The sequence below is a fragment of the Onychomys torridus genome, chromosome 6 (genome assembly GCF_903995425.1).
Source record: "Onychomys torridus chromosome 6, mOncTor1.1, whole genome shotgun sequence".
NCBI classification, from domain to species: domain Eukaryota; kingdom Metazoa; phylum Chordata; class Mammalia; order Rodentia; family Cricetidae; genus Onychomys; species Onychomys torridus.
In genome coordinates, this window is record NC_050448.1 from 69,305,260 (window position 1) to 69,360,997 (window position 55,738).

The 55,738-nt window shown below is 44.1% G+C and overlaps 3 protein-coding genes across 3 annotated transcripts; 2 read left to right on the forward strand and 1 right to left on the reverse strand.

The window, feature by feature from the left end:
• Positions 1–3,718: 3,718 nt before the first annotated feature.
• Positions 3,719–23,392, forward strand: Tdrkh (tudor and KH domain containing). Its single transcript, XM_036190241.1, has 14 exons — positions 3,719–3,830; positions 14,834–14,981; positions 15,726–15,832; positions 16,486–16,675; positions 17,475–17,614; positions 17,683–18,004; positions 19,695–19,855; positions 19,988–20,160; positions 20,313–20,377; positions 20,662–20,813; positions 21,157–21,258; positions 21,942–22,038; positions 22,461–22,550; positions 22,711–23,392. Exons 2-13 carry the CDS (start codon positions 14,858–14,860, stop codon positions 22,508–22,510), a joined length of 1,683 nt encoding a protein of 560 aa, XP_036046134.1. The 5' UTR covers positions 3,719–3,830; positions 14,834–14,857; the 3' UTR covers positions 22,511–22,550; positions 22,711–23,392.
• A 1,908-nt stretch (positions 23,393–25,300) lies between these two features.
• Positions 25,301–37,575, reverse strand: Oaz3 (ornithine decarboxylase antizyme 3). The gene is given in 7 exon segments (XM_036191352.1): positions 25,301–25,434; positions 26,430–26,515; positions 26,934–27,109; positions 27,779–27,856; positions 27,858–27,945; positions 28,195–28,366; positions 37,455–37,575. Coding segments are annotated over 7 exon segments (855 nt in total).
• Positions 37,213–42,291, forward strand: Mrpl9 (mitochondrial ribosomal protein L9). The gene is made up of 7 exons (XM_036190733.1): positions 37,213–37,717; positions 37,898–38,054; positions 38,788–38,912; positions 39,085–39,135; positions 40,905–41,006; positions 41,618–41,701; positions 41,821–42,291. Exons 1-7 carry the CDS (start codon positions 37,574–37,576, stop codon positions 41,953–41,955), a joined length of 798 nt encoding a protein of 265 aa, XP_036046626.1. The 5' UTR covers positions 37,213–37,573; the 3' UTR covers positions 41,956–42,291.
• The last annotated feature ends 13,447 nt before the right edge of the window (positions 42,292–55,738 follow it).

Consider the following 55,738-nt stretch of genomic DNA (forward strand, 5'->3'; position numbering starts at 1 on the left):
GAGGTTGAGACCAACCTAGACTACATAGTAAGTTCCAGGCCAGCCTGGGCTACACAAGCCAGCCTGGGCTACAGAACAAGATCCTGTCATGAACCAATAAGATATACATTTATCATTTCTGCATGCACTGTTATTAATTTTTTAATGTCAAAATACATAGCATGTATCAATTTTTTTTTACTTATTTATTATGCATTCAGTGTTCTGTCTGCATGTATCCCTACAGGCCAGAAGAGGGCACCAGATCTCATTACAGATGGTTGTGAGCCACCATGTGGTTGCTGGCAATTGAACTCAGGACCTTTGGAAGAGCAGCCAGTGTTCTTAACCTCTGAGCCATCTCTCCAGGTCCCACATGTATCAATTTTTAAAATAGTGTGGTATTAGAATATGAATAGATCAGCGAGGAAAATAGGCTTAAAGGAAGGCTATTAAGAGTGCTTACTATCTCTTGGGACCTGGCTTTGATTCCTAGCACCCACATGGTGGCTCACAACCATCCATAACTCCAGTTCTAGGAGATCTGACGACCTCTTCTGGCCTCTTCAGGCACCAGGCATGCACATGGTGCACAGACATACATGCAATAAAATATCCATACACATAAATAAATTAGACTCAAAGACATTTGGGGTTTATAAAGATAATATTCAAAAACAATACAGAAGATTCGGAGAGTTGGATAAACCAAGCTGTATCTCTATCTCACATCTTTATGCCCATAATAAATTCCAGAAGAATCAAAATTTATACATTCAAAGATACAAAATGCCTTTTAAGGAAAACAAGTTTTTAAAAATAATTTTAAGTAGTGACTTTTCTAAATGTGAATTGAAACCCAAAAGTTACTTTTAAAAAATTGATAAATTCAACTACACAAAATTCCTGGGGCTGTGGAGATGGTTCAGTCAGGTAAAGGCCTGCTCTGAATGCATTAAGACCTAAGGCGTGATCCCTAACACCCACAGAAAAAGTCTGGTGTAGCCATGCATCTGGGAGTGAAGGGGCAGGCTGGTCTCTGCACCTCACTGGCCAGCCAGCCTAGCCTAAACACTGGTCCCAGGCTCAGGGGAAATGATTGAGGAAGATGTCTTGGTTCTGTGTTTGACTTCTGCCTCCCTCTAGAACTGTGATGCACCTGCACACACACATATGCACCCATACAAGCATGTACATATCACACACACTCACAAAGAGCTGCTGTACAGCAAAACCATAAACAGTTTCAAATTACTTAGAATAGGGGCTAGCTTGCTTATCAGTTAAGAACACTGGCTGCTTTTCCAGAGGACCCTGGTTCAATTCCCAGCACCTACATGGCAACCTGAAACCACCTGTCACATCAGTTCTGGGGAATCCAAAGCCCTCTTCTGGCCTCTGTGGGCACCAGGCACAGACATGGTGCACAGACACACATGAGGCAAAACACTCATAATCATAAAAATTTTTTAAAAATTATTTAAATAAAAATGAAAGACTGAATAAACCGGAAAAGGAAAGTATTTCTAACTTAATGGACAATGAACACTAAGATTCAATAACCAGCAAAATATTAACAAAGAATGTAAACAATTTACAAAAAAATACAATGCACTTAAACATATTATATGCAACTCTACTTACAATAAAGGAAATGAAAAATAAAATTGCAATAAAATGATAATTTCCAATATCAGATTGTCAAAAAAAGTTAAGATGTGTGACAACATATAAGTATGTTGTCAAATAGATCCTTTTCATGAATGCATGGTAGGTGCAAAAACTTTAAACTTCTGTGGAAGGCAGTCTGGCGATTCTAAATCAAATATTCCTCAAATATTGTTAATTGAATGAAAATTAGAAAAATCTTGGCAGAAAAATCTTTGCAAAGCTGTGTACATCCACTGGGCGGTGGTGGTGCACACCTTTAATCTCAGCACTCAGGAGGCAGAGCCAGGTGGATCTCTGTGAGTTTGAGGCCAGCCTGGTCTACAGAGTGAGATCCAGGACAGGCAACAAAACTACACAGAGAAACCCTGTCTGGGGCTGGAGGAAAGGGGGATGTTGGGAATGCTGTGTACATCCAAAATGAAATTAGGCACATTTCTCTGAGCTAGTGTTTTCATTCTGAAGTGTTTACCATGGAGATATAGTCATATAAGAGCAAAATGAAGCTGGGCATGGTGATACATGCCTAGGTGGATCTCTGTGAGTTTGAGATCTGCCAGCCTGGTCTACATAGAGGGACCCAGTCTCAAAAAAAAAAAATCAAAACTGGTTTACGCAGGGAGTTCCACATCAGCAAGGGCTACATAGTGATACCTTGTCTTAAAAATTAAAAAAAAAAAAAAAAAAGTTTTTAAAGTGCAAAGTGAAATATGCTTGAAAATGAACATGTTAAAGTTCTGGTTAAATACATCTTCTACATCCATGTCATATCTTGAGACTTAACTATGAGGCAGAGAGGTATGTTGCTATGAAAAGCTTTCTAGATTATATAAAAAGTTACTAAATTATATGTATAGCATGTTTTCAACTGTGTAAAAATGCATTTACATGTGTTTTAACTATGGAATGGCTTGTGAAAAATTTCCCAAGAAACTGGTTGTACTGGTTGCCTAGAAAGAGTCATTTTCTGCAATAACCTTTTTGTTACTTGTGAATCTCCTAGAAGGTGCATGAATTTAATATATATATATATATATATATATATATATATATATATATATATATATATATATATATATATATATATATATATATTTTGAACGACTAGAAGTCGAGCGTGTCTAAGCCCCAGCTACTCAAGAACCTGAGCAAACGGAATTTGAGGACAGCCTGGGCTACATACCAAGTGTCTGTCTCTAAAATAACAATAATAACAATAATAATGGGAAACTAACCCAAAGACATCTGAATGACCGGACAGAATGTTGTGTTCACTCAACAAACGTTTATTGAGTGTTCACGCTCCAGGCGTGACAGATGACAGTGCAAAACATCTCCCAGTGACTCGGAGCGACTGTGCCCTCGCCGCAGGGCCAACCGTTCCTAACGGTCCGGGAACGACGCAGGCGGCGGCTGGAATTCAGTTTTTCAAGCAAACCGCTGCCTGCCAAAGCCTCCCGGGTCCGCAGGGCCGGAGCCAGGGCAGGCGGGCCGTGGGCGCGCTCCACCCCAGCTGCCTTCCCCGGGTGATGGCCAGAGGGACTTTGTCCACGCGGAGTGTCCAGCCGCGGTGCCGTGCAGCACCCGCCCCTATTTCACTCCTGTAACATAGCAGCTTCCCTGTCCCGTGGGCCAGACGCGGGTGGGGAACGACCCGGGCGGGCACTCCGAACAGATAAGTGGCGCCACACCGCTAACGTGATTCAGTAGGGCCGGGGACACCCACGGGTGACCCAAGCCCCCCGGAGCCTCGGAGCGCCGAAGTCCCTCGCGGGTCGAGGCCATTCAACCTCCTCTGCTTAGAGAAGGACGGGAGGACGCCAGGAGGTTCGAGCCGGCTACTTCATTCTCAGCGGGTGCAAGCTCCATGACCAGCACCTGCTGCCCGCGGCTCTCACTGGCTAGTGAAGTGGGCGGGCTAGCACTTTCCATCCGGGTAATTGGACTTCAGCCCACGGCCGCGCACGTCGCTCACGGCGGCCCGCGGAAGGATTGGCCGCGGTGGGGGAACGTGATTGGTCAGGCTTCAGGGCGAGCGTTGATTGGTGCGGGGGCGCCTCGGGGGCGGGGCAAGCGGCTGGGGAAGAGCCGTCCCCCTAGGCGGCCGCGCTGCAGGAGCGAAGGGGCGGCGGCGCGGGCCGAGGTGCGAGGCGAGGCGTGTAGCGCGCGACTCTGGAGGAGCGGTAAAGGCGGGGCTCGAGAGGGGAGTTTGGGGCGTGGGAGAGGCTGGGCGGTGGGCAGCCTGGCATCTGGGAGGCAGAGGGGTCGGGACCGGTGCGGTGAGGGGGTCGGGGGCCCTGTCGCGGGTCTCCGTCCGTCCCGGGGCAGCTGTGCCGGGAGCTGGTAACTGGACCCAGAACAAGAGCGCTGGCCCCGGGGGCTAGGTCCCCAGGACCCGTAGGGCTCCCGCCACGACTCTATTTGCACTCCTAGACCGGTGGCTCCTTTTGAAACGAGGGGCCTTTTGTTGTTAATTTGCCTTTTCCCTTCCCCATCTTAGTCCGGTGGCTGTTTGCAGCTGCAGGATGTTTCGTTATTTATTTAGTGACGGGGTCTGTGTCAAGCTGGCTTTGAACTCGAGATCCTCTAGTCTTTGCCTCTGGAGAGATGGAAATGCAGGCGAGCGCCACAACACTCTGATTTTTTTGGATTGATTGTTTTTCCCGTTGTCTTCCTTTCTTTGTTTATTTTGTTTTGTTTTTTTGTTGGTTTGTTTTTGAGACACAGTCTCTTGTAGCCTACCCAGACTGGCCAAGAACTTGCCCTGTAGCCAACCTTAAACTGCTGATCCTTCTGCCTCCGCCTTTCAGGTACTAGTATTCTGGGGATTGGACACCTGGCTCCCTCACCACCACCTCTCCCCAGACAGGATTTCATGTCACTAGGGTGGCCTTGAACTTGCTATGGATGAATTTGAGCTTCAGAGCCTTCTGCCTCCACCTCTTCGGTTGCTGGGATTATAAGCATGTGCTACCACCCCAGGCTCAGTCCTCATCAATTCTAGTTGGTTTGCCTGGTTTGAGTTCATTAATCCATTCCTTAACATATGGATTGGTAACTCAGAGCACAAATTTCTTTGTAATATCTGAAGTTAAATTTGCCTGTTGGTTCAAATGGATATCAGCCAGTAAACCTGTCTTTGTCACCGGAATTCACCCTATGACACAATCCCTCCACAAAAATTACCAGTGTTTTCTGACAAGCTGTTGTCCCATTCAGAATCCCTGTAACTAACTTCTTGACTTTGCCCTCTACCTTCCCATAAATCAATTGCTAGGTCTTCTATATTCGTACTACCAATTCATACTTTTATTTTTCTATTATTGATAGTCTTTGTACCCACTGTTACTGCTTACAGTTCATTCTTCTAATAACAGAGCCATTAATTAAGAATTTCAGGGGGCAGTAAAATGGCTAATCCAGAAAAGGGAAGCCTGATGCCTTCAAAAACAGTGTAAAGCTAGGAGAGAACCAACTCCACAGAGCTGTCCTCTGATCTTCACATCTCTGTCTTGACACACAATTGTCAAGAGAACTGATTCTTGCATGTTCTCCTCCAATGCCATATGCATGCCAGTACACGTGCTTGCACAGGTATAAATAGATGCAATTTAAAAATAAGTATAAACCTGGTGTGTGCTATGAAAATGTGTTTGGGATACTGTGAAAATCCTTATGGACTGGTCAGGATTTAGGAAATTTGGATGCAGATCCAGAAAAATATCAGATATTCTTGGCTATGATTTTGATAGTTTCAGAACTGAAAAACTAGTGCTGTGGCCTCAACAAAGAGATGCAGTCATGTCTGGCCTTCAAAACATTTATTCCCCTTGCATGTTCTAGAAATGATGGACCAGCTATGTGATCTTGGGAAAATCCTTTTATATTTCTAAGCCTCAGGTTTCCCCAATTGTAACATGAATGAAAAAAAATAGTGTTTATGATCCACCCCAGTTCTAAAATTTTTTGATTTCTATGCCATATAACATGAATTATGAGACCAAAAATAGCATAAAAGGAGACATGATGGGGAGGGAGGGAGAACTGGGGGTGGTATGTAAAATGAAAAAAGTTTAATAAATATATATATTTTAAAGGAGACATGAAAACACATAGGGCTAGATTTACTTTGATTTCCCCAAGGGTATTCACACTGCCCCTGACATCCAAAAAGCTTCTTGAAGGCAGCTAAGTCTGTCTTGGCTGCTGTGTCCTCATAACCAAGTTCATATTGGATACCAAGTATTTATTAGTTTGAATACATTGTCAGGAGATAGATGTGTTGTATCTTTTCCTAAGATTTATTTTACTTTTATTTATGTATATGTGTGGCTGACTGTGGAGGTCAGAAAAGGGTATCAGAACTCCTGGAGTTGGGAATTACCTGATCAGTGCTGGGGACCAAGCTCAGGTCCTCTGTAAGAACAGAAAACACACTTAACCACTGAACTATCTCCAGGACCATGAGTCACCCCCCCCCCCCCCCCCCCCCCCCCACCCCCACCCCACCCTGAGACAGGGTTTCTCTGTGTAGCTTTGCACCTGTCCTGGAACTCACTTGGTAACCCAGGCTGGCCTCGAACTCACAGAGATCCGCCTGCCTCTGCCTCCCGAGTGCTGGGATTAAAGGCGTGCTCCACCAACACCCAGCTTTTTTTTTTTTTTTTTTTTTTTTTTTTTTTTAAGCTGAGGATCGAACCCAGGGCCTTGTGCTTGCTAACACTCTACTGATGAGCTAAATCCCCAACCCATGAGCCATTTCTTGAGATGATTTTCAGTTCTGCCCTATCAAGGAAATAAACCTGCAAAGTTCTAACCTCTCTCTACTATTGCATCGACAGTATTTTTTGTTTTGTTTTGTTTTTTGTTTGTTTTTGAGACAGAATTTCTCTGTGTAGCCATGACTGTCCTGTCTCTCTCTGTCTACCTGCCTCAACCTCCCCAGTTACTGGTATTAAAGGTGTGTGCCACCATCTCCTTGAGACAATAATGGGGTTTTTTTGTTTTGTTTTATTTCATTTTCTTCCACTGTATTGTAATTAGTTTCTCCTAATAGATGGAGTATATCAGAGTAGGAGGTTTTTTTGTTGTGGTGATTTTTCAAGACAGAGTTTGTCTGTGTAGCCCTGGCTGTCCTGGAACTTGCTTTGTAGACCAGGCTGGCCTCAAACTCACAGAGAGCCACCTGCCTCGGCCTCCTGAGTACTGGGGACATATGCTACCACACTCTGCTAGAGCAGGAATTTTTTAAAAGATTTATTTGTACTTTCTGTGTACTAGTGTTTGGCTGTGTGTATGCTAGTGCACCATGTGCATGCAATACCCACAAAAGCCATGAGGGTGTGTTGGATCCTCTAGAGTTGAAATTACAAACTGTAGTGAGCTGCCATGGCGATACTGGGACCCAAACCTGCAAGAGCAGCAAATACTCTTGAACACTGAGCCATCTCTCCATCCCCCAGAGCAAGAATTCTAATTCTTCCTTCTGCCCTCAGCATGTGTAGCCCATAACCAAATACTGGCATTTTTAACTGAACCAGGAGCTAAAAGAACTAAAATCTTTTCTCGATATCCAAACTAAATTTTCTTGATGTAGAAAAGTAGCACTTCAGAAGTTATTATTTTGAAAAGTATATCAGTGTAAACCTCCTTTATGAAGCCAAACATGTTTCTTTCCCTTGAGTACATATAAAGGTGTTTATGTAATACTACACAAATTCTTGTGAAAAGTTTTATTTACTGGCTAATGGAAAAACTGATGTTTATCTAGTGATTTAGGGGAATGTACTCTACAAAAATAACAGAAGAACCTCAGGCCACATTAAATTCAACCTCTTTCCCCTAACAGATATAGAGTGGGGTGGTGGAGAGAGTCAGGGTGGTAATACATGCTTCTAATCCAACTACCAGGAGGCTAAGGCAAAAGGGTCTGGAGATCAGACCAACCTGGGCAACTTAGGTCCTGTTTCAGAAAAGGGCTGGGGAGGAAGAGAGATATAGGTCAGTAGTAGAATGCTTCTAGTATCATCCATTCTTCCCTCAAAAACTGGGGGTGGTTAGAGAAAGCCAGTTTTCCCATGGCGTCAAGGCTTAGTCTCTGAAGTGCTGTACTAAACCTACCAAGTAACTATTCCCAATTGACAAGACTCCTGAATGCCCAAGGTAATAAAAGGTTCTGCTTTTTTCCTCAGGCCATAAGTCTGGTCAAGAGGATAAATTATATTTTTGATTGTGAGCCTAGTCTTTAATGGCTGAGAAATCTCTCCAGCCCAAGAGAATAGATTAAATTTATTTAAAACTACTGACTAGGGCTGGGTGGTGGTAGCACATGCCTTTAATCCCAGGCAGAAGGAGGCAGGTCTCTGTGAGTTCCAAGTCCAGCCTGATCTACGAAGAGTTAAAAAAAAAACTACTGACTAGGGGGGAAAAAAAGATTTAGTAAACCTCTGGTAGATTCTCTGAAGAATTTTATTCCATGTGGTCAGGAAAGCTCTCCAAGGCCAGATGCAAGTGCTCATGCAGCAAGCATCTGTGGTTGTTTGTGGTAGTGCTAGAGTTTGGGACCCTGAGACACAGGCATGGGAACTCTGCCATTAAGCTACACCTGGAGCATGCTAGATGCAAATTGTGATGCTTAGTAGGAAAACAAATCCCACTCTAATCTCCTTACCAGTCTGTCTGCTCCTGGGAGTGAGGTTTCCACACTAGTCTCTTCATTTTTCCTTCTAGGCTTCCAGGGAAAGCACACTTATAACCAGTTTTACTCCAAAGTAGGTTCTGTATTGATGAATATGTTTTTAGCCTTACTAGAATAAAACTAATTTTTTTCAAGATGAAGATATTTTAACTTTATGTGTATGTATACCTGTATGCATGTTCATATGTTCATGGGCTCATGTGTACGTGTAGATACTTGTGCAGGTGTAAGTGTAAAGTTGACACCAAGTGTCTTCCTCAATTGCTTTCTATTTTATTTACTGAGACAGGGTACCTCACTAACCCAGAGTTCCCCAGTTCTGGCTAGTCTAGGTAGCCAGTTAACCCCAGGGATCCAGTCTCTGCCTCTCAAATGCTGGGATTAAAGATAGCCACTGTACCTGAGTTCACATGGGTTCTGGGATCCAAACTCTGGTCCTTGGACTTATACAGCAAGCATGTAGCTTTGCCCTGACCTAGCATTTTTATTATTATCTGGATTGAATTTTGTACCTGGAGGCAAATTATATTTACTCATGTTTAAGTAGTTCTTATTTAAAACTACATTATGGCCCAGTATAGTGGTACATGCCTTTAATCCCAACACTCCAGAGGCAGAGGCAGAGGCAGATGGATCTCTTGAGTTATAAGGCAGGTTGGTTTACATAGTGAGTTCCAGACTAGCTAAGGCTACATAGTGAGATCCTGTCTCAAGAAAAAGCATTTAAAAAAAGAAACCACACATTATGTTTGGGTTTTCATAATATGTAATGGCATTGTGTAATTTTTTATCATCTATAATGTTTTCTACCAGTGTTTATTTACTTTTGAATTGAAATTGATCAAAATAAAGAATTATGACATATATTGTTACCCTGAAAGTTTAAGTAAAATGAAAGTTAAGAAGAAACTTCTATTCAGAGGAAAAGCCAGGTGGATCTCTGTGAGTTCAAAGCCAGCCTGGTGGTCTACAGAGTGAGATCCAGGACAGGCACCAAAACTACACAGAGAAACTCTGTCTCAAAAAACAAAAAAACAAAAAACCGAAGGAGGAGGAAGAGGAGGAGGAGGAGGAGAAGAAGAAGAAAAGAAGAAGAAGAAGAAGGAGAAGGAGAAGAAGGAGAAGAAGAAGAAGAAGAAGGAACTTCTGAAATCACTTGACAAGACTTTTCATAAGCAAATAATAATTCAAATTCTGGGTGATAGGTTAAACAAGCTTTTCAGGTCTTTGTATACCTCTATAAAAATGAGGCTGTTATTTCCTACTTTACAAGGTTGTATGAATATTGAATAATTAATGCAGATAAAGTGACTAGGACAATAGCTACTCAGCACATTTATTTTTTATCTTTGTGTTCCTACTGCCACTGTAGCATCTAGCACATGGAAGTGATTGATGTGCTTTAAGTGCACTAGTAAAACCAGTAGTTCTAGAGGAAGCAGGATAATAGATAAGTACTGTGGTGGAATAGTGTGACCTATATCCGTCAGCACTAGGAATCCCTGAGGCTTTGGAAGAAAAGATGAAACTTGAAAGAATAGAACTTGATGAGGACACAGGTGACATGTGTCAGAGGAAGATATGTAAATAGATCCTATTCCCCTAACAAATATAGAATAAAAATATGAGGATATGAAGATGGCAGGCAAAAATCAGAGACAAAATATCTTTCATCCCATTAAGGAATTTACATGTAGGCAGCTGGGAGCCACATTAAAGAAAATAAGAGAAATTGTATTCATTCAACAAAGTATTATTGACCAAATATTAATTAGTTATTGTATGCTAAGCACTAAAGAAGGAAAAAATAATCTGTATTCTTGAGGAATTTGCATTCTTATGTAGAGATGAGAAATAACCTTTCAAGTTAAATAAGTTGGTTTTTAATCATAGTAATATGAAAACCACTGGAATATTTTGAGGGGAAACATTACAAGCATTACTTGAAGTTTTCCAGCTTTTGAGAATGAGCCAAAAGGATGATGGCAAATACAAGGATATAATTAAGCAATTGTAGTAATCTAAATATAAATCCCACACACACCATGATGCTGGGGATTGAACTGGTCGCCCTGTATGTGCTTGGAAGAACCATAGCACTGAGCTCCATCCCTAGCCTGATACAGTGTTCTAAAGCAGAGTTATAGCAATGGAAGAATAAAAAGTGGTTGGAGTAGAGGGAATAAATGTTACTGATAGCTGAGTGTGGTGACACATAATCCATAATCTAGCACTTAGGCTGGAATAGGAGGATCACAAGCCCATCCTGAGCTACTTAGTTCTATACCAACTACCTAGCAATACCCTATCTTTAAAAAAAAAAAAAAAAAAAAATCGGTTGAATACATACTCATAGTTTAGGAGGAAATTCCTAAGTAGATCCACAAATTGGGGAGTTATAGCCCATAGATGGGATTTGAAGTCGAAGCCATTAATGAAACTTGGTAAGATCACCCAGGAAATGAGGTAGAACACAGAAGAGGGGGGAAAGATGGGTCTCTGGGACACTCCACTGTGTGGAGGTTTGAAGACAGGCAGAGTGAGAAGGACCTGCTAAACAAGACTGATATAGCAACCAGAAATGGAGATGAAAAACTAGAAGTCTGTACTGGGAAAGCCAAATGAAGAAAGTGTTTAGAAGATATTGCAGGCCTGGTGGTATAAGCCCATAATTCTACCTGTTTTGGAGGCTGAGGTAGGCGGAGGGTAGATTCAAGCCTTCACTGGCCCATAGAGTAAGTGTGAGTTTAAGGCCAATCTGAGTAACTTAGTGAGACCCTGTCAAAAAATTTTTAAAGATTGAGAGGCATGGTTTCACACCTATAATCCCAGCATTTGGGGGACCGTGGCAGGAAGTGCCTCAAGCTCAGGACCAGGCTGGGCTACAGAAAGACCCGAGTCAATGCAAGTAAGACTGGGAATATAGTTCAGTAATGGAATATTCGCCTAACGTATGGGGGAGGGAGCGGGGAGAAAAGAAAGGGATAGCTTGTAAGGACCACTGCTTACTATCTACAAGTTCCTAGAGAAGAAAAAGCCTGGCCGTGGTGGCTCATGCCTTTAATCCCAGCACTCAGGAGGCAAAGGTAGGGCCAGCCTGGTCTACAGAGCTAGTTCCAGGACAGCCAAGGCTATACAAAGAGCCCCTGTGAAAACAAAGAACGAAAGGACAAAGAAAAGAGGATATCACAAACTGTTAAATACTATGACAAGATAAGGCAGGGAACTGAAAGTTGATCTTTAGATTTGGCAGTGTAGTTGCTGGTAACCTCGATGAATAATGGGAGAGTGAGTATTCAAGAAGAGAAAATGAGGACAGATACGTTACTACCCCTATGCAAAAAGAAGTAGATTCGACAGAGTTTCTTCGAGAAAGAATGTTGTGGGGCTAAAGAAATGGCTCGGCAGTTAAGATCACTGGCTGTACTTTCAGAAGACCCAAGTTTAGGTCTAAACACCCACATCAGACACTTCACAATGGCCTGAAACTCCTACAGAAAATCCATTGACCTCCCAAGGCGCCTACACACATACACAGACATATACACATATAATCAAAATATGTGAAGAAGAGTTAAAGGACACCTTAGGATACATGAAATCCTATCTAAAAAGAAAGGGAGAGTAGAGAAGGAAGCTTTAGAAACTTGAGATGCTCTGAAGCAATTATGAGTTTAGACATGTGGAATAGAGTTACAGTGAGAGAGATGTTGGCATTTGCTTGACCGCAAAGTGAAGACGGTATCAGAGATTCATAGCAGAGCTAGTAAGAAGGCTGTTCAGTGTTCTAGGTAAGGTTTGATGTGCTTCTCAAGTGGGGCACTGGAGGAATTATTAGGCTAGAGGTACAGTTGAAGCTGCAGGTATCAGTGAAGTTGCCTAAAGAGAGCAGTACCATTAGCAGTGTATGGAGGCACTGGATGACCAGCCCCACACTCAGAAAGACCCTGCCAGGCAAACAAGATGCGAACCCAAGGGAAAAGGCACAGAAATGCAGGAGGGACTTTTGTGGAGAGTAGCTGCCTTGCTGTTGCAGAGTGGTATGATAAGGCTTCAGACATGTCACCTGGGCTGATCTGGGAAGTTCTGTTGAAGGAGCAGAGCAGAACTTCATTTCACTCTTGGTTGAGGAGTGAAAAGAAGCCAGATGGTGGCTGGAGAAATTGCTCAGTGGTTAAGAGCACTTGTTGCTCTTGCAGAGAACCAGGGTTCAGTTCCCAGCACCTACATGGTGGCTCACAAGTACCTATAAGGCCAGTTCAAGAGATCTGACACCCTCTTTTGGCCTCCACAGGCACCTGAATTCACATGGTGCACAAACATGGAGGCTGTCACATGAACACAAAATAAAACTAAAAAGTCTTAAAAAGAAGAAGGAGGAGGAGGAAGAAACCAGATATAGAGACTAAATAAAGACTGTGTCTCCAGAAAAAAATAAGTGCTAAAACCTTTACTAGACCTAAAATGGTACCCTTTGCAGACCTCAACTTCTGGAAAGGCCCTAAAGTATAAAGGAATTTTACGTAGTTAGATATGAAATCTAACTATGTGTTTTTTTTCTTAAGTGTCAAATGCTCTATTTGATACTGTACATAAACCACACTAAAGCCTTTCAATACTATAAGGCAACATCCTTTAACAGAGAATTCTAATTAAATTGGCATCATCGAGAATAAACAGTTGCTTCCTGATGTTTAACTACTACCTGTAACAGGCTGGTGAACACAAATTAAAACACAGGTGTCTTCAGCTTGTTTCTGAAATAGTGAATTTCCCCAGTGTTTAAGCATATTCATATACCCAGTTATGTAAATTACATGTAAAACCATTCAGTATGTTTTGAGATGACACCCCCATCTTTGTGGAAAGTTTAACATTACTAATTAAGTCCAATCCTATCTTGATAAAAGGAGGGCAGTGATAGTATTTATGCAACTGGAATTGTTACTTTAAAAAAGATCATATCCACTTTACTACAAGTCAATTTTGCTTAAATCAGGACTGTCCAACAAAAACATTGTTAGCCATTCATGATCTTTATTCTGGTATATGAATTAAATTATGATACACATTAAAAGCCATGAAACATTTGTAATAGAGGTATTAACTCACTAGTAGCCTTTTTTTGTTTTGTTTTGTTTTGTCTTGGTTTGGTTTGGTTTTGGTCTTGGTTTTCGAGACAGGGTTTCCTCTATGTAGCTTTGCGCCTTTCCTGGAACTCACTTGGTAGTCCAGGCTGTCCTTGAACTCACAGAGATCCGCTTGCCTCTGCCTCCCAAGTGCTGGGATTAAAGGCGTGCGCCACCCACCCGGCAGTAGTAGCCTTTTTAAGATAAGCTATTAGGTCTGCCCTTTCTCCCTTCTTCTTAATTCCAGCAAAGATCATTTTTGTTCCAGGGATGTACTTTTTGGGATTCTCCAAATACTCCTCCAGGGTCTCCTCTCCCCAGGTGATGCCTTTGCTCTTGTTGGCGTCTGTGTCCGAGAATCCAGCGGCCTGACCAGGCTTCCTCCCAAACAGACATGGAGATTTGGTCCAGTCTTATGCTTGCCTCCCTTTTCCACAGTGTGGCACTGGGCACACTTCTGAACAAAAATCTTCTTGCCTTTCTCCACATCATCCATTTTTAATTCATTCCTTTCTGCTCAACACCACAAATGCTTCAACCTGAAGATGGACATCCTGCTCTCTACTATATGTGTTTTTTAAATTTTTCATTCCTATTTCTTTAAAAATTAATATATAGTTCTCCTTCAAAAAAAGATGAAATGAGTATCTATTATAGTTTCATGTATTTGGTTTTGTTTTTAATATCCTGAGACTTTTTCCATGAAATACATTTTTTTTTTTTACTGGAGCTTTTGAAATGGGAAAATAGACAGGTGAGGTTTTTTTTGTTGTTGTTTTTGGTTATTTTATCTTATTTGTTATTTTTTTTTAAAGATTTATTTATTTATTATGTATACAGAAGAGGGCGCCATATCTCATTACAGATGGTTGTGAGCCACCATGTGGTTGCTGGGAATTGAACTCAGGACCTCCAGAAGAGCAGTTGGTGCTTTTAACCTCTGAGCCATCTCTCCAGCCTGAGAGATGGCTCAGCCATTAAAGGCTAGGCTCACAACCAAAACTATTGTTTTGTTTTTTAAGACAGGTTTCTCTGTGCACCCATGGCTGTCCTGGAACTTGCTCTGAAGGCCAGACTGGCTTCAAACTTAGAAATCTTCCTGTCTCTGCCTCCTGAATGCTGGGATTAAAGGCGAATACCACCACTGTCCAGCTTAGTAGTGGGTTGTTTGTTTGTTTGTTTGTAATACAGTGTGTTCTCATGCCTCTCTGTTGGTTTGTTTGTTTGTTTGTTTGTAATACAGTGTGTTCTCATGCCTCTGTTTGTTTGTTTGTTTGTTTTTAATACAGTGTGTTCTCATGCCTCTCTGCCAACCAGACAAGTGGTGGCAGAAAACTACTTCTTGATTTGTTTGTTCCAGGATGTTAAGTCAGTACAACAGAAAATGTCCACTGAACGAACTTCATGGACAAGCCTGTCCACTATTCAAAAAATAGCCCTGGGTCTTGGAATCCCAGCAAGTGCAACAGTTGCCTACATCCTATATCGCCGATATAGAGAAAGCAGAGGTATGTGAACCCATGCAGTGCCTGCAATAATATGCCATCTCCATGTTTTGTTAAGTTGAAATGGAAGCTGCCCTTGCCATTACTTTTTGTTAAAATATAATTCATTTTCTGTGGGAAAGGTTTGAAAATGTTATTTCTTCCTTTGTTATTGGAAAGCTAGTTTATGAAGGAAACTCACGGTGTCATTGACTCTTCCCTTCAGCAAAACCAACTATGTGACTTTTAAATGTATATAATCATTCTGCTGCTTCTCTCCAGCTGTCAGGAGGTAGGCCACAGCTGGACCTAGAGAACAGGTCCCAAAGAAATTACTAATATAAAAGTAAGTTTTCAGGCCAATGAATGCCTCAGACAACTTCTAGCCTTTATTGTTTTATAAGAATCATGTCTTAGAGTAGCATCCTAAAAACTCATAACTTTTCTTCCCAGAATCATCTTTTCCCATTTTAGTATCTGAAATAGTATCCCAAAGAAAATGCCAAATGGTCTTTGGAGGAGGTCAGGTAGCGTGCTGGGGAATTGAACTTGCCCTTGTGTATACTCTGCACACTTACCTCTGAGCTACACACCCAGCCCCAGCTCTGGTCTTTGGGGACCTTCTAATTCCCACTCAGATTCTGTGTCTTGAATTGTGGTTGAGATCTATAGTTTGTCTCTTGGATTAGTATTTCTGAGAGCCTGGCTCAGGGGAGAGACAGTAGTAGCTTTAGTGTGTTTAAGTCTGGTCTGTTATGGTCTACACAGAAGAAAGATTGACATTTGTTGGAGAAGATGACATTGAGATAGAGATGCGAGTTCCCCAGGAGGCTGTGAAGCTCATCATTGGTCGACAAGGCGCCAACATTAAACAGGTAAGTGTGTGAGCAGGCAGATGGCTTTCTCAGGCATCAATTCTGTGTTGACTCCTTGTTTCCTTACCCTGAACACCCATGCTGCACATATTTTTAAAAGAAAAAATACAGGAACTTATTATTAAGCTAACTGCACTGATTTCCTTCTAAAAATGAACACTTCTCCTCATATGGTAGATGACTAAGCTTGAAACAGTATTTGATTGGATGATTCTAAGCTTGATATAGCATGAATATTTTTATTAGGTAGTTAGTGAGCTCCCATTAAATGACAATAAAGAATTGCTACCTAACTATTCTCCCATCTTCCATTGTTTAGCTGAAATGTCAAGAAAGCAAAATCTTTTTGCTGGGGATATGGATATTGATAAAGTACTTACTAGTACTGCTAGGACCTGGGTTTGCTCCCTAGCAGAAAGAAAAAGAAAATCTTTAGTTGCTAATCCAAACAAAGTCAGTGAGCAAACAGGTTGTAAACGCAGAGAGAAATGATTTTAAGTTAACTACTATTTGGATTACCTTTATCTCTAATTTTCATATATAAATAACAGTCTCTTGATTTAACTGAGGCCTGTGGCCAGCTCCACCTGCCTCTAGGGTTTGATAGGCCCAAATTGAAGTTCTTTAAAGTGTGTGCCTCCTTCTCTCTGCAGTTGCGGAAACAGACAGGCGCTCGGATTGATGTGGACACAGAGGATGTAGGTGATGAGCGAGTACTGCTTATCAGTGGTTTTCCTGTTCAGGTGTGCAAGGCCAAAGCAGCAATCCATCAGATCCTGACAGAAAACACCCCAGTGTTTGAGCAACTCTCAGTCCCCCAGAGATCTGTGGGCAGAATCATAGGTACCACTGGACAGCTTCCTCTACTTTATTCTTTATCTTTACCTGTTTTTCTCCCATTTCCAAGGGTTTTCCTGGCTTCCCCTTCACTTTGTTAGGGGAAAAAGACACACTTAGTTCAGAACCTTACTTTCTTTCAGAACTGGTGTTTTAAAAATAAGATGAAAGTCTTTCAAATAGGTTTTCATTGTCCAGCAAGGTGGCTCAGTGGATAAACTGCTGCTAAGACTGACAACTTAAGTCTATCCCAGGCCCCACATGGTGGAAAGAAAGAACCAAGTTGCCCTCTGACCTCCACACAGGTGCTGTGGTACACCCTGTCCACACAAACTTCACATGTACACACAAGATAAGTGAAGATTTACTTTGTTAAAAATAAGCTTTTACAGGGATGCTAAAGCTGCTCATAGTACCCTAGACCTTTGAAGATAGCGACCCAGCGAGTCCCTGGTACACTTCTCCCTGGACCATTCTTCAGTGCTGCTATTAGAGGGAAGAAATGTCCTGTCCTCAGTCCGGGGTCTGACACTCTGTACCATGTGTCTTACAGACGGAAATACAAAGCATAGCTGCTGTGCAGCCAAAAAGTGGAAATGTCTTGAAGTTAATCTGTCCAAAGCATAAGTTTAAATAAAATGATAAAACAGAGTCCTATATTCTCTTTTCTCCAGTAATACTTCAGTAGCTCCTTATTCCTATTTACTATCTTACGTTCTATTCAAATTGATTGTGAGAACTGACTTCTTTGTGTAACCCGTACAACGGTCTGGAGGAAAGGACGGGCTCTTCTGTATTAATACAGGGAGAGGTGGCGAGACAATCCGCTCCATCTGCAAGGCTTCTGGAGCCAAAATCACTTGTGACAAAGAGTCAGAGGGGACGCTACTGCTGTCAAGACTCATCAAAATCTCAGGGACACAGAAGGAAGTGGCAGCAGCCAAGGCAAGTATACCGAGAATGAGGTGGCCCTTCTGGCTACACAGAAACGACACCTCTCTTCTTTCCCACAGCATCTGATACTGGAGAAAGTTTCGGAAGATGAAGAACTTCGGAAAAGAATTGCCCATTCTGCAGAAACCAGGGTCCCACGAAAGCAGCCAATCAGTGTGAGAAGAGAGGAAGTGGCAGAGCCAGGTGGAGCTGGCGAAGCAGCTTTATGGAAGAATGCCAGTTCTAGCATGGGGCCGGCTGCACCCCTGGAGGGTCCTCTCTGCAAAGGAGGTGGTGATATGGTTGTTGCAGGACCAAAAGAAGGTTCCTGGGAGAAACCTAATGATGACAGCTTTCAGAATTCTGGTGCCCAGAGCAGTCCAGAGACATCCATGTTTGAAAGTATGTAATGAAGAGGAGCCTATTAACCATATGAAAGACAGGAATACTGGATTAACTACCTTAAATAGGAAACAATTAAAAATTCTGTTTTGTGATATCCATCTCTGTCATCACAGATAAGACCTTTTGGCTAATATTTTACTTAGAGTAATACCAAACATTAATAATAATTTTCTGAGTACAGCTAATGAAGGAAAATAAGATAGAAATATGTTGACAAAGGCAACAGATTAATAATCAAATAATTAAATTTTTATTATAGACTCTACACATATTTTGTTTGTGTGTGCACTTGTATGTATGTATGTATTTCATGCAGGGATGCGGTTGGGGGTATTCACATGAGTACATATGTACATGTGCATGGAGGCCAGAGGTCAGCTTTGTGTGTTGCTCCCCAGGAACTATTCACCTTATTTTTTTCAGATGAAGCCTCTTTACTTGGACCTAGGACTTGCTGATTTGACTAGGCTAACTGGCCATTGAGCCCCAGGGATCCCCCATCTCTGCCTCCCTGACACGGAGGTTGGGATTACAAGCATTTGCCATCATACCTTGATTTTTATGTGGGAGCTGGGGACAATCCTCATGCTTGCATGGCAAGTACTTTACCAGCTGAATTGTCACCCCCAGCCCCAGACATACTTTTTTCATACACACTTAGTTTAAATCATATTTTTATTTTGTCTTGAGAAATTTCATGTGTATATACAATATATCTTGATATCTAAAGTTTCCCTGTGTTCCCCAACACATCTTCCTCCCTACTTCATTTTATTTTATAACCCATTGAGTCCAGTTAGTGCTACCCATATTTGCATGGGTGTGGTCATACACTGGGGCATGGGTAACCTACATCCAAAGAAAAGTGACTCCCCCCACCATCTACAATGCCAATAGTTCCTAGGCACAGGGCGTCAGGATCCACTCCCCCATCCATGCTAGAATCTTAACTGGCTTGATCTTGTGTAGGTGACCACAGCTTCTGTGAGTTCATGTATCCAAATACCATGTAATGTCCAAAAGACCACGTTTTACCACACTCCTCATCCTCTGGCTCCTACATTCTTTCTGTCCCCTCCTCCATGATGTTCCCAGAGCCTGGGTAGGAAGTGGGGGTGTGGGTTGCTGTAGATCTTGTCTATTGCTAAGTACACTCATATCTAGGCATACTTTTTTGCATAAGAAATCCTCAATCTGGTTTTGCCTGTCTCATTACTGTTTCTAAATGTCATTATTGAAGAATGAAATGTCCATGGGCTTCCTCTTCTATACAAAGGTGCTAGCTTGAACAAGAAAGGGCAGAGCCCCTAAAAGAAGCTTGCCTAGGTTCACATACTAAATCCCGGGTAGAAGAGAATCTATCATAAGCAGAATTGCTGTCTGTGCACTTTTTTATTGATCCTGCCAGGCCTGACAGATGAAGGCTTAACCTTCACTATAATTGCTGCCTCCTTTGAGTCCATGGAGAATGACAGTGTAAATAAACTTGGTTACATAAAAAGGTATAGAAGATAACTTAGTACCTTTCTTCGGGACATTTTTGTATGAGTCACCAAATTGTCCCTCTAACCATTTCTAAAATGGTAAACAGCCACAGGGTATTTATATCTTTCATCTCCCTGATGCAGTCTCCCCATTCCTACCAAAGATGGTACTGATATGGTCACCATCCTTACCCTGTGTTCAGTTCCCAGTCCTGACTTCAGTTTCCATGCTGATGAGTACCTAGAAGTCTACGTTTCTGCTTCTGAACACCCTAACCACTTCTGGATCCAAATCATTGGCTCCCGCAGCCTCCAATTGGATAAACTTGTCAGCGAGATGACCCAGCACTATGAGAATAGTCTGGTGAGTTGTTATATGGAGAAGGCTGGGCTGGGGCTTATCTTTTTTCACTGAAAATGTTCCTTTCTTTCTGTTGTTCTCTATTAGCTACCACTTCATAATAACCTCCTCATGACTTCCCATCTCCACATATAGCCTGAAGACTTGGCTGTGCATGTAGGAGACATTGTAGCAGCACCTTTATCTACAAATGGTTCCTGGTATCGAGCCCGGATTCTTGGTACCTTAGAAAATGGGAACTTGGACCTCTACTTTGTTGACTTTGGAGATAATGGAGATTGCCCACTGAAGGATCTCAGGGCTCTCAGGTAAGTGCAGAAGCCAGTGTGGAATCTGCTAGAATCCCAGCTGTTGGCTCACTTCTGCTGATAAAGTGGTTAGCTATTGGCATATATCATCAAGGAGATTTAGAAGGGAATGTATATACCTGGCATTCTGATTTCGATTTCTTTAATTTTAGGAGTGACTTCCTAAGCCTTCCATTTCAAGCAATAGAATGCAGTCTAGCACGGATTGCCCCCTCAGGTAACCTAGTCATGCCACCTATTGACTTTACCTCCAAACAGAGTAACTTTCACACAGTGTGTAAGAAGAATTCTCACATTCCCAAGATTTTTAGTTCTGGAGACTCAGGTGCATTTTCCTTATCAGGACTAGAAAGCAAGACAGAAACTTACTTGGCAGTCAGATCCAAACCCACCAGGTCAGAATATAAGTACATTCCTGAAATCCATCCTGGATAGGATGCATCCCTACTCTTACCAGCTCTGAGGCTCAGCCCCTTCTTTCCCCTTACGATCTTCTTCCAGGTGAACGGTGGGAAGAGGAAGCTCTAGATGAGTTTGATAGACTCACTCACTGTGCCGACTGGAAGCCCCTGGTGGCCAAGATCTCTAGCTATGTCCAGACTGGAATCTCAACTTGGCCAAAAATCTATTTATATGATACCAGCAATGGGAAGGTAAGGGTGAAGTTCATACATTGCTTGCTGCATCATCTATATTTTCTTTCACAGGAACTTTTTTTGGTTTGTTTTTTTCGAGACAGGGTTTCTCTGTTGTTTTGAAACCTGTCCTGGATCTCACTCTGTAGACCAGGCTGGTCTCGAACTCACAGAGATCCACCTGGTTCTGCCTCCCGAGTGCTGGGATTAAAGGCATGCACCACCACCAGCCAGCTCCAGAAACTTTTATCTGGTATCACTTCTACTCTGAAAGATCTGCTGACCATCTCATCTCAGTTTGGTTGCAAATTTGCTCTCCCTTAAAACAGAACATCATTGCTTTCTCATTATTCCTTTTCAGAAACTTGATATTGGGTTAGAATTAGTTCGTAAAGGATATGCAGTCCAACTTCCTGAAGACATGGAAGAAAACAGAACTGTCCCAGATATGTTGAAGGACATGGTGAGTCACTAGTCATTTAAGATGCTGCTGCTTCCAGGAAAATCTAGTGCCTGTAGGTACAATCAAAGTGTCTATTCATAACACTTTTATCAATATTATTGTTTAGATTTTAATGTTTTTTCATGCATATGTGTGTTTTACCTACATGTGTATCTTTATACCAGATGCATATAGTGTCTGAGGAAGCCAGGAGAGGGTGTTGGTGCCCCTGGAACTGGAATTAAAGACAATTGTGAGCTGCCATGTGGGAAGAGCAGCCAGTGCTCTCAGCCTCTGTGCCATCTCTGTAACCGCTACCAGTTATTTTTTAATCATATGTATGTATGTGTATCTTTCTAGTGTATGCCAGATGTGTGAGTGCCCAAGAAGGAAAGAGGCATTGGGTCTTCTGAAGATGAAGTAACAAGAGGTTGTGAGTCATCTCGTGTGGGTGCTGGGAATCCCACTTGGGTCCTCCAGAACAGTAATGTGTGCTCTAAACACTGAGTCATCTCTAGCCCCATTTCACCAACTTTAATGAAATAAAGCTTCATTTTCCAGGCTGATTAAAAATGTGATCAAAGACATTGTGTTTTTCTCAGTAGTCAAATTGAACAACTGCCTTAACCAAACCTGTGATCAAAATGACAGGCTTCTCCCTTTGCACCAGTCAAGATACTTTCCTTTTCTCTTCCATGCCTAAGGACACAGAAACAGATGCTTCTCTTGCCAGCATACTCACTGAGAGCAAAAAAAGCCCTGAAGAGATACCACATACCCTGTCCTGCCTCAGTTTATCAGGTACAAACATCAATACTTTCATACAGCATCTGTGAAAGTTACCTTTTCTTAGTCTGTCCAGATTAGGGAGGTTAGTTAAAGCTTGGTTCTAGGACTGGGGAATGTGACTTTGTTGGTAGAGTACTTACCTAACATGCACAAAGCCCTGGATTAGATCCCTTGGACTTCATAAAACGGTGTGGAGACACACACGTGCCTACAATTCCAGCATTGGTAAGTGGAAGAGAAGCATCACAAGGTCAGGGTCATACTCAGCTCAGTAGAGAGTTTGAGGCCAGCCTACACTGCATGCAACCCTGTCTAAAAACAAAAACCACTTGGCTCTTAGGACATTGAGCACCAACTGCCTGTTTTTCTACTGAGCTTTACTGGTAGTGCCTGCTGGAATAAAGCAATCTCATGTTCTTGTTTCTGCTCCCTAGAAGCTGCCTCTGTGTCTGGTGATGATAACCTTGAAGATGACTTATTCTGAAGTCTGAGCTGCAGCTGCTGGACCAGCCGTCTGCTTTGCTGTGAGTGGTGCTGTCATCTATCTGTAGCAACAGGGAAGTAATGAGTGTGACAGGGGCCTTTATTCCCTCTTACCTTTGTGTGTTTCTCTGCAGCATCTTTGGTGCAGCTCAACTTGCTCTGAGAGCCCTTTTAAGTTTTTTATCTCTATGTCTTTGGCAGGATTTGATGCCAGAAGACAGGAGTCTGTGATGAGAGATCCGTGAAGTCATTTATTTCACATGGTGTGGCTTGCTGTGGATCAAGTCCATTTTCTGTTCCATTGAACATACCAGAAGGTGACTGATGGAGACAGATTTCTCCACTGCCCTCTTCTGGTTCCTCCCCCATCTTTCCATGTTTGAATGCTGCTGTGTACTTCCAAGCCTCGTCACACCAGGTTCAGTCTCCTCTGCCAGTAATAATTTGCATTACTGCTGGGCTGCATTCTTTTTGAGGCTGGGGAACAGCCAGGGTTTGGGCATTGGAAGTGATGGTGCTGCAGATTTCTGACTCACCTTAGCGGGCGACTGTAGTTCTAGGAAGTACTCGGTGGGCTCAGAGGACTGCAGTTGTCAGGAGACAAAGGGAAGAGTCGGCATAGATCTACGGGAAGGAGAGTACTACCTCTCACTCTCAATTGCTGAGGTTATTGAAGATAGTTTTTTTAAAACAGTCCTTCAAGCTATTTCTTTATAAACTTTACTTAAAATACAAGTAGAAGAAATGGAGAGGCAACTTAGGAATGTTGTAAATTTCTAGCATGTGTCTTTGTATGCACACACCTGGGGAGAGAGAAAGAATGTGTAGTTCTCCTTAAATAATCTGGGGGATTGTTTGCTGAATAAAGTTCTCTAGAAAATTATCTAAAACCATATACTCGTGACAACTTGGAAGTAGGTCTGTGGGTAAAGTCTCTTCTGAGTAAATCTTGGTAGTGCTTGCCAGCTGCCTCACATACAGAGGCCCGTCTTGAAAGATGTGCCCTTCCCCTGCAAATATTCATAGTCTTCCCTTAAGGTTACTTCAGAAGTCAGCCACTCCCTCAGCACCATAACCAGTTTCAGCTATGCACACAAAACCCACATACACTGTAAGAGAAGGCCTGGATTAGGATTCTAGAAACCTGGGTTCTAGGAGTAGGTATTCACTGTAAACTTACTAAAAGACTTTAGGTGCCCTGTTTCCTTCTAGCATCTCTTCATTGCTGATGATATTGTAAGAGTCCATTGAGAATTGGGACAGTACTTCAAATTAAATATAAATGCACAGTGATATAACAAATGAACATTAGGAAACAAGGTGTGCTAAACTGGAAAACCTAAAATGAACACATGGGTCTTTTTAAACTCTAGGGTTAGTAACCATGCCTGGTAGCCCAGGCCTATAACCCCAGCTACTTGGAGACCAAGGCAGGAAAGTGAAAGTTTAAAGCCTTGCCTGAGCAACTTAGTAAGATGCTGCCCCAAAAAGTGAGAGGAGGCAGGGTTGTAGCTCAGTGCTATAGCACTTCTTTGTCATTTGCCATGTCCTGAGTTCAAAATTCTTGGACCCAATTAACAGAAAGACATCAAGGAAGGAGCAGTTTGAGCATGTCTTAGAGTCGTGGAGGAACCTAGACAGGCTGTTAATGTCTCAGGTTCCAGCTAGGGTGAATCACTGATGTGTGCTGTCTGGCATTGGAGTTACAACAGGCTCTGGAGCCATTCAGAAAAAGCTAGTTTCTCAGTGCTTCTTTCCCTCAGGGATGGAGGTCATAGGACCTGTAGTTCATGATATTAAGGCTCATTAAAACCAATTGTGTGGGGCTGGAGACATGCTCAGAGGTTAACACTGGCTGCTCTCACAGAAAACCCAGGTCCAGCTGCCAGTATCCACATGGTGGCTCACAACCATCTTGTAAGTCCAGTCCCGAGGGATCTAGTAATCTAACCTCTGTGGGCACCAGGCGTGCACGTGTGTGTGTGTGTGTGTGTGTGTGTGTGTGTGTGTGTGTGTGTGTGTGTGTAGGCATATATATATACACACACATATATAGGAATATATATATATATGTAGGTAAAACATTCATACACATAAATCTAAAAATAAAAGAATTAAAATTAAACCCAGTTCTTAGCACTTGAGAGGTAGGGGTGGCAAGATTAATATGAAGCCCCTCTCTCCTATATAGTGTGTTTGAGGCCAGCCTGGCTACATGTGAGACCCTGTCTCAAAAAAAAAAAAAATCCCTATTCCTTTAATGTACCCATTACCATTTTTCCAGTACACCCTAGTCCTTGCTGTCTGGAATGCTCTCTTCTGTTATCTGCTGTAACACTATCCCTTAGGATGTATATGCTTTCTCTGGTTTTCTCCACATCGAAAGAGAAGGAATTATCACTCATTTCTAGTTTGAACTGAAATATATAAATGTATCATATCAAGGCTTAGTCCTTCAGAACTTTCTAGTTGACTGATCATTGATCTTGGCAGGTGTTCAGTAAATGGGAATGGAAAAAATGGTTTAGGGATTAGGAGAAGGCAAAGGAGCCCTCCCATGTCTGACTCAGGTCACGCTGATCTTTTCAGTCATGTCCTTCAGTGAATTTATCTCTATCAGGTTCATATTTCCATTCCAACATTCCCTCCCTCCAAGAAGTACTGAACACTTTGATTGCACGCTCTTTATTTCCTAGGATGGAAGTGTCTTAAGTCACATCCTGGGCCCCAGAGTCCCGTGTGTTGAGTTTCTGGCCCCTCACAGAGATGGAACAAACATGTTCAGGGAGGCTCACTGGCCAAGCTGGCCAAGGTCCCTTTCAAGGGGATACACCATGAAGATGATATTGTCCCAGGGAGGGAGGGCAGGATGATCTGGTCTAACCACCTCAAAGCCCATGTAGCTAAAGGCACGCAGCAGGGCACCTGTAGAAGAACAGAACAAATTATTAGAATATTCACTGAAGCTCAATCCATGTAACTCCTCATAGATTTGTTTTCTTCAGGAAGTGACTCTGGAAAGCAGTGTCGTTCAGGCTTAGGGTGTGCTTTGAAGTGATAGAGACATATGCCTACCCTGCCTTAGTATTCACGTTAACCTTTCAGATCTCCAGTTTACTCAGTTGTCAATTGGGAATGAGAACCTTCCTCACAAATTTTAAATGTGATTATTCAAGTACTTATTGCAATGATGGCATTCTTTTTTTTTTTTTTTTTAGATTTATTTGTTTGTTTGTTTATTATGTACAGAAGAGGGCACCAGATCTCATTACAGGTGGTTGTGAGCACCATGTGGATGCTGGGAATTGAACTCAGGACCTTTGGAAGAACAGTCGGTGCTCTTAACCGCTGAGCCATCTCTCCAGCCCTGCAATGATGGCATTCTAAGCTCTAAAACAGTATCTACTATTGCTGGCAATTGACCAGCATCTGTTTTTTTGGCTTTGATTTTGTTTTGAGATCTCACCATGTAACTAATCTGACCCTGAGTGCAGAATTCTCCTGCCCTAGATTTCCCAATGCTAGAGTCACAGGCTTGTACCATCATGGCCAGTTCATCTTGTCTTATATCCGACAAAGTGTAAACTCTCTGAAAGATGAGCAATAACATTGCACTGGTTAAATACGTGCCTGTCCTCCTAGCCTTTTATACATGTCCAGTCCTGCTGTGCAGGCTGGATACATTTGCTTGACACCTTTGTCAGTCCACCACCACATTCCTTACGTGGATTCTGTGAAATCTCTCCAGTGCTCCCAGCCTTGTGCCTGACACCGCCTGAGGGGCTCCTTGTTGGTCCACTTGTCATGGGCCAGACAGAATGTCGTGTGCCTTAATTTCCTTTGCAGAAGGAGTGGGGACAGAGGCTGCTCAAATGCCAGGGAGGACAGACTTATCCAAAGTCCTGAGAGCTTAAGCTCACCTCCGTCCTTCCGGTCTTTTGGGAAGTTCACAAACACAGAGTCCACATTGGTCTTCTCCTCCACATACTGCAGTGTTGCTGTCAAACTAGAGGCCAGAGAGAACGTTAATACTCAGCTAACTTGGAATCTAGAAAGTCGGAGCAGGAGAAATACTGGGGAGTGTTTGCTCTCAGCCTACCGAAACTGGAAAATTGAAAGTTGCTAAAGGAGTTTGGGGGGCTTTTCTCTGAAGCCAAGGATTCCACCTAAGTGAGGTGTATGTCACAGAAGGGGTCATGGAGGAAAGGACTGCGGAGCAACAAAGTATTCAACTGTTTGGATCCTCACTTTGGTGTTCCTGAGTCTGAGTGCAGCAACTGTCCCTCAACCTAAAAGCATTCTCTGAACCCCAGGATCTTATTGTGTGCTACTAGTGTGCTGTGTCTGATCCAGCTCCTAAGTCACTGTGACATGATAAACAGTGGAACACCCCATCTCTTCCCCACACCCGTCCAGCTCCTCACCTTTCTCGGTTGCCTTGATCCAAGGCCTGATATGGGATATCCAGGAAGAGTCGGTGGTCACACAGAAGGCCGTGCCAATGAGCAGAGGAATGGGGGGTGAGACGGAAGCGGAAGTCTAACTGAACTGGATCTTGGTGAAGCAGGGGGTCAGTTGATAGCACTGTCAGGTTCCCAGCCTGGAAAAGAAATACAATTGGAGTAAAAATCTATGCTCATTGAAGTCTTCAAATCACATCTAGGGCGAATTGGGATGCTTTCAAAGAACCAAGGAGAGGCAGGTGAGGGAAGCTGAAGTCAGAATCTTAAGAGATGGGACTGTATTCCTTAGTCCTAGGACTAGCTATCCGATACTGAGTTTTACTTGATGTCAACATACCTAGGATTACTTTCTAGTGCTGGGAAGCTCAGGGTGTCATCTTGTTCATGGTATATTCCCAGCCCTGCTTTTACTTTTTTTTTTTTTTTTTTTTTTTGTGGGACTGGGGAATAAGGTCTTGCTTAGTTACTGAGGCTAGCTTTGTATTCACTCTGTATCCTAGGCAACCCTTTGAAGGAACTGGGATTATAGGCCTTTTACCACCAGGCATATCTCTAAACTACTTTATGTCTCCAAGTCCCACTGTAATCTGCTATACCTTTGTTCCTACTTCTTCCCATCCTGCTGTTTGCTACCAGCTATATGGCCTTTAGATCTCTGGGCCAGATTCCATCTAGAAAGCAAGTAGATTTTACACATGAGCTCAGGGCTCTACCTACCTCTCGTTTTTTACATTCCCCTCCTTGACAAAGTCATTACAGCCATCAGGGAGCTGCCCTGTCACATCACCAGCTCATAGTCTACTTACTGAATATAGTTCTTTAAGCTGGCCGTGGTCTTTTTCCTGCTCAGTGCTTCTGCCCACCTGGAGGCCTCCTAGGGACTCAGGAGCACGGGAGGCAGCAGGGGAGGCAGCAGGGGAGGCAGCAGCGCTGGGGCCGGAGTGTCAGGTCCTCCTGTTCCTTGTATGTGATGCTTGTTTGGGAAAGAGAGACCCAAATTACCTCAGAGCGGGGCGAAGAAGTCAGCTATGATGGTAGCTTCCTGACTTCCTCAACACTGTTTCCTGTATCCTATGGACTAGCCCATTTTTCTAGGCCAACCAAATAGAAAAAGTATACAAATCCATGCCAGGCTTCTACCCTGCCACTTAGGAAATTCTTTCAAATTGTTTTATTTTCCTTATACTTTATGTAAACCACAATTACAGACGAAAACAAGTACCTTTTATAACAACAAGGCAGCATCTTTTCCCGGAGGGTGATCCGATATTTGTAACAGTAGAGGTAATAGGCGTATGGCGACCAGATGGGATAGAGGTAGTTCCGTGTTTTTCCCCTCTTGATATAAGAAAGGGAGTAGAGAGAGGGGCGGGACCTGTTACAAGGCAGTTTCTCTGTTCAGTGCCTCCCTGCGGCAAAGTGAGCTTCAGAGGGTGAGTGGCAGAATTTCAGGCAACCTTGTCATTGTGACCTGGCAGGCACTATGACATAGACAAGAGGTCAGTGCTGATGTCACTTCAGTTTTACCCCATCCTGCCCCATTAACCAAGGCTCATATTTAACTAGTATACACTTTACAACTGTATTGATAGCTTCAAATGCTTTAAAACTTACGTCCTGGCCGGGCGGTGGTGGTGCATGCCAGGTGGATCTCTGAGTTCAAGGCCAGCCTGGTCTACAGAGCAAGATCCAGGACAGGCGCCAAAACTACACAGAGAAACCCTGTCTCAGGAAAAAAACAAAACAAACAAACAAAAGACATATGTCCTGTTTGACAAACAGCCCTGCCTGAGTTCTTGTACCCACCACCCTGGCCCTCCCTCTGGAACACTTCTAAATCCAGCAACTACAGAGTTGGTGTCTGATGCCACAGTGAGCTTCCAAGACCTTGCTCCAACACTTGGCCTGATTAGTAGCTGTTTTGCAATTCTTTATTTTTACTATCTTCCCTCTCCATAGTACAGAAGGACTACAAATTACATAACTCTCTGTTGTCTTTATAGGGTAGTAATCCCAAATTAAACACCTCTAGCTAGGAAGTTGTAATGCTACATATCCTTAATCCTAGCAATCAAGAGGCAGAGATGTTAGGATTGCCTAACTCTAGAACCAGCCTGGTTTGGTGTGGCAAGGCTCTGGGTAGACAGAGTTATATAGCGAAACTCTGTTACACACATCACATCACATCACATCATCACATCACATCATCACATCACATCATCATATCACATCATCACATCACATCATCACATCATCACATCACATCACATCACATCACACACAAGTCCATGGGCCCAGCCAGTGGGAATTGGAGTTACAGAGTAGATATACTAAAATGGTAGAAAGTTCACACCAACATAACTTAGCAATAGGTTGCTGTGCCAGAACACAGAATCAATGGTGCTAAATCAGTTTTTCAACAGAAGCTAGAAAAATGATAAATCACTCACACACACACACACACACACACACACACACACACACACACATGCACACACAAGAACATGGCAAGGAGAGGCTCTACCAAACTGGTTGTGCTGGTTAATTTTATGTCAACTTGATGCAAGCTAGAGTCGTTTGAGAAGAGGTAACCTCAACTGAGTATTTCCTGTGGACAAGCCCGTGGGGCATTTTCTTAATTGATGGTTGATGTGGGAGGTTTTAGCTCACTATGTGCAGTGTACCCTGAGCTGGTAGTCCTAGGTGCTGTAAGAAAGCAGTCTAAGGCAGAGCAAGCCACAAGGAGCAAAGCAGTAGACAGCATTCCTCCACGGCCTCTTCCAGTTCCTGACACCCTGACTTCCCTCAGTGACAAAGTGTGACCTGAAAGTTGTAAGATGAAATCAACCCTTCTCTTCCAAAGGTCATGGTGTCTTATCACAAAAACAGAAACACCAGTTAAAACACTGACAACATTTAACATTAAGGGCAAAATTTGGTTCTAGAACCAACAGTTTGTGACCTCTTCAAATTTATTACCCATCACTGCAGATATTTATTGAAGGCCCACTATGAGCCAGGCACCACTATGGTAAACTACAGACCTTTGCTCTATGGAACTTTCCAAAGTGAGAGAAGAAAGTAGAGGAGTATACAGGAAATAAGTATATCAGAGGAGAACTGGTATGGGGAGACAGGTTAAAAGAGAACCAAGCTGGGTGTGGCGGTGTACACCCTAGACTTAGTACTTGGGAAGCAGACACAGGCAGACCTTTTGAGTTTGAGGACAGCCTGGTCTATATAATGAATTCCAGGCCAACCAGAGCTACCCTGTGAGACCCAATCTCAAAAATATATGTATTTGGAGTATGGGATATGCAGCAGGATTTTAGCACAGGTGATTCAAGTAAGCCTCATAGAAAATATGATCCATCAAAGATTGTTAACCAGTCAAGCATGATGGGGCACATCTTTAATCTCAGCCCTTAGGAGACAGAGGCAGACAGATCTCCGAGTTCGAGGCCAGCCTGGTCTTCAGAGTGAGTCCCAGGACAGCCAGGGCTACAGAGAAACTTTGTCTAAAAAAAAAAAAAAAAAAAAAAGGCTGGTACCTAAGTAATTAAAATATCTTTAGAGGCATGTTAGAAGGCTTATCTGGTAATGATACTTACTGCCAAGTCTGAAGGCCTGGGTTCAATCCCTGAAACCCATACAAAGATAGAAGAGGACTCCCACTGACCTCCACATGTGCCCTGTCTCAGGCATCCACAGATGAAAACATGCATGTGTACACACACACACATACACACACACACACACACACACACACACACACACACACACACACACACACTAAATAACTGTTTTGTTTTTTTAAAAAAGGCTAGGCAGTGGTGGTGGCACACGCCTTTAATCCCAGCACTTAGGAGGCAGAGGCAGGCGGATCTCTGAGTTCAAATCTACAAAGCAAATTCCAGGACAGCCAGGGCTACATGGAAAAACCCTGCCTCAAAGTAATTAATAATAATAATAATAATAATAATAATAATAATAATAATAAAAGACTGAAGAAATCTAATGTCTGGGGATAAGGATCATCCCTTTCCGAAGCAACAGCCAATGCAGAAGCTCAGCATGTCTGCTGTTTTCCACGCAGGGTAGCTACTATAGATGAATGGAGCAGTAAAGGCTACAGGGAATGAGGTTAATGGGATCACATGATACAGCGCCACCTACACCATTCTGTGAATGTTCTCTTTAGAGTAAAAGGGAAATGGCTGAGCAGGGTTTTGCATGAAAGAATACTAGATATGATATGCTTTAAAAATGATTCTTACCAGTGGTACACACCTATAATCCCAGCAGTTTGGAGGCTGGGGTAGACAAGAATTTGAGGTTAAGTTATCTATATGTCTCAAATGAAAAAAAGATTCTTTTTAAGACACGGTCTTATGCAGCCCAGAATAGTCTAGAGCTAACTACATAGGAGAAGACGACTTTGAACTTTGATCCTCCTGCCTCTACCTCCAAAGTGCTGAGATTATAAGCATGTGCCACCACATCTGGCTTTAGGAAAGAAAACTGTAAAACTGTGCAGTAGACATCTCTTGTTCAGTAATTTCTATATAAAAAGATAATGTATTCTCCACAGTGGGGCATTAGAGATAATGGTGAGGCATGCAAGCATGCAGATAGCTACACATCTTTCCCAACAAAGCACTTAATAACCTGGGACCCCTACCTGCATCAAGCTATACACATGCCCCTCTTCAAACAAATCAGTAACTCCAACAATAGCTCCCTAACAACCCTTAGTAATTCTTTTGTGGTCAAAAGCGTGTCCTGAAACCAGGGACAATGGCTAATCCAACCTGGGCTGGTGTTGGGTGCACATGCAGGAATGAAAACTCTGTCTCTTGTTATAGAAAATACGGGCCGGGCAGTGGTGGCACTCACCTGTAATCCCAGCACTCGGGAGGCAGAGGCAGGTGGATCTCTGTGAGTTCGAGGCCAGCCTGATCTACAGAGCTAGTCCAGGACTAGCTCCACAGCTACAGAGAAACCCTGTCTCAAAAAACCAAAGGAAAAAAAAAGGAAAGAAAAAAGGAAATAAAGAAAATACAGTATTTGCCATCTTATGCCTATGCATGATTGCTCATGTGTATGGTTCAAACTAGATACCCCACAGAAAAGAACAGGCACAATGAACAAAGGCTTACATAACCATTACCTGTCAATTAAAACAAGAAAGCTGCAGGCTGGGGAGGTAGCTCAACGTGTAAGAACACTTGCTGCACAAGCATAAGGACCTGAGTTTGAATCCCCAAACACCCAAGTAAAAAGCTGAAGGCGTTCACGTGTCTATAACTGCAGTGCTGTTTGTTGGGAGTGGAAATAGGAAGGTAGTGGGGCTTGCCAACTGCCAACACAGTTCCAGGTTCGCTGAAAGACCCTGTTTCAAGGGAATACAGCAAAGCAGGACATCTGAAGTCCTTTGGCCTCTTCACACAGGCATATGAGCACAAACAAGCCCCTCCCTCTTTCTCTTTCCGCCCCTCTCTCTCCTTCCCACTCTCCTCCTCCCTTTTCATCTCTCCCTCTCTCCTCTCTCTGTCACACACACACACACACACACACACACACACACACACACACACACACACACCAAAAAGTTCCTTTCCCCTTAATAACCAACTGCTCTTCCTCTTGAAGCCATAAAGAGAGCCCTGAACAGTCACCAGGCACTCTTGAGCTGCCTGCTTGCTCAGGACCCCAATTTCTTGTAGCATATCTAACGTGTGCTTTTACTTTGCCTCTGAATAAGATTTCTTGCTACTTTGTTCTTTGTGTGTGCTTTTTTTATTCTTTGAACAAAATGCCAAAAGCCTGGAAACACTGGGGCTCTAGAGCAACCCCTAATAACATACTTGGTGACCCCAACCAGAAGCTAAGAGAATAAATCCTCTTCTTTCTGATGGATTCAAATTCCTTTGAACATTCTCCAATCCCCTTCTAATGTGATGCCTATGGCTGTGCATGGTAGCTGTCAGAAAGCCATGACTCTTCAGCCATGCCGCTTGTCCGGCTGAGGAGGAGTAGGTGGGGTAGCTGTGGCTAAATGGCCTCTGGAAGCTGCTTCACCAGTACAGCAAAAAGGAGAAAGAAGTGGGTCTGGCAGTTCCTTCCTAGCCAGGGCTTTAAACAGACTCACAGTCAACCCAGTAAATTCAATATGATTTTGAGGCAGAATAGAGATACAAAGAGGTAGAGTCCCCTGCTTCATTCCAATATTGCTTTTGTTCCCTGGAGGGAACCCAAAATTTATTACCACTTGGATTTGATTTTTTTTTTTTTTTTAAGATGTGGTCTCACTGTATATAGTTCTGGCTGTCCTGGGATTCAGAGATCCTCCTGCCTCTGTCTTCTGAATGCTGGAATTAAAGGCATGCACCACCACACCTGGCCTACCACTTGGATTGTTTTAAATTGTTTGTGTGCCTCTGTGTGTGTGTGGAAGTCAAAGGACAGCTTTTCCAGAAGTCTGTTCTTTCACCTTGTTTTTGAAATAGAATCTCTCTTGTTATTGCTGCCGCTACACTCTGAACTTGAGCTTCTGGTCAATTCTGTCTCTTCCTCCCATCACCATAGGAATCCCGAGGCTGGGATTACAAACTCAGCAAACTCAAGTCATCTGGCTTCTTGGGCTTTGTGTGTTGTGGGACTCTAACCCAGCTTATCGGGGTTGCACAACAAGTGCTTTACCTACTGAACTGTCTTCTCAGCTCTGACACTTAGATTTAAAACCTTTCCTTCCCCCCCCCCTTTAAAAGCCTTTTGCTTTCCTTTTCTTCTCACCCTTTCTGTGATCTCAGTTCTTTCTGGATTTCAGAGTGTAGCATTCTTACAGGAACTGACCAAGGTAGTAGGGAGCTTTGATAATTGCTCTCACGGTGGGTGGGGAGAGTGGAGAGATGGTTCTGTTATTCCTGGACCTCAGTAACTGAAATCATAACTTCCTACCTGCCTTTAGCTTTTCATAGATAAAGTTGTGCTTGTCTGCAGAGACAAGCACAAAACACAAAGGAGATGAAACAAATCCACATGTCAGTGAGGCATTGTTGGAACAGTTCTAGCCATAGACGACCTGTCCTCCAGCTCTCATTCAGGCAATAAGCCAGCATATGTGCCAGCACCTTTCTCAGGGAAGCTCTTTGAGTAACAGTAGCAAATGTTTGGATTCTGGAAATAAATAAAAGGTAGAACACATAGGGTTTCCTGATGGCCTGAGAGAAGAGAGAGAGAGAGAGAGAATGAATGTTCTCAGTACTCAGAGGACCAGAAGTAGATCTGAAGTGAAGTGAAAGCCTCCTGTGGTGGTATTGTGTCCCCCAAAATATTGTGCCCGCTAATAAACTTATCTGGGGTCAGAGAACAGGACAGCCACAATATTAAACATAGAGGTTAGGCAGTGGTAGCACACGCCTTTAATCCTAGCACTTGGGAGGCAGGCAGATCTCTGTGAGTTCAAGGTCACATTGAAAATAGCCAGGCATGGCGACTCACACCTTTAATCCCAGAAAGTGAGCCTTTAATCCCAGGGAGTGATGGCAGAAACCAGAAAGATATGTAAGGCATTAAGACCAAAAACTAGTTAAGCAAGCATTTGGCTGGTTAAGCTTTTCGGCTTCTAGCAGCAGTTCAGCTAAGACCCATTCAGATGAGGACTCAGAAGCTTCCAGTCTGAGGAAACAAGACCAGCTGAGGAACTGGCAAGGTGAGGAAGCTGTAGCTTGTTCTGCTTCTCTGATCTTCCAGCATTCACCCCAATACCTGGCCTCAGGTTTGATTTTATTAATAAGACTCTTTAAGATTCATGCTACAGCCTCCTTCTTGAGGACTAGCTTTAATGGTACCAGAAAGTGTCATGCAAGCTTCCAAAGGAGGGAAACTGATCATTCTTACTATGATGCCTACGAACCATAACAGTGACCAGCATGTCATGAATACCTTGGCGGTAACCAACAACTCTAATTGTACTCTAAACAAGAGGGAAATCATGCCTGGTACTAAAATCCAGCCTACACAGGGCTAGTGAAGTCTTGGAGGAGAACCTATATCCTTCACCTTACTAAACCGGCATAATCTCTAACTACATTTTAAGCATTTTATCCTTATAGCCACAGATAAGTGTAATTCTTAGTGCTCACCAAGGAACAGCTTTGTAACAGGTGGACACCATTCCAAAAGAACACAGCCATCAAAATGCAGAGCTGTGAAGCATGGTCCCAACTGACACATCTATAACATAGCTTCACCTAAAGTTTAAGGATTGGTTTTTTGTTTTTTGTTTGTTTGTTTGTGTGTGTGTGTGTGTTTGTTTTGTTTTGTTTTTTGTTTGGGTTTTTTTGGATTTATTTGTTATGTTTACAGTGTTCTGTTTGCATGTATTCCTTCAAGCCAGAAGAGGGCATCAGATCTCATTACAGATGGTTGTGAGCTACCATGTGGTTGCTGGGAAATGAACTCAGGACCTCTGGAAGAGCAGTCAGTGCTCTCAACCTCTGAGCTATCTCTCCAGCCCCAAAGATTGTTTTAGAACAGAAGTTCTCAACCTGGGGCCAGGGATCACAACTCCTTTGGGGGGTCAAATGACTCTTTCACAGGGGTCACTTTTCAGTTATCCTGCATACCAGATATTTACATTATGATTCATAACAGTATCAAAATTACAGTAGAAACAAAATAATTTTATGGTTGGGGGTCACCACAACATGAGGAACTGTATTAAAGGGTCACAGCATTGGGAAAGTTGAGAACCACTGTTGTAGAAGAAGATATTAAGAGCCAAAGGGACAAGAAGTTTTCTATGAGATAGTGTGTCCTATGAATGTTAGGGAAGCTACATCCATGAAGTCTCACCAACATGGCTGCCTAAACAAGACCTGAACAAGGAGAACACTAATATACATGCTAATGAAAAGGGAAAGGCTCACAAGGCCTCGACTCTACACAACTACAGGCAACCAAGGAATGCTGAGAGTAGGAGAAAGTCTTCCCCAGGGAAGAGCACACCAATGGTCAGCTCTGAAAACATATACATACAAGTAACATTATACAGACTGAGCAGGTTGTACTTACATATTTAAGAATATAAACACACGTTGGGCGGCCGTAGAACACACCTTTAATCCCAGCACTCAGGAGGCAGAGCCAGGCAGATCTCTGTGAGTTCGAGGCCAGCCTGGTCTACAGAGCAAGATCCAGGACCGGCACCAAAATAAATAAATAAATAAATAAATAAATAAATAAATAAATAAATAAACAAACATACATACACAGAGATAAATAAATAAGAGGAAAGAAGCCTTGAATTAGAGAGATCAAGGAAAGATACATGGGAGGGGTCAGAGGGAGGAAAAGGAAGGGAGAAATATCTCAAAAAGTGTAAAAGTTTTAAAATAATTAAAATGTGTTCAAGAACTGAAGAAAAACAAAACCAACAACAAAACGGAGTTATCAACTAAAATGGGAAAACCTGCAGGTAGGGCAGCTTGGGAAGAACGGAGTATAAACTGGTTAACTTGAAAATGTCTGTTAGACATATAAGAAAATAATAAGATGTTGGGTATTTCGATGTGAAATCTGTGGGAAGTCTAGAATAGAAATTCAAACACCGCTGGCATATAAATAACAGCCATAAGATGAACCAAGAGCATCAAGAGAGTGGGTACTAGGAAGAGTCCAGTCCATATACTGAGTGCAGGGTACAAAAGATGAAGAAGAGGAGACCGCTGAAGACTGTTGCCCTGGAAACCAAGGAGATGCATGTAGGAGGTCAGTCTACTTAAGAGCACATGCAATGATACATAGTGCGTCTTTCTAACGCTCTTCTCTATAGACACTCTTTCAGCCCATTTTTATAATCCAGTACAAAGACTCCACAGAATGAATAGTAGGTGTTTTTTTTTTTCTCTATAGCTTATGTCTCCTGCAACTCTTTAAATATTAGCTTAAATACTATAATGTAACAATATTAAGGAGAGTCAACAGAGCTTTTAGAGGATCCCACCCTTTGACTACTTTTAGATAGACTCAAAGGAAAATTGATAGTGGCATCCATATTCTTTTAGTGTTCAGAAATTATTGCATGTCAAAATTAGAAATTATCTCAGCAAATAGGACTAAATCCACTTTTTAATTATCATTTTATTATTATCGTTGTTGTTATTGTTATTGTTGTTATTATTATTATTATTATTATTATTATTATTATTATTATTATTATTAATCTCGCTGGCGTGGAGCTTCTGGTGTGAATTAGGTTAGCCTGGAAACTGCCCTGTTGGGAGATAACAGGCATGAGCCACCGCGCCCCCTCCGCCTCCTTTTAAAAGTAAAGCTAAAGAAAAGATAATGTTTTCCGCTGTCAGTCCGCTTAATGCTCATTAAATTATCTGTGGAGAGGGGTGACGCAAATAAATAGCAGGTCTCCCCATTGCCCCATCGCCGGAGTGCAAGGTGCGGTGGCGGCCGCTGTCCCACTCCGGGTCCCGGGGTCCCAGCAGAGCCTGCAGCCGCACCACGCAGGCGCGCCGCGGGCAGCCCAGAGAGCTGGTCTGCGCCTGCGCGGGGCCCTTCCTCCGTTTCTCCGCGCCGGGGTCATGGCCGCCTCCGTGGCTCCGCGAAGCCGGGCTCTGCTGTGGGCTGGCGCTGCTTGGCTGCGGCAAGGAGGCGTCGGGGAGCTACTGCGGGCGCGAACTGAAGGGGTCGCCCCGGGGCGTGACTTCAGTCTCTCTCATTACCGGGTGAGGGCCGGCCGGGGCTTGGGGTCCTGGGCCGTGACGGACGGGAGGGCTGTTCATGCCAGATTGAGCCCCGCGGGGCCGCTCCGTGGGGGGCGGGCCTCCCCTGGGGTGCAGGGCACCGTGGCGGGGAGGCGGGGTGCTCTGTGGACAGGCGCTCACCGCAGCCCCCCTGGCCGCCAGAGCACGGTCATCGTGGAACGCTGGTGGAAGGTGCCGCTAGCCGCAGAGGGCCGGAAGCCGCGCCTGCACCGGCGACACCGCGTGTACAAGCTGGTGGAGGACACGAAACACCGACCCCAAGACCCCCTGGAGCTCATCCTCACGCAGTCCGTGGACGGTAAGGCCTGGACCCGAATGCTGACCCCCTGGGATGCTGCTGTGTGACGTTAACGTCTTCCTGCCTCTCCCCATTTGTTTGCCTTGTTTTTACTACTTTGTGGCTCCGAGGAAAAAAGTCGTCACGAAAAATAGTGTGTGGTTTAGATACTGGCCTCCAGCACGGAAAATTAAAACGGGTGTGCAATACTGTTGACTGTGAAGAGAAAACCCAACAGTTTGCATCACACATAATGAAATCCTTTGATTGAACAACTCAGTCTGCACCAGTTTTTAGACTTGTGACAAGTGTAGTTCCTAATAAATATATGGTGTGTGTGTGTGTGTGTGTGTGTGTGTGTGTGTGTGTGTGTGTGTGTAGGACAAAGGGCCACCTTATCATTTGATACAGGGCGTAGAACCGAGCCCCAGGAATCTGCCTATTACCTCCCCATAGTGCTAATAAAGTAGTTATGGACCATCTCCAAACTCTGCGCAGCAGGCACTTTAACGATTGAGCCTTATAACCTACCCCCCACACACACAAATTGGCTTTTTTTTTTAAAGGAGGAATAAACTGAGAAAATAAGGACTGTCTCTTTTTATGTCCCCTCCCCCTTGGTGGTGATGCTGGAGGTGGTCCCCCGGGTTCTAAGTATGCCAAAGCAAGCCCTTTACCAGTGGACTGTACCCCAGGATGATCGTCTTTTCTGAAGGGATTCCTATAGTTCATCTGTTCCTGTTCTCATTGGCAGAAATTGGAGTCCGGGGTGATCTGGTCTCCGTGAAAAAGTCTGTGGGTCGCAATAAACTCCTTCCTCAGGGGCTGGCTGTGTATGCGTCTCCTGAAAATAAGAAACTGTTTGAAGAGGAGAAATTGGTGAGCTCAAAGGATTTGGAGGAATAAAACTAAGATTCCTGCTGGGAATTTCGTTTGTTACTTAATTTGAAGATGAAGTAGGAACTAGAACAAGAACCCAGAAGCCCAGAATAGTTGGACTGTTACTGCTTAGTGTGGCCTCATTTCTTCTACTTAGTTTTATCTTTTCTAGCTGAGACAACAAGGAAAACTAGAGAAGATCCAGACGAAGGCAGGAGAGGCGGTGAGTAGGAAGTTTTACTGATCTCTTATGGAGGTCGCCAACCTCCTGAGAGTCTCCCTGATGTCCTTCAAGTCTGCTTACTGTTACACACAAGCATGACAAGTAGTATCGTGGCTGATGCTCCACGTAGCTGGTATGTAGCTGGAAATGCTGGGTTTCCCTATGTGTTCCCTGGCTATCCTGAAACTCACTCTGTAGGCCATGCTGACCTTGAACTCAGATCTGCCTGCCTCCACCTCCTGAGTCCTAGGATTAAAGGCATACATTTTTACTTTCTTTAGAAAAATGTGCCAAATTTTTAATTTGTTAATTTCTTGCATTTGAAGTACAATTTTGAAGTACAACATTTGAAGACATCCTTGGCCTGTGATTCTTTGCCAAAAGTGCTCTAGCTTCTGAGGGATTCCCCAGTCTGGGAATCAGGACCTGTGGGAAAATGTAAAATGAGTAATACTTTTGGGAGTATTACAGACAAGTTGAAGAGATGTAGACACATGAGAAGGTAAACAGTAAACTAAAGGCATTAAAGCAGGAGTCACGTGGACCCTAGTGGGTGTGGAGTTACTGGGGGAGGAGGACTTTTTTATATATAGTATTAAATTAGGCCTTTTCAAATTCATAGATTTTGAACAAACTAGGAAGTATAAGTGAATTTTTTATTTGTTTGTTTTGTTTTGTTTTTCTAGACAGGGTTTCTCTGTGTAGTTTTGGTGCCTGTCCTGGAACTCGCTCTGTAGCCCAGGCTGGCCTCGAACTCATAGAGATCTGCCTGGCCCTGCCTCCTGAGTGCTGGGATTAAAGGTGCATGCCACCACTGCCCAGCATATAAGTGAATTTTTAAGGTATGTTTGTTGGGGTGGGGGGGGTCACATATAGCCCAAGCTGGCCTTGAATTCTGTATATAGCCAGAGAGGTGACCAGCCAGACACAGAAGCAACAACATGGGAAGTTCATAGATGAGGTAAACAGGCCTTAGGGCAGCACATAGATTAATAGAAATGTAAAAAAAAAAAAAAAAAAAAAAAAAAAGTTGCAAGAACTTGCCGGAGACAAGCCTAAGCTAATGATGGAGTGTAAATAGAATTGAAATTCCTTAAATGTCAGATTAAAAGGCTATTGAAAGTGTCTCCGACAGCGGCGATGGTGGCTCACGCCTTTAATACCAGCACTTGGGAGGCAGAGGCAGGCGGATCTCTCTCTCTGAGTTCGAGGCCAGCCTACTCTACAGAGTGAGTTCCAGGACAGGCTCCAAAGCTACAGAGAAACCCTGTCTCAAAAAGCCAAAAAAAAAAGTGTCTTCATCCTGAGATATACCAGGAACCTTCATAGATGACCCTCAGTTTATTATAGTTATGGGGGCAGGGCACGTGTGCAGTCCAGGGGACAGCCTGCATGAGTCAGTTCTCCTTCCTCTGTGTGGGTCCTGGGGTCAGACTCGGGTCATCGTGCTTGGCAGCAGGCACCTTTACCTACAGAGCCATTTTACCAGCCCTAATCCTGAGTTTAATACAGACTGTTTCTCTTTGCCCAGGAACAGCAAGGTATAGATGAAATTCCTTATGAAGTCTTGGAAAATATCTTTTTTCCATATCAGAGTTGAAAAAAAAGAATGTTCTATTTTTCCAATTAATGTTTTGTTTTCACCTGTCTTAGCTCAGGGCAGAAATTGTTCCCTTTTCCTGAACTCCCAGGCCCTGTGACTCTTAACATAGTTCCTCCCTTTGACTACAACTCCTGTTGACACAGCCCTTATTTGTAATTCTTTTTAGACAGTGAAATTTCTGAGAAGCTGTCATCTAGAGGTGGGAATGAAGAACAACGTCAAATGGGAACTAAACCCTGACATTGTTGCCCGCCATTTCTTCAAGAATGTGAGTGTTCCCAAACATCAGTATCCCCTTATCATTCCCCTTGTCTAGGAGACCCAGGATTGAACCCTTTACTATAAAATGGTTTTCCCAGCTGGCGTTGGGAATTACTTTTGGCGGGTTTGCAGGGAGAAAGGAGGAATGTAGCTAGGGCCTAAAGTAGTTGCAGATGTAAAGACTAATAGGAAAAAGCAATTCCATTTATCTTATCTCTATCTAGGAAGAACCTGAAGATATGGGACTTACTGGAGAATTGTTACTTTTGTGGATAAAGTAGTGTTGGTCTTAAGACATGTTCTGTTTGTAAACTTATCACCTTTGCTAAGAAAGACTGAGTCTCTGCTGTCATCTGTGGGCATCTGTGTCCTCCCTTGAGGTCAGCCAGAACCAGTTCCCCAGATGTATTCATTCCTGCCTAGGAAATTCTAGACCTGAGCTATCTTTATGAGGTTACATGGAAGCTGAAGTTGAAGGGTTTATCTCAGTGGTAACAGTAGCAACAAAAACAATTTTATGGGGGGTGTCACCACAACATGAGGGACTGTGGTAAAGGATCACAGCATTGGGAAGGCTGAGAACCACTGGTTAATCTTGCTGTTGGGTCTATTTTTCAGCTTGGTGTTGTGGTTGCCCCACATGCTCTGAAGTTACCAGAGGACCCTATCACAAGATGGGGCGAGTACTGGTGTGATGTGACTGTGAGTGTTTCGGGGATGTTCTTTTCATTGGGAGAAGAATCGATATGAAAGGCTGGATTGGGTGGTGTTGCTTCTGCCTGACTGATCTCTGGCTATTCCTGTTTTTACTGTGTGTTCAGGTAAATGGACTCGACACTGTAAGGGTTCCGATGTCCGTAGTGCTCTTTCAGAAGCCCAAGACCAAAAGATACAAGCACTGGTTAGCCCAGCAAGCTGCCAAGACCATGGCCCCCACCAGCTCCCAGGCAGTCTGAACATCCTCTGCTTCCAAGACAAAGCAGTCAGAAGAGCCTTGGAATGAAGTGGGCCAGCACTTGAAGCAAGTCTGGATCCTAGAGAATATGTGAACTCAGCAGACTGAATAGCACATACATGTAAGGCTCACTGTGTTTGTCATACAGTATCATCACAGCCAGCTGCATTAGAGCATTCTGCAGGCAGTAGATTTTATAAGCAGAATATCAGTGAACTGAAACAGTCTTCTTAGCCCTTCCACTGGAACAAGTGAAGGGCCAAGCTGTTGTTCTGACAGTTGCTGTATTCTCACCCAGACCGTGTCTCGTGCAGAAATAAAGAGCTGTTTAACTGGACTTCCATTGACTGAGAGCAGGATATCCAAGTAAGGTGTCTTGAGCCATGGAGGAAAGTGTAGCAGTTTGCTGTGTCCTGTTGTTGCCATGAGCAGACTTCTATAGCCAGTTCTGTCTGCTTTAGAACTTTCCCATCTCCATGTGAGTGATGCAGTGGATTCCACTAAGATCTGAATAAGGCCTAAGGATGCATGACAAAGGAAGTGAAGCCGGATTAGAGAAGCTTAGAAGGAGAAAGAACTTCTGTATTATTTCTTAACCAGCTCCTGACATTCCATAAAGAAACCTGACTTCCAGACCAAGGATAAGCCTGAGGTCATTCAAGAATAGAGATCACCTACCTCTACCTCCCAAATGCTGAGATTAATGCCATGTGCCACTTCCACTCAGCCCCATACACTTTTTTTGTTTTTGTTTTTTCTGTTTTTTTGTTTGTTGGTTTGGTTTGGTTTTTTGCGACAGGGTTTCTCAGTGTACCCTTGGCTGTCCTGGAACTGACTCTGTAGACCAGGCTGGCCTCGAACTCACAGAGATCTGTGGTGATATTTTATTTTTGCTGAAATGTGGAAATATTTTACTTGGACTTTAATAAATAAAGCTTGCCTGGAGATAGAGGAAAAAGCCAGCCACAACACAGAAGTCATGCAGTGTTAGCACATGCCTTTAATCCTATCACATGGCAGGCAGGATCTCTGTGTGTTCAAGGCCACACTGGAAACAATCAGGTGTGGTGGCACACACCTTAAATCCCAAAACTAGTTAACCATGGAGACAGGAAGTGACAGAGCTGTGTAGGAAGAGGAAGTGATGGAGCTGAACAGAGCAAATCAGATGTCAGAACAGCAAGGAGTATGTGCGTGGGAAGACAGGAAGTGACTCACATTTGGAAGCTACAGAGTTGGTGAGGTGAGGTTGGCTGGTGGCTCTCCCTATTTCCCTGATCTCTCTAAGGCTTTCACCCCTATATTTGGCTCTGTGTTTTTTATTTAATAAGACCATTTAGAAATTCATCTACAGAGATCTGCCTATCTCTGCCTCCCCAGATGGGATTAAAGGCATGTACCACCAGGCCCCATACACTTATTTTCAATTTCTAGTCTCTATATTAACCACTGCCCACAATAAAAAAGTTTTTCTGGCCAAGGCTTAGAGCAGCCCTAGTTTAAGGGCTTAAATGATCTGCATAGCCAGTTACAGGTCAGCTAGACCATCTCAAAAAAAAAGCCCTGAGGGGCTGGAGAGGTGGCTCAGCAGTTAAAAGTACTGCTCTTTCACAGGAATGACACCCTTTTCTGGCTTTCCAGGGACTACACACACATAGTAGACACATGCAGGCAAAACACCTAGACACGTAAAAGTAACATTTTTAAAGGATGGGACTGGAGAGACGGCTTACTGGTTAGAGTACTTGTTCCTGCAGAGGACCCAGGTTCAGTTCCCAGCACCCACAAGGCAGCTCACAACCTTCCATATCCATAGCTCCAGTTCCAGGGGATCTGATGCCCTCTTCTATCTGGTCACACAAGGGATGCATATGGTGCCCATACATACATGTAAGCAAAATAGTCATATACATAAAATATTTTTTAAACACTTTCATGGTCATTTTCTTAAAGACAAGAAAGTAGACATGATTCATTGGAAAAAAAGAGGTCAACAGTAGTGGGAGAGAGACAAGATGGTGAGGGGTTAAAGATCACAGTTCATGGTATCCATGTATAAAATTGCCCAGAAGTTAAAATATTTTTTAAAAACATGTTTTCAAGTGAATTCTCCACAGAATTTCTAAGCATGTGAAATAATACATAGTTAAAGCAGAAACAGGCAACCCCAAAATGCCAGTGTGAGAGGAACAAAGACCCAGCAAAGTAAACCAGCTAATAACTGGCAGGAAGAGAAACATTTTCCAATTTGTTTCCCATATGCTTGAGTTGAGGTTTCTCTTTCTTCCTGTTGAATCGAGACTTAGACCATCAGCTTCCCTGAACCCAAGCCTTCAGACTGCTGAATTTACTCTTTCCAGGGTGGCAGCTGGCAGGTGGCAGGTGGTGGCACTTTGCAGCCTCTCCAATTACAGGAACGAGTTCCTACACAGCTGGCCCCTGTATGTGCAGTTTCTAAACCAACCAATCCAAGTGTAGATCACACGTTTGGAGTGGAGGAACACTAGAAATTTTCCATAAAAGAAAAAATCGAATTTGCATGCAGCAAGCTCTACAATGAATCTGTACAAGTGAAGTGGTTTGTGGGGCACCCTGGCGCTGCCTCCACCTTCTGACGGATCAGTTTCTAAAGCACTCCAGTTACTGTGTCTCCTCCATATAATATGTTAGGCTTATACAGGTTCACACATACTGAATGTACACTATATGGACCATCTTCCTGTGATATGAGACTTAATACACCAACAAGGGTCCCACTTGTAGGTGGAGTTTCCCATCCTGGGAGCTGCTTCCAAATTACTTCACAGAGCCTTATATTAATTACAAATGCTTGGCCAATAGCTCAGGCTTATTACTAGCTCCTACATTTTAAGTTAACCCATATTCCCTATTTACCCTCTGCCACAAGGCAGTACCTTTATTCGCATGGCACATTCATCCTCTGCTCCCTCTGCATCTAACTGGTGACCCCTGACCCTGCCCTTACTCATCCCATCATTCTCAGTGTGGCTTTCCCGCCTAACTTTATTCTCTTCAGCTATTGGCTTGTTTATTAAGTACCCAGTGTACAAAAGGATTATTCCACAGCACTCACTTGGTGTTATTTTCTACAGGGTGGGTCTGGGAAACTTGGGGAAAGCCAGGGCTCACATTACACAACATAGACACGATGGGATTTCTGTGGCAGTATATGGTGGAAAAGGTGTGGAAGTGGCTCAAAAGAAGCGGGCTACTTGTGGTAGATGCCTGTAAGCCTAACACTCAGGAGACTAGAGCATGAGGGTTGGAAGTTTAAGGATAACCTGGGCTACATATTGAGACCCTGACTCAAAAAAAGAAAAACAGGACTAGAGAGATGGCTCAGAGGTTAAGAGCACTGACTGCTCTTCCAGAGGTCCTGAGTTCAATTCCCAGCACCCACATGGTGGCTCACAACCATCTGTAATGAGATCTGGCTCCCTCTTATGTACACATAATAAATAAATCTTTAAAAAAAAAAAAAAAAAGGAAGGAAGGAAGAAAAAGAAAGAAAGAAAAAAAAAGAAAAGAAAAACAGGGCTGGGTGCCAGGCAGTGGTGGCACACGCCTTTAATCCCAGCACTTGGGAGGCAGAGCCAGGTTGATCTCTGTGAGTTCGAGGCCAGCCTGGTCTACAAAGTGAGTTCCAGGACAACCAGGGCTACACAGAGAAACCCTGACTCAAAAAGTGGTAAATAAATATAAATAAATAAATGTGGGCAGATATACTAGTTAGCTTTAATTGTCAACACAGCTTAGAGTCATCTGAGAAGGGAGTGTCAGGTGAGGTACTGTCTAGATGAGATTGGCCTGGGATGTCTTGATTGTCAACGGCTGCAGGAGGGCTAGCCCACTATGGGCAACACCATTCTCTGGGCAGGTGGTTCTGGGTTGTAGGGAAAACGAAACACAAACCTGTGGATTCCCAGGGAGTGCTGGCCAGCCAGTCTAGCTGACACGGTGAATCCCAGATTCAGTCAGAAACCCTGATCAAAATTAAGGTGAAAGGGGCTGGAAAGATGGCTCTGTGGTTAAGAGCAATGGCTGCTCTTCCAGAGGATTTGGGTTCAATTCCCAGCAACCACATGGAAGATCACAGCTGTCTATAACTCCAATTTCAGGGGATCTGACACCTTCACACAGACATAGATGCAGGCAAAACACCAATGCACAAAATACAAATAAGTATTTTAAAAATCGTAAAAATAAGGTGGAGAGCAAATGAGGAAAAGACCCACACACACACACACACTTACAAACGGAAACTATAGAATGCTGGTCAAAGGTCTCAAAAAAACCCAATGGAGAGACATTTGTCACACCAGTAAAGATATCTTTCGGGGGCTGGAGAGATGGCTAGCAATTGAGAGCACTAGCTTCTCTTTCAGAGGACCACCGTTTAATTCCCAGCACCCACATGGCAGCTCACTATTGTCTGCAACTCCAATTCCAGGGAATCTGGCACCTTCATACTGACATACATGTGGGCAAAATACCAATGCACATAAACAAAATCATAAGAAAAAAGATGTCTTTGGGGCTCTCTAGTGGAACATAATCATTTGGTGATGCTTCTGACTTCACATAACATACTCTCTGGAATGCTGGTCTAGTTCCTTCCTGTTGATGACCAAAGGCAACGTAGGGGAAGAAATTACTTATGTCCCTCACTGAGGGTCGTCTGGGAGTAACTCAAGCTGAAACCATAGAGGAAGGCTGCTGGCTCATTAGTTACCAGATGTTATAACCCTGCTTTCCTCAATCCTGTGTCCTCAGCATCCCGACCCAAATATCCTCTCCCATCCCCAGCCTGTACACAGTACATGCTGGCTAAGCTATCTAGTATCTCTAAGTGAGGTGTTCAACCAATCAACATCTCTCCACTCCACTCCACTCCCTCCCTCCTCTCTCTGTCTCTCTCTGTCTCTGTCTCTCTGTCTCTCTCTCTGTCTGTCTCTCTGTCTGACTCTCTCTCTGTCTCTCTGTGTCTCTGTCTCTCTGTCTCTCCTCTCTGTCTCTGTGTGTGTGTGTCTCTCTCTCTCCTCTCTGTCTCTCTCTCTGAGACCCAGTCTCTTTGTAAAGCCCTGGCTATTCTGAAACCCACTGTGTAGACCAGGCTGGCCTCAAACTCAGAGAGCTGCCTTCCTCTGCCTCCTGAGTGCTGGGATTAAAGGTGTGTGGCACAATAACCAGCCAGGCGAGGTCCTCTTTTTTCTTAGGGGGCTCATAGCTGGGTTTTGTTTATTTGGGGTTTGATTTTTAACTTTTGTTGTTTTGTTTTTCAAGGCAGGGTTACTCTGTGTAGTTTTGGTGCCTGTCCTGGATCTTGCTCTGTAGACCAGGCTGGCCTCGGACTCACAGAGATGTGCCTGGCTCTGCCTCCTGAGTGCTGGGATTAAAGGTGTGTGCCATCACCATCTGGCAGTTTTTAATTTTTTTATACATTTATTTATTTATTCTCTATGTGTGAGAGAGATTACTTGAAGTGCTACATTTGCAAATGTCAAGAACAGCTTTGAGGAATCAGTTCTCTCCATGTGGATCCCAGGTATCCAACTCAGGAGATCAGCTCATCAGTAAGTGCTTTTACCCACTGGGCCTTTGCACAGGCCCTGAGTTTGCCTTTGAGACAAGGCCTCTTGCACCCCATGCTAGCCTTCAAATCACTATGTAGCCAAGGATGATCCTCCTGACTCCACATCCTGAGTGCTGCTGAGGTTATGCCACCACCCAAGTGGTTAGCTGGGTTTTGATGAGATTTAATCCTAATTTTTGCTTGGAGGTCACCAGTGGAGGTGAGATAATTTTTTTTTAATTTATTTAGTATACAGAAGAGGGCGCCAGATCTCATTACAGATGGTTGTGAGCCACCATGTGGGTGCTGGGAATTGAACTCAGGACCTCTGGAAGAGCAGTCAGTGCTCTCAACCTCTGAGCCATCTCTCCAGCCCGAGATAAATTTTAAAAGGAGCATGTGAGGGGTTGGAGACACACTCAGTCAGTAAAGCACAGTAAAGTCAATGCAGCACCAGTTTGGATGCCCAGCACCCAGGTAAAAAGTCAGGCATGTAAGATGGAGAGGCAATTATGGAAGACAACTGATGTTACCCTCTGGCCTCTGTGCACACATGCACACATGCACACATATATCCACATACATGTGTGTATCTACACAGAACAGGGGAGAGAGGGAGAAGGGAAAGAACTGTCTTGCCAGGAAGCAGTGGTACCATTTACAAAAGCAGGCACCTTCGCGGGCCCAAAGGATGAGAGGGGATTTGATGGAAAGCGCCATCAAGTCCTGGGCTTTATGCTCAGTGTTTTGTGCCCTATAGAGGCAGGAGATCTGTGTGCCTTTGTAAGGCTGGAGATAGTTTCACATAGAGCCCTGTCTTGCAGACTTGGCTTCTTAACTTGAAGACTTTGGACACTTAGCTTTTAATTGGTGATCAATCACCCTTAGCTTTTATTGTCTTTCTCCAGTGTATTGATTACCTCCAGCCACATCCTTTATGAGACCTGACACATTTCTCAGACCTGAGCTATTTCTCTCCAGGAGCATTCCCTTTCCCAGGCACCCATCCCCACTCAGCACAGTGAAAGCTGTAACAATCAAAATGAAGTGGTCATCGGCACTCACCAGTTCAGCTTCCCATTGCTGTGGGATCCTGGCTGTGCTGACAGGTGATTCTGCTTTTAAAATCCCATTTTTAAATCTGTTCCCCCCAGCTCTCTTTTTTTAATTTTATGTCTATGGGAGTTTTGCCTGCATGCATGTCTGTGTACCACATGTATGCCTACCTAGTTCAGGAGAGGACATCAGATCCCCTGGAACTGGAGTTACAGATGGCTGTGAGTCCCCATGTGGGTGCTGGACAGTCCTGGAAAAGGCTCAGCCAGGAGCAATCAGTGGCACTTAGAGTTGGCATCTGGGCAAGTACTGGGGGTTGGTTCTAAAAGGACACCTCAGCCTCTACTCCAGAGCCTTTGAACAGGAGAGGAGTTCCTCTGAAAGACATCTTCTCACCCTAATTAGCTCATAGTCACCAGCTGAAGGGGAAATGTACACAGTGATAGACCCCAAAGCCTCTCCTGATACATCAGGTGGGACACTGTTGAATATGCAAGGTCAAGAGTGCGTGGTGAGTGTTATGTTTTATTTTGAAACTGTCTTTATCTGTCTTCACTCACTAGACTGTGAGTTTCTTGGGGGAAGGATGTACCCAAGACTTTGCATCGTGAGTACATGATGAGTCCTGGTATTCAGTAAATGAATGATCAGAGCTGAATAATAAGGAAGGGGGAAATCAACCCTGCAAGGTCTCCCTTCAGCTATATTTAAGAAGCAAACATTGAGAGATCTCATTGGTTAAAAGCACCTGCTGCTCTTACAGAGAAACCAAGTTCAATTCCCAGTACACTCATGACAGCTCGTGACTGTAACTCCTAATTCTAGGAGATTCAGTGCCCTCTTCTGGCCTCTGCAGCTATCAGGCACATACATGGTGAACATACACACATATTTGCAAAACACTCATGCACATAAAATCAGAATGAATCTTTTTTTTTTTTTTCTTTTTTGGCAAGAAGGAAAGGGAGGCATCCAGGTTCTCAGTGAGGCTGCACTGTCAGCAAGGGAAGCCTTGGCTTCTGCTATTTTCCAAAAAACTTTCTTCTTAAGAAACCTGAAAATGGGGAACTAGAGAAATGGATCGGATCGGGGATTTAAAAACACTTGTTGCTTTCACAGAGGACCTGGGTTCAGTTCCCAGCAACCACATGATGACTCAAAGCCATCTGCAACTCTGGTTCCAGGAGACCAGACACAAAAATAAAATCTTTTTTTTCCCCCAGACAGGGTTTCTCTGTGTAGCTGTGGCTGTCCAGAAACTCACTCTGTAAACCAGGCTGGCCTCGAACTCACAGAGATCTGCCTACCTCTGCCTCCTGAGTGCTGAGATTAAAGGTATTTGCCACCACTAGCTAAAAATAAAATAACTTCTTTTTCTTTCTTTCTTTCTTTTTTTTTTTTTCTTTTCTTCTTTGGTTTTTTTCGAGACAGGGTCTCTCTGTAGCTTTGGAGCCTGTCCTGGACTAGCCCTGTAGACCAGGCTGGCCTCGAACTCACAGAGATCCACCTGCCTCTGCCTCCTGAGTGCTGGGATTACAGGCATGCGCCACCACCGCCCGGTTAATAATTTCTTTTAAAAACAAAAAATCTGAAGCTGGGCATGATGGCATACTCCTTTAATTCCAGCACTCAGGAGGCAGAGGCAGGCAGATCTCTGAGTTCAAGGCCAGCCTGGTCTACATAGAGAGTTCCAGGACATCTAGGGCTACCCAGTGAAATCCTGACTCGAAAAAAAAAACATTTTAGAAGGAAAGAAATATGAAAATGAGTGTTTATTTCCTGCTCATAGCCCTGGTTCCTCCTCTGCTAGATCTCCCGACTTTGTTCTAGAATGGAATTCTCCTGGTTTCATAGCAATGCCCACAAGAGGGCAGTAGAAACCAGAGCATCAAGACTGTGTGTCCTGGTTTCTAGCTACTGTCCTCATTCCACTCCGAGAAAGCTGTGAGTTCCTTGAGGGAAGGGTGTACCCAAGGATCATGGGTATATGATGAGTCCTGGTACTCAGTAAATGAATGATCAGAGATAATAAAGGAGGAGGAAAATCAACCCAAGTAACTTCTTACTGCAAGTCCAAGTAAGAGCTACTGCCGATTTGAGGGGATGAGGCCCCTGGCATAGGAATCTCTTTAGGTTACGAGGTGACAAAGCTGGGTGCCTGGAGCCCCGCATCAGCTCTCACCTTGTTCCTGAGCAGCAGATATCATCTGAATAGCAATTCTAGAAGCTCCTAACTCTATAAGCCTACAAGTAAAACAGAGCAGAGGATATGAACATAGCAAGTCTCTAGAAGATCCACGTCTCCCGTTCCAAGAGCCTGCTCTAAATGCTGGTGGTCTTTATAGTGACTCCTTATCCTGGCTAGTTTTACATCAGCTTGACACTAGAGTCATCTGGGAAGAGGACCTTGGTTGAGAAAATGTCCCTATCAGATGGCCTGTAGGCAAGGCTGAGATGCATTTTCTTGGTTGACAATGGATGTGAGGGCCCAGCTTACTGTGTGTGGATGGTGCCATGCCCGGGCTGGTCGTCCTGGGTTGTAGAAGAAAACAGGCTGAGCAAGCCATGAGCAGCAGCCAAATAGCATCTCTCCATGGCCTTTGCCTTGAGCTCCTGCCTTGACTTCCCTTGGTGACACACTGTGATTAGGACATGTGAGCCAAATAGCCTCTTTCCTCCCCAAGTTGCCTTTGGTCAGAATGTTTTATCATAGCGGCAGAAAGCCAACTGAAACACTTTAAATCCTGCCTCGCTCCAGAGTGCATGGACTGCAGGTATGTGACCCAACCTCGTTTACTTAGCTGTGTTTTAACAGTTATTGGCTTGAGGGTCAGGAGAGGGGCAGATGTCTCCAGAAAGCCACCTCCACAGGCCGCAGGGCACCCTCTCCACACACCCTCACCCTGCAGTTGCTGACAAGTCCACGGCTGCCTTCTGCCTCCATATTAACCTCTCCCATGACCCCACAGCAAACACATGCAAACCTGAGCTAAGTTCATCCCTCCACTCTGACTGATGGCCCATCGCCTCCCTTCTGTATTTATGAATAACCCAGTCACTGCCTTGCCTTGCAAGGAACTTTGGAAGTCTCTAGAATCTACGTTTTCCCTTACATCTAACCTCCATTCTAATCATGAGCCCTGTCTCCTCCTCCTAACCCTGGAATTCATCTGTTTGTACCACTGTATAAACTAAGACTCATCCTGTAGCTCAGTCTTCCAACTGCTCACCTATCCATCCGTCCGTAAAATGTGTTGGAGCAATACCATGTGTCAGACACAGTGGGGGGCCGGCCATGGAGGGCTGAGCATGCTGAGCAGGAACTCACTGGAACTCACCGGTTCATGTCACAGACATGAATAACAGCAGTGAGAAGTTCTGTGAAGGAAGGCAGTATGATGGGAAGTACTGAGGGAGAGATCTTTTTGAACTTGTATGCATGTGCACCCCATGTGTTGTGGTTTGCATGAAAATGGCCCCCATAGGTCCATAGGGAGTGGCACTAATAGGAGGTGTGGCCTCCTAATAGTTGGAGTGGGTGTGGCCTTGTTGGAGGAAGTGTGTCTCTGAGCGTGGGCTTGAGATTTCAGAGCTCAAGCCAGGCCCTGTGTTGTTCCCTCTTCCTGGTGCTCTCAGATCTGGATGTGGGACTCTCAGCTCCCTCTCCAGCACCATGTCTGCCTGGGTGCCGCCATGCTCCCACCCTGACGATCACAGACTAAACCTCTGAGACTGTAAGCAAGTCTCAATAAAATGTTTTCCTTTATAAGAGTTGTCATGGTCATGGTGTCTCTTCACAGCCTTAGAAACCCTAAAACACCGTGTGTGCAGTGCCCAAAGAAGATGATTCCCTGGGACTGGAGTTACAGAAGGTTGTGAGCCTCCATGTGGTGCTAGGAACAGAACTTGGGTCTTCTTCCAGGAGAGCAAGACCACTGAGCCCTCTCTCTCTGGCCCCCCTTGTTTAGATTGAAACTGGTTGGTCTCGTACAGCCCAGGCCAGCCTCACACTCAGTATGTATCTGAAGAGGACCTTGAACCTTGAACCTTGATCCTCATACCTTCACCTCCCAAGTGATAAGTATATTTTTTTAATTATTTAAAAATATCTGAGAGAGACTACTTTAGTTGGATTTCAAGGAAAGGACCCTCCAAATCTGACAAGCAGTAATCCAGGGCACTCTTGCTACCTAAATACTCAAATGCTATCCTTCCTGACATTTGTAGCATATTCTGAACATGGAGATATCTGTAAAACCCAGCCAGGGCAGACGGAGATGGTGAGCTCACATTGCTTTCCAGAAAAGAAAAATAAATATTGACGGTCCCTTCATGGTTCCACTTCTGCCTCTGCAGTCCCTGGAAACCCCAGAGAAGCCGGTCCTGAACTAGCACCAGCCTGAACCAGACAGCTGTGTGAGAAAAGCAAGCCCTGTGTGCAGAAGCTGCTCTCAGTGAGCTTTTATCCACCTCTCACCACAGAGCGTCTTGGACCAGCAGACATGTGGGGAAGGGAAGTGGGCAGAGTTCCAAACTCCCACCGTGGGTGCATCAGTGTGTTTGGGGAACAGCCCCAGGAAGGCTGGAGTCTCTAAGGCACACAGGGAGGTCTTTGGAAGTTTTGTGGCCCCAGGGCAGCCATCTGGGTTTGAAGTTCATGGGACACTAATAAGGCCTTGGGCAGGGGCTGGAGAGATGGCTCCATGATTAAAAGCACTTGTTGCTCTTCCAGAGGACTGGGTTCGGTCCTCAACACCCCATCAGGTGGCTCACAGCCACTCACAGTAACTCCTGCTCCAGGGGATTTGACACCTCGGGCCTCTTCAGGCACCGGCATGCACATACCCACATAATTGAAAATAAAGAGGCCTTAGGCAAGAGAATGGCACATTCAGATGAGGGTTCATAAGATGGGCTCCGTGGTAGAGTGCTGGCTAGCCTGCTCAAGGCCATGGGTTTGATCCTCTGAACCAAAGACAAAATTCACATTCCTCTCCCAGATCCTCCAGTTCTTACCAGGAGAATGAGTCAGAGAGTACAGAGGGGCTCCCACAGCTGCTCCCCATCTCTCTCTCTCTCTCTCTCTCTCTCTCTCTCTCTCTCTCTCTCTCTCTTTCTCTCTCTCTTTGTTGTTTTTTGTTTTTCAAGACAGGGTTTCTCTGTGTAGCTATGTGCTTGTCCTGGAACTCACTTGGTAGCCCAGGCTGGCCTCAAATTCACAGAGATCTACCTGCCTCTGCCTCCGAGTGCTGGGATTACAGGTGTGCACCACCACCACTGCCCGGCCTCTCCATCTCTTTTTGCCCCCGCGCCCCACCCCCCCAATCTGGTCTCTGCTAAATTCCTGGAGGGTCACATGACCCTGAGTCTGGCCCTGTGGACAGGGAGTCCAAAGGTGAGGCTCTGTCCACTCTTTCCAAAAATGTAGAAATGCACCAGGAGTGTAGGAGTCTTCTTGCAAGCACAGGTGACCGACTGAGGCTGGTGCAGTGAAAGGCCAAACTGGGTACCTGCCACCATCCTGGAAACTCTGAATCTTGCTGCCACCAGAATACTACGGAAATAATCCCCTGGCATTGAAGCCATGGTAAACAGACTCCCTAGCAGTTAACTAAGCATATTGTGTACTGAGGACAAAGTGCCGGCAAGAGTACAGGAGAGATGGGGTGGCCCCTGTCTCCCCACAGGCCTTGTCTCGTCCTGGTTCCCTTATTTTCTGATCCATACCATGTGAATGCATCTCTCCCCAGGAGCTTATCATGACTTAAAGTTCTTCACGAGCTCTCCATCTCAAAGATTACAAACCTAGCCCTTGCCTAGGAAAGACTTCTGCTTTTTGTGTTCTGTCTTCTCTGCCATCTCCTCCCACAGCTCCCTTCCATACCCAGATGTCACCGAGGCCTAGGATCTTCTGATTTTTCCTCTCTGTTGCTTCAGAACACTGGGCTTTACCCTGACACTTGCTATTTCATATGTTCTTATGATGCCTGCCTGACTCCAAGCATTACTTTCAGCCCAAATCAGAAAGAAAAGCAAGTGTTACATCTGCTGTACTAGCCCCACTCAAGAAAGCAAGAGCTTTCCTAGAACCTCTGAACATCCTGTTACATACAAAGGCACATGGGCTAATCCTAGCTGCAAGGGAGGCTTGGAAATTAGGCAATGTCATTGTTATGGCAATATCTATTGGCCTAGATCCCATATGATCAAATACTTGAGACTTTGCTAACTACTGCTCTCAACAAATCTGCAGTTGTCAAGTTTATAATCTGAGCTGAACGTAGTGGTACATACCTGTAATCCTAACACTCGGGAGGTAGAGACAGGAAGAGCAGGAGTTTGAGGTCAGCCTTGCCAGCATAGCAAATTTGAGGCCAGCCTGTGCTACATGAAACCCTGTCTCAAAAAAAAAAAAAAAAAAATCCCACAGGCCAGTTATGGTGGCACACACCTCTAATCCCAGCACTCAGGAAGTAAAGGAAGTCTGATTTCTAAGTTTGAGGCCAGTTGGTCTACAGAGTAAGTTCCAGGACAGCCAGGGATACCCAGGGAAACCCTCTCTCTCTCTCTCTCTCTCTCTCTCTCTCTCTCTCTCTCTCTCTCACAAACACACACACACACACACACACACACACACACACACACACACACACACGGTGGTAGCTAGAAACTTGAGTAGGTGATAACCAGGCCTCTGGCTCCACCTCTCCTGTTCAGCAGAATGGGAAATGGGAGTAATGGGTATTTCCCACTGCTCTCCAAATCTGCCTGGAAAACTCTCTCACCCATCCCATGCCTGTTTCCATGAGACCTCCCTCAGTCCCCTAGTCAAACCTGCTCTTTCTCTTCCCTCCTACTGTACACACCTACTTAAAAAAAAAATTATGTATACTGCATGTATGACTGCAGGCCAGAAGAGGGCACCAGATCTCATTACAGATGGTTGAGCCATCATGTGGTTGCTGGAAATTGAACTCAGGTCCTCTGGTAGAGCAGCCAGTGCTCTTAACCTCTGAGCCATCTCTCCAGCCCCTACATACCTACTTCTGTCATAGGTATGTATACTTGCCTTTATAGTTGTTGATGTACTGAACCGTGATGGCTCAGTCAACTATGTGCACATCCACTCTCTCCA

Bases quoted from the DNA above. Each gene is read 5' to 3' on its own strand.
- Tdrkh (XM_036190241.1), top strand. From the start codon at position 14,858: ATGTCCACTGAACGAACTTCATGGACAAGCCTGTCCACTATTCAAAAA. The intron at 14,982-15,725 runs GTATGTGAACCC...TGGTCTACACAG, and splicing joins CCGATATAGAGAAAGCAGAG to AAGAAAGATTGACATTTGTT. The intron at 18,005-19,694 runs GTATGTAATGAA...CCCTGTGTTCAG, and splicing joins AGAGACATCCATGTTTGAAA to TTCCCAGTCCTGACTTCAGT.
- Mrpl9 (XM_036190733.1), top strand. From the start codon at position 37,574: ATGGCCGCCTCCGTGGCTCCGCGAAGCCGGGCTCTGCTGTGGGCTGGC. The intron at 37,718-37,897 runs GTGAGGGCCGGC...CCTGGCCGCCAG, and splicing joins TCAGTCTCTCTCATTACCGG to AGCACGGTCATCGTGGAACG. The intron at 38,055-38,787 runs GTAAGGCCTGGA...TCTCATTGGCAG, and splicing joins CCTCACGCAGTCCGTGGACG to AAATTGGAGTCCGGGGTGAT.